This window comes from Mauremys reevesii, linkage group 13 (assembly GCF_016161935.1).
Source record: "Mauremys reevesii isolate NIE-2019 linkage group 13, ASM1616193v1, whole genome shotgun sequence".
Lineage (NCBI taxonomy): Eukaryota > Metazoa > Chordata > Testudines > Geoemydidae > Mauremys > Mauremys reevesii.
In genome coordinates this window covers 5,654,495-5,724,420 of record NC_052635.1, presented here as the reverse complement: position 1 = coordinate 5,724,420, position 69,926 = coordinate 5,654,495, and the positions used below count along the sequence as shown (strand labels likewise).

Genomic DNA, 69,926 nt, shown 5'->3' with positions numbered 1-69,926 from the left:
ATTAGAGAGAGAGAATTAGGTCATTTTCTCTGTCACTCTAATCTTGCCCATTGCCCTTCTCCTTCCATCCACAGGCAGGACACGGTGTATGGAGAGGGAAATGTCCAACCAAACCACCATGGCTGAGTTCCTTCTCCTGGGATTCTCTGACATTCGGGAGATGCAGATTTTGCACTTTGTGATGTTTCTGGTGATTTATCTGGCAGCCTTGATGGGGAATCTTCTCATCATCATAGTTGTTGCCTTTGACCACCACCTTCACACCCCCATGTACTTCTTCCTGATGAATTTGTCCATTCTAGACATCGGCTTCATTTCTGTCCCAGTCCCCAAATCCATGGCCAACTCCCTCATGAACACCAGGTCAATTTCTTATTCTGGATGCGTCACCCAAGTCTTTTTCTTTATGTACTTTGCTGTAACCGAGTACTCCTTACTCACCATCATGGCATATGACCGATACATCGCCATCTGCCAACCACTCCACTATGAGAGAGTGATGAACAGGAGAGCTTGTGTCCAAATGGCAGCCAGTGCTTGGATGAGTGTTTTTGTCTACACTGCACTGCACACTGGGAACACCTTTTCACTATCCTTCTGTGGAGGCAACATGGTGGATCAATTTTTTTGTGAAATCCCCCAGCTCCTCAAGCTCGCCTGCTCTGACTCATACCTCCGTGAAACTGGGGTTATTGTCTTTAGTACATGCTTAGCCTTCAGCTGCTTTGTTTTTATAGTTGTGTCATATGTTCAGATCTTCACCACAGTGCTGAGAATCCCCTCTGAGCAAGGCCGGCATAAAGCTCTATCCACCTGCCTCCCTCACCTCATTGTGGTCTCCTTGTTCTTTTTCACTATAGCCTTTGCCTACCTGAAGCCCTCCTCCAGCTCAACATCAGGTCTGGATCTCATGGTGGCTGTTCTCTATTCTGTGATGCCTCCAATGATGAATCCAATCATCTACAGCATGAGGAACAAGGAGATCAAAGCTGCCCTGAGGAAACTCATGGCGGGGAAGTTATTCACAAAAAATGAACTGTCCATCTTTCGTCTTTGATTGTGATTTCTATCTCTGTTTCTTTTCAAATATAATCAAATGAAGGCATTATTGTCTCCTTGAAAACATGATTTGAAATCTGCTTATGCAGAAAGGGGCATTTACACTGGTTAAAAATGCAGAGTTAAGTCAATGGACTTACTGTATATTTACAACTATATAAATAACATCAGAATCTAATCTATCTAATCTATCTGTAACCCTTCTGCCCCTCTGAGTTGGCAGCAACAGGGGCCGGGTTCAGTATCCAGGGGTTCTGTTTCCATAACACAATGCAAAACCGGCTCAAGCCCCACCCAGTGACTGGGGACAATTACATACCACCCCCCTGGGCGCCTCTAGGAGGCAATACGTCCCCTCTCGCAAGCACAGAGTATGAGTGTAGCAAAATCCTTTTAATAAAGGAGGGAAACAATGTGTCATCATATTGGGGAAACACCAAAAACAGGATTCATAACATAATCCATGAGCAAAAGACCCACCAAGTAAGTTTTGGCAATGTCCTTTTCCTCTTAGGGTCTCAAGTCCAATCACTCCAAAGTCCAACAACCCAAAAGTCTCTGTCCCTGGTCAGTGCCGCCCCAGAGTTCAAAAGTTTATCTGAAGAGTTTTACGCCCCCAGCCTGGGTGGAAATGGGGGGGCACACAGGGTGTTAAGGGGCACCTTACGTGGGCCAGGGCTGACTGTCCCGCCTCTCCGTGGAGTTCTGCTGTAGTCTTCACCACGACTGGCTCCACTCCATCAGCTGTGCCTCTCCTCCAGCCATCCCCGCAAACTGCTCCACTCCGCTCATTGTTCCCTGGGCCACTCCAACCATCCTGCAAACTGCTCAGCTCTGCCAGCCACTTTGCAATAGATCTTCAGGCTCCCCCACTAGTTAACACAGCATTCAGTGATCTCAGTTCAGTAAGTTTAGCTCTTTTAGTGATTTCAGCTTGTAGTAGGGGAGCCCCGGTACTGGTGCACCATTGGCCCAAAGTGAATTCAGCTCATCAGCCTCTAAGTGGACTCCTAATGGAATCAAAATTAGCTCTGCTCTTCAACAGTAGAGAGTGGAGAAGGTGCAACTGGTGTTCCATGCCCTCAAAAGGGACCCATAGCCTCAAGTACACAAACCAGTCCCCAACCTCTCTCAATTCACTAGGTTTTGGCACCCATGTCCCTTGTCTAGCAAGTGCTCCTTAGTTGATGGTGAGATCCTCTGTCATAAAACAGGTTCATAGTCCCTCATTCACATAATCAGAGTAATAACACTTTATTCCTCCTGACCCAATAACAAAGAAATTGGGGATCCCACAGCTGTCAAAGTAACCATTTTAGGCTATGCTAGGCGGGGTGGGTGTGCCTATGTAAACAAGATCAGCTCCTGAAATTCTTTTCCACACTCACCATAATTCACCACCAGATGTCAGGGTAGAGCTCATCCTGACTCTGCTTACATATCTATCTATCCTGTATTGCCACCCACCATCACACCATCTCAGGATCTTCCACCTAAAATGAATAGCCATAATCAAGTTCCCAGTGGACTTGGAGGTCTCTGACTCTTTTCCTTTTGGGGGTATAAATGCTGCTTTGGATACCATGGTTTCTGGTGAATTGTTTGCTTGTGTGACAGAGTGTGGTATGATGGTGTCATGTTGTGAACGTTGTTGTAGTATACGTGGAAATATTGTCAGGATGACAGGACAAGTCTAACCTGGGTCAATGGCAGCCTATTGTGCTGCATTCCAGTCAGCTGCCCTGCCTGGGAGAGGTCTTTGACACCTCACTGAAGGACCATCATTGAGAGCCCATCAAGGCTAGAGGCTGGGGTCATCAATCTTTATTGTGTCTCCGCTACTTGCCAGCCTGAAGAGAAAATGATTTTTCTATATAGGGACCCACAGGCATGGAAGTTGGAGATGGAACTTCACAGTTTGAACCCATGGCCAAGAGACTGGGGCCTACTTAACAGTGCGATGCCCCTTTCGATATCGCATGGGGCCATCCATGGCCATGTGTTAGTAAAGACTTTCAGAAGCAAGATGGCAGTGGGACTCTGCCAAGTTTGAAACACGGATGAACCCTGGACTCACAGATCAGTCCGGGGAAGGGGGTGTCTCAGAACTGTCTTGTTTTACAAATCTGTGTCGGTCAAGGGTTAACGGCATAAAGTTTCCCTTTGCTACCTCCGTGTTCCTTGCCTTCCTGCCCTGTTCTTCTTAAAGGGTGTCGAAGAAAACTCAGTTCTCACTTTATATTCTAAGTTGAACAAAACAAGTATCTGCATTTCAATCCAACACTTCCGCTTGATTTCAAATCAGACCATCTCATGAAAATATTAAACACAACAATTTTGGCCACGAGACAAACACCACAAAACAGAACATAGAACACACAACATAATTTTTACTGTGCCAGTAAATCAAGGTACGTTGAATGTTGTGCAGCTGGCATTAGTTTTCTTTGATTATCTGAAAGAGAAAACAGAGGTCCACCCCTTCCGGGCAGTTAAATACTTAAAATATACAAATACTCTTGTTGATTCTAGGCAAAACAGAGGAATTACCCCATATTTTCTCGTATGTGTTTGTTAGACAGCCCTGGTTCAGCGGCCTCTACCTTATCAGTTAGTTAATTTGCATTAACACAGATGCTTTCTGGCTAGCTTTTTTTACTGTTAACTCCTGCTTTTAAACACTGACAGAAAACATCACCTCTCACAGTGCCGTTAGAGCCTAATACAATTTTAATAACATAGCACTATATCCATTTTTCAGCTAATTCAACAAAATTGGTCACAGCCAAATTATTACAATCTAATAAATTTATTTGCCTGAATTTATTCACAAACATGTCAAAGACACCAAAAACTGTTCTCTTTAGCATTTTTACAAAATTCAACTGCTGTTCCCTCTAGCAACTATAGAGTCAACTTTTCACTTTCCTTAAAAATCACTTGCTTGTCTCCCAATAGTCACTTTTATCAACTCAAATCACCATTCCAAATATCCTCTTGAGTATGTGAAATCCTCATGCTTATTTTCACTTACACCTTCTTTCCACTACACCCTCAAAAATTTCCAACCTGTTTTCCAATCTCTCTGTCTGTTGCCTGCACGTCTGGTCCCGATCCTTTTTTCTCGCTGAGCCGTCCCTATCCTAGGCACAACTTGTGCCACTACCAGTTTAGCTAGGAGGGTGGGCTTCACAACTAGCCCCCACCCTTCTGGTCTTTTCCCTAAAACATTTTTACTTACAAGACTACCCGAGTCCTCCCTTGTAAGGCTTGCCACCTGGGCAAAAATACATGGCCATTGGGTAAAGGCCATTTACTCAACACACAATCCAAACCCCTTTAGGGGGTCTACCCAGAGACCCACCCATTTGTCTGCTGACACTTAAACAGAAAAGAAAATTACACAGAAAGCAGAGAAAATTACAGTCTAAGCCAGATTTTTCACTTCTATTACATTGTCCGTCACAGGGGGCGGGACAGAATTATCTCAATACAACCTCAAAGCTGCATCGCACACATGGCTTCCACCCTGAGGAATTACGAACGAGAAGTTCAGTTCCGCTCACACACCCAACGCCCAAATGAACAGAGCAGAAAAACAACAGCAACCTGTTAAACAAAACAGAGCCAAAGCTAAATAGTGCACCAAAACCAAATAGTGTTTCCTTATTCTATTAGAGCTCACCTATAATCATGCAATCCTTATCATATAACACCAACAATACCAAACAAAGCAAACACAAAATAACAAGGGTAAAACAGATAGATGGTGTAAATTCTGCAGGGCTCCCCCATTATTAATTGCTCACCAAACTGTGACAAATTCCTGTTACTAATTTATCCCCCATGTCAGGTGATCAGACTGACAGAGCATATAATCAAATTTTAAAGCTTCATTAAAAATAATAAAACAACAATGGAGAGTGTTGGGAATGCTCCCACATCACTCGGGAAAAATATGAATGCTCCAAGCCTTAAGCCACTTTAATACTCACACATGTCTCACTGGAAAGTTAAGCTTTGCAAATATAATTCCAATTCTGTAACTTGTACTGCCTTTGGTTTGCCTGTGTCTCTATTTTCCACAAGCAGCTGGGCTGAAAGCAGTTTTCTTTGCACTTAGCATAGTCCGCACTGATTCTTGACCTTGAACACAAAACAACTTCTCCTTTATCTCAGGGCTAAGCCGAATTTCAAATTAACCCGTTCCTAGACAAATTGCTCACACTGTGTCAGAGGTTTTTCTTTGTGATTAAAGCTCCACTGAGATATATGATCTTATCTAGATTGAAGATACCGCCTAATGGGCATTGTTTAGATGGATTTTCACGCGTGTACAGATTCCAATCATGAAAATACCTGCAGGTTTTAGGACCATAATGTACGTACATGTAATATGCTGGGGTACCCTTAGGGGGTGAGGTGGAATATTTAGACAGTCCCTTACCCATTGTCCACTCACACAGGAGAGACTCACAAGGAAAGGGGAGGGAAGATGGGTTCACACACTCCTAGACACAGGCAGCTTCCTCGCTGGACTATGCCAGGCTGAGTCAGCCCACCGTGGGTCGGATCTCCTAAAGATCCACTAGTTACCGGGCTAGCCCGGTAACAGCCACTCACACTGGTGTACACACACACACACCAAGGCCTCTTTTTCTTCCTTTTTCTTTTTTTAACCCTTTTTTAACCTTTTTATCTCTTTTTAATTTTTTTTTTTTTTTAACCACGATGCATCTTTACCTGGTCCAGACCAATACCATGAGGCGGTATTACAACCCCTCTTGAGGCGGTAAAAACCCCTCAGCACCGGTGCATTCTAATGCATTTACCTATGCATTACCTTATGCATTACCTTGGCCAACTCAGCAGTTCCCAGTACTGCTATAACCTTATTGGGGCCTCTCCCCAATACCACTTTGCATCTGATCCTGCTGCACAGTCAATAAGTTCAGATGGCGTGAGCCCAACAGAGACAGACGTCCTCACGGAAAGTCCTCCTCCGATACCCCAATAGAGATTTCAAAAGGTCTCATACCTCTCATGTGGCGCCATGGGGTTTGAAGGGGAATGATCAGTAGTAGCCGTCTGTGGGTCCATGGGCGTTGCCATCCCGGACGAGCCCCCAAATTGTCAAAGAAAACTCAGTTCTCGCTTTTTGTTTGGGTGCAGCAAAATCAAATATTTTATTATTTCTCCAGTAATTACAATGGAGGGAGAGAGTGCCATAGGACACAGGGTCGTCCCAGTCCTGGACTGGTCTCTCAACTGATGTAAACAATTACATCAAGCCTTTATACCTTTGTTACAGACAATTTCTAGCAATCATGGAGACAGTAAAAAGCAACAAATACATTTTGTTTATACATAGCAGAAAGGAGTGAGACAATAAGATAAGCCTAAGAAAAGCAAGCCTGCATTTTGGTTAGTGATTGCAAGGTCGTAATAACTTTGTACACAGTTCTTGTCCTGTCGCCTCGCACTATCTTTGCTCCTACAAGTCTCACGTCATTAGGGTTACAGTATGGCCTGACTCTTGCTAACTGACTAACATTCATTAAGATCTCTTCAAATCCTTGTTAATTATTTACTGGCTTCCACAAGGGGTTCAGCTAGAAGCCAAAAGGGACCACAGGCTCGGTGAAGCTCTGGTGCAGTGTGTGAGTGACTGGGGGCTTGGGAGAACTCAGACACTGGTTTTGAGCTCTAAGGCAGCTGGAAAATGGCCTCCCGCAGCCAATGGAAGGGGATCAGAGTGTTCCCTAGAGCCCCAGAGCAAGAAACACTGATGAGACTCTACCCAGATGCAGTTGCCTTAGAAGTACGTGGCTCCCACTGCCTGGGCCCTCTTGCAAGAGACAGGTGACTGGACAGCTGGATAAAGGGCCACGTTCTAACACCTGCCTTTTGTATTGTTTTATTGATCAGTTGGTCAATTTGATTTAGCTCTTTTATTCTTTTGGGGGAGGGGAGGGAAATGATTGTTACATGAGTGTGTCAATATTTGGTCTTGTGGTTTGGAAGCCAATGTGTGAACTCTTTGATGTTTGTTATTTCTCTGAGCAAGCTGAAGGTTTGCTTTCCACAGTGACCAAGGCGTGGGAAGGAGCCTCTGCAGCTTTCTGGATGGCCGAGTTCCTGCTAAAAGGATTATTTGGACGGTGCTGGGATTGTATTGAATTAGTAATGACGTGTTATGAGCCTTGCACCTTGGATAAGGGCCTTTGATTATTTTAAATCTAAAATAAAACTCCAGCCACACTCTAATTTATTCATTTAGATGGGAATAAATGGACTTAAGGTGTTAACATAACCCAGTCACTGTCCAAGGCCTGGTCTACACTAGGCGTTTAAATCGGTTTTAGGAGCGTAAAACCGATTTAACGCCAAAACAAATCCACACTAGGAGGCACCTTATATCGATTTTAATGGCTCTTTAAACGGTTTCTGTACTCCTCCCTAACGAGAGGAGTAACGCTAGTATCGGTATTAACATATCGGATTAGGGTTAGTGTGGACGCTGATCGACGGTATTGGCCTCCGGGAGCTATCCCACAGTGCACCAGTGACCGCTCTGGACCGCAATCTGAACTCGGATGCAGTGGTCAGGTAAACAGGAAAAGCCCCGCGAACTTTTGAATATTTCCTGTTTGCCCAGCGTGGAGCTCCGATCAGCACGGGTGGCGATGCAGTCCGAAATCAAAATAAAAAAAGAGCTCCCGCATGGACCATGCGGATGTGATCGCTGTAAGGGCAGGCAAATCCGTTCTATCAGCGCTCCGTTACAGAAGATGAAATTCAGAATCCTTTTTTAAAAATCTCCAGACAGACGCCATAGCAGGGACTCAGCGCACTGCAGCGTGACAAGCGTAACGGAAAGCCAAAGAATCAAATGGATGCTCATGGACTGGAGGACTGAAGCTATCCCACAGTTCCTGCAGCCTCCGAAAAGTATTTGCATTCTTGGCTGAGCTCCAAATGCTTCTAGGGTCAAACACAGTGTCCGCGGGTCAGGGCATAGCTTGGCAATCTACTCACCCACCCCCCACCCACCCCCAGAAGCGAAAGGTAAAACAATCCTCTGACTCTTTTACATGTCACCCTATCTTTACTGAATGCTGCAGATAGACACGATGCTGCAGCCGTCAACACCAACATCCTTGCTCCCCCCCCCCCCGCCATGGGCGGCTGATGGTACAATACGATGGAAATCCATCATCAGCCTCAGCTGATGGTACAAAAGGACTGGTAACCATCCTTGTCATCAGCCTATTGGCCCTAATTTTTTCTGGTGGATGGATGGTGCAATATGGCTGGTAACCATCCTCATCATAGCAACAGGGGGCTGAGCTCCATCAGCCCCCACCCTTCATGTGTAAAGAAAAGATTCAGTTGCCCCTGGACTAGCAGTGGGATGCTGGGCTTCTCTCCTACACACTGCTTAATGTCCTGTCTGGACTATCATAGCAGCTGGAGGCTGCCTTCCACTCATTTCTCACTAACAAGTCAGTGTGTCTTATTCCTGCATTCTTTATTAATTCATCACACAAGTGGGGGGACAATGCTACGGTAGCCAAGAAAGGCTGGGGGAAGAACGGAATCAACAGGTGGGGTTGTTACAGGAGCACCCCCTGTGAATAGCATACAGATCATAATTTCTGCAGGCTCTGACACAGAGCAGCTGTGCTCTCTGGTTCTATGATACGGTGGTTCTCTAGTACACTTGCCTATATTAGGCAGCACTGATTCTATTTTTAGATACCAAAAAGGAGGGATTGACTCAGGGAGTCATTCCCAATTTTTGCTTTTGCGCCCCTGGCTGATCAGCCAGGGGCACTAGCAGCAAATGGTACAAAAGGACTGGTAGCCATGATCATCCTCAGTTCCAATTTATGGAAGGGTTTGGATGGTGCAATATGGCTAGTAATCATCTCTGCTGTCATGCAAAAGCAAAAGCATGCTTCTGAGTAGCGCTGCTGAATCGCCTCTGTGAGCGGCATCTAGTACACATACGGTGAGAGTCACAAACGGCAAAACAAGCTCCATGATTGCCATGCTATGGCATCTGCCAGGGCAATCCAGGGGAAAAAGGCACGAAATGCTTGTCTGCCGTTGCTTTCCCAGACGAAGGAGTGACTGACGACATTTACCCAGAACCACCCGCGACAATGATTTTTGCCCCATCAGGCACTGGGATCTCAACCCAGAAGTTCCAAGGGGCGGGGGAGGCTGTGGGAACTATGGGATAGCTACGGGATAGCTACCCACAGTGCAGTGCTCCAGAAATCGACGCTAGCCTCGGACCATGGACGCACACCACCGATTTAATGTGTTTAGTGTGGCCGCGCGCACTCGATTTTATAAAATCTGTTTTACAAAACCGGTTTATGCAAATTCGGAATAGTCCCGTAGTGTAGACGTACCCCAACACTAAAGAGTGTAAAACAAGATCTGGAGCTTGGTGTCCAGAGACCTCACCTGCTTCACACCATGGCAAACACACCGTTAAAAATCCTGTTCATCTTTTATTAACTATCCAGACAGGAAAGGAAACCACTCACAGTATTTGAAATGTAAAGTATTAAGTCAGGCTTTCATTTTAGCTACACCCCTTGTTCCCTTTCCCTTTAGCTGGAGGCAGTTTTTTAAAGGAAAAAACCCCAGCTGTTTGGCAGTCTCTTAGAGGTATCAGAGGGAAGAGGTTTTTCACTGTGGGGAGATCAACACAGGGATTGATTTAGTGGATCTAGTGCAGACCCGCTAAATCGACGGCAGAGCCCTCTCCAGTCTACCCCGGTACTCCACCTCTCCGACAAGAGTACGGGAAGTCAACCAGAGAGCATTTCCTGTTGATGCAGCGCAGTTAAGAAACCAGGGTAAGTCGACCTAAGTTTTGTCGACTCTAGCTACGTTATTCATGTAGCTGGAGTAGTGTAACATAGGTCAAATTTCCCCGGTAGTGAAGACAAGCCCAGGGGGGGGGGTAATAACCATCCTTTTGAGGAAAAGAGAAGAAGTTAGTTGAGTTGGGCTGCAGCTGTCATTGTGCTGTTGCTGTTACTGTCCAGTCTTAGAAGCAAAAGCCTCCTAGTTTGTCCATCGCTTCAGTAGTATCAAAGATGGAAACAACTGTGATCCCAGGTGGTAGTTGGGATTCAGCTGGAGCTGGTAGGGGTGGTCATGTCATATGGGTCCCTCCTTCTGCCCAGGACACCTCTCAGGAGCAGGATGACGAAGTCCTGGAGTCCCAGGAGACGGTAGGAGTGGCAGCCATGATGGTGACGCATGCTCCAGAATCCTCCATCTGTTCTTTTTATTCTTTCTGTATTTTCCCCACAAAATATCTTTCTTTTAAGGAAGCAGAAAGGGAGTGATGGGTAGAATAGTCCATTCCCCCATTATTTTCTCCTCAAATAAGTCTTAATATCCAGCATACCAATTTTGCATCATTAATTTTCTTAGGCTAAGTCTACACTGGGGGGAGAGAGAGTCGACCTAAGATACGCAACTTCAGCTACACCAATAGCATAGCTGAACTCAGCGTATCTTAGGTCGATTTACCTGGCCGTGAGGATGGCGGCAAGTTGACCACTGCTGCTCCCCCATCAACTCCGCTTCCACCTCTCGCCACGGTGGAGTTCTGGAGTCGATGGCAGAGCAATCAGGGATCGATTTTATCGCATCTACACTAGACATGATAAATCGATCCTGGATAGATCGATCACTATCTTCAGCTTCTCCACTTAGCCCATTATGTGAGAAAGACGTTGGGTGCAACGTTGCATCCCAAGCTATAGTAGTTAGTCCCTTACCAGTAATGATCAGTGGGACATTTGGGTAAACAAGAAAAGCAGGTTTAGGCCCCCAGGACATCACTGCTTTTAGTGATAAATTATTTATTGCTTTAGATTTACCTGCATTATCATCCCATATTAAGCCAACAGCTAACTGGTTTGGATACTTGGAGACTTTTGATGGGGCCCTGGTGTTCCCTCTCTCAGTCTTATCAAAAAGATGACTGAGAAGTGACTTGATTACGGCGTAGACCTTCCTTCATGCGGAGAAAGGACCTGGTGCTAAAGGGCGCTCTTAATTTAGCAGGACAAGAACCAGTGGCTGGAAACTGAAGCCAGACAAATGTAAATTAGAAATAGGGCACAAATGTTTAGCCACGAGGGCTTGAAGGGGGACACTAACTCCACGCTGACTGGAAAGAGTTTAAAGAGGGGCTGGGAGCTCAGTCAGCCCTACCCTGTTACACCTACGAGAGAGGTCAAAGCCTGAGTGAGGAATTAATAGAGGAAAAGCCCAATACAGTAGGGGATGAGTAGGAGAAGGGGTGGTTGTCCTGTGCTAGCAACTTGAAGGAAGGCCTGGCTGAGGTCAGAGAAAAACTATAGTTTGCCTGGAGGAAGGCTAGTCTGGGGCCAGGGGATGTCCTGAGACTGCTAAATACAAAGAGCCTCTTAGGGGCAGATAACCCTGGTGTAGGACTCTACATTTGCTTTGTTCACCATAACGAATCCTCTTTCCTTCTGGGACTGTTGAGGAGTGGGCACGAGAAGAGGGTTTGAGAAAGGCCTAGGGACAGGCCGAGTTAGAAAGTAGCCCAGGGAGGAGGCAATGGGAGTGAATAGACAGAGCGGAGCTGCTTACGACAGGGCCCCTGGGCTGGAACCCAGAGTAGAGGGCAGGCCGGGGCTCCCCTACCAGCCTGCCGAGGATGGTGGCATGAAGACCCTCAGAGATGAGCTGGAAGGCCAATGAAATCTGAAGTCAGGCTGAAGATCTGGTGTGCAGCTGCTGAACTACTGTTGAGCTGAACTGGGTTCATCTCAGAAGGGATGAGATTATATGTGATTTAGCTGGAGGCCAAGTCTCGAGAACTAGACCACTGGAGAGTGGCCAAAGTGACAATCAGCACAGGGTTCTGAACAAGAAGACCCTGCTAGGCCATACCCAGCCATAAGGAGGCACGCCAGCCAGGGAGTCACTCTTCCAGAGAAAATGATTAACCATGGGAACAAGCTACCACGGGAAGTGGTGAATTCTTCATTTCTTGATATCTTAAGATCAAACCCAGATGCTTTTCTGAAAGTTGCTTTAACCAATCACACATTATTGGACTAAATACAGAGTTAACTGGGTTAAAAGTAATCTTCTGCTATGTACAGGAGGTCAGAGAAGATGATTCAACGTCTCTGCTGGCCTAAGATCTGTGAATCTATGGATCTTCTTCTAAAGCAGTTGGTACTAGCCAGTTTAGAGACAGAAGCGTGGGTAAGGTGGATGACTGACCTCCTCTAAAGTGGCAATTCCTATGTTCCTTAGTGCTGGTAAAGAAAAACACCTTCTTCGAAGCTAGAAGTTCTCCTATCTCCACAACTTTCTCACTTAGGTTAGGAGTTCACTTGTTACACTTGTTTGTAAGTTCTAAAAATAAATGCAGCATTAACTCTGCCTTTGTGGCATTTGAAAATTCCCATTAGCAGAAGTTTCCAGGGAGTTGTGGCTCTCTCCTGTAAAAATAAGAGGAGGCAGTCACCTCTGGGATCAGGTAAAAGCCAGCTGTGCCAATAGGAGAATGGAACTGAGGGTCCTGTGTAGAACTCTCAGGTCTCTTAACCATCATCTTCATGGACCTCAGTAATCGACTCTAGATCCTGTATCGTACTCTCTGAAAGACTGCATGAAGAGGTCACATCAGAGACTCCAGCTTTTGTTATACTTGTTTTTGAGGAAGCACAACGTTTCTCATCAGATTCACAGAAGGTATGTATATTGTTATGAATGATGTGTAACAGATTTCTTTCTGTGAGACACACCCTGAGCAGACCGTTTAGATGCATGTAGAACACCCTGGTTTACTCAGTCAGCCCTAGCCAGAGAAAATGGCAGGAATTTCTGAGGATTTATGATAATTTGTATATCCCCAGTCATTCACTGCATAAAAGCCACCCTCCAGGATTGATGTTGGTTAAAGCCCAGAGTCAGTGAGACCCCAGAAGGAGGGAGAGACGGTCTTCATTTTCCTTCATCCATCCATCCATCTCTCTCTCTCTCTCTCTCTCGATTAATTTGCCATCTAAGTGTTTTTAGGTTACAGATGAGCTTACAGTTTGACATGACTGAAATAATGTAATTTCTAGTGACATGAAGAAGAAATATGCAAGTATTTTATCTGATATTTACATGTCTAGGATTTGTAAACCTGTCAAAACACCCTAAAAAAAGACATAGAATAACAATTAACCAACCAATGTTGTACTGCTTACCTAAAAATTCACATACAAATTAATCACTAAGGAATCAGTAAAAAATTCAGAGATGTGTGCCACAAGGAGATAGAATAATAAACCATAGAAATGAAGGGCTGAGAAGCATCTTGAGATATCACCTAGTCCACCCTCCTGTGCTAATCATCTAGATCATGTCTGACAGGTGTTTATCTAAGCTGCTTTTCAAATGTCCAATGACAGGGATGCCAAAACCTGCCTTGGTAACCTGTTCTGGGGCTTAACTATCCTCAGAGTTAGAATGTTTTTCTACTATCTCAACTAAATCTGTCTTGCTGAGTTTGATGGTATTTGCAGGGCAAAGGTCATAGAATATCAGGGTTGAAAGGGACCTCAGGAGGTCATCTAGTCCAACCCCCTGCTCAAAAGCAGGACCAACCGCCAGACAGATTTTTACCCCAGATCCCTAAATGGCCCCCTCAAGTATTGAACTCACAGCCCCACGTTTAGCAGGCCAATGTTCAAACCACTGAGCTATCCCTCCCCCTGAAGTGTAGAAATCCCAAAGAGCCTGTCCCTACCTCTATAACCAGTTTAAACATCAAATAAAATAAAGTAACCCCCACCCCTCCAAAAATGTATCTGTTTCAAGCCATGCTCCACAGGCTACTGTTACTGCTTTTTAATTATTACTTTTCTTGATAGACCCCATGGCAGACACAAAAGAGGGAAATAAAACATCCATTACGGGATTCATCCTCCTGGGCTTTGGGAATCTCCATGAACTTCAGATTCTTCTCTTCCTGCTGTTTCTAGTGATCTACATTGTGACTGTGGCTGGGAACATCCTCTTCGTTGTGCTAGTTGTGGCTGATCGGCACCTTCACATCCCCATGTACTTCTTCCTGGGGAACTTGTCCTGCCTGGAGACCTGCTACAGCTCCACCATCCTGCCCAGGTTGCTGGCCAGTCTCCTGACTGGGGACAGAACAATCTCTGTTAGTGGCTGCCTCGCACAGTTTGATATCTTTGGTTCTCTGTTAGCTACAGAATGTTGTCTCTTATCGATGATGTCTTACGATCGGTATTTAGCCATATGCAAACCTCTGCATTATGCAGCCCACATGACGAGAAGGTTTTCCTTCCAGCTAGCAGCGGGGTCTTGGCTAAGTGGGTCTGTGGTCAACACCATTGCGGCATGTTGGTTATCACAATTGATTTTCTGCGGCCCCAGTGAAATTGACCATTTCTTTTGTGATTACACCCCATTGATAAAACTGTCCTGCAGTGACACCAGCTGGATGGTTCTTGTGATTTTCCTTCTCTCCTTTATATTCATTCTTCCTCCATTTCTCTTAACCCTGACATCGTACGTGTGTATCATCCGCGCTGTCCTGAGAATCCCTTCCAGCACGGGGAGGGAAAAGGCTTTCTCCACCTGCTCCTCTCACCTCATCATCATCACTATTTTCTATGGGACCCTGTTCATTGTCTACGTGCTCCCAGACACTGCAGCACTGAACAAAGTGTTCTCCATCTTCTATACGGTCCTGACTCCCATGGTCAACCCCCTCATCTACAGTCTGAGAAACAAAGAGGTCAAGGAGGCTCTGAGAAAAGCTCTAAGTAAGACTATGACTTTTATAACCAATCACAAACTTTTTTCTAGGCATTTATTGTAGGTTGCAATTAAATGCGTATAACAGGAACTCAGGAGGTGGTGTGATGTAGCAAACCACAGCTCATGTGGGAGCCCTGATTTACCAGAGCTGTTCTAATACCTACAGTGAGACCCATGCAGAAGAACTAGTTCATAAGTAATGATTGCAGAGCCAGGTATTGGCTGACTCGTGGGTTATAGTATGGATGGGCCCTGGCAGGGCTGGCTCCAGGGTTTTTGCCACCCCAAGCAGCAGGGGGAAAAAAAAAGCTCTGATTGGTGCCTGCTCCTCCGCGCCACTTCAGTCTTCGGTGGCAATTCAGTGGCTGGTCCTTCCCTCCAGGAGGGACTGGGGGACCCGCCGTCAAATTGCCACTGAAGAGCCTGACCTGCCGCCCCTTCCCCTTGGCCGCCCCAAGCACCTGCTTGCTGAACTGGTGCCTGGAGCTGGCCCTGGGCCTTGGATCTGCCTAGGGTAAGGTGAGCTAAAAGAGTGAGTTAATAGGCAGCAGGTTGAAAACAAATAAAAGGAAGTATTCCTTCACACAACACACTGTTAACCTGTGGAACTCTTCGCCAGAGGATGTTGTGAAGGTGAAGACTATAACAAGGTTCAAAAAAGAACTAGATAAATTCATGGAGGACAGGTCCATCAATGGCTATTAGCCAGGATGGGCAGGGATGGTGCCCCTAGCCTCTGTTTGCCAGAAGCTGGGATTGGGTGACAGGGCATGGATGTCGTCACTGTGTGTTTCAACAGCGATAAAGCTTTGACTTTTTAAAATCAACATTTCTATCATTAAATAATTGTTGTCTGTCCAGCGCTGTTTTGTCACCCATCCTCACAATTTCCCACAATTGTGTATTAGTATATAGGCTTGTTTGTGAGCCTGGCGTAGACTTTTGGGTTTGACTTTTTGATACTCTTATATCCTTACTAATCTGTGTGAACAAAGAACAAAGATGCTGTGTGTTACATCTGCCCACAAGCAGATAGAGTTAAAGTGTTACAGGGTATGGTGGAAGTGAAATATGTGAGCATACACTGGAAAGTTGCCTGGATCTTCTCTCAAGCCAGGGTCAAGCAACCAATCAAGAAGGGCAAGGAGGAATGGGGTGGGGGGCAGGCATAAGACACACTAAAAGCCAAAGAAAAGTCTGGCCTTGGCCAGAACACAATGTCACTCCTTACCTCTCCCATGGAGTACAAAAGAGGTCGGATGAAGACCCTAGACTCACGACCCTCCCAAATGGAACATGACCATAAGTTGTAAGGGGTAGGACCAGGGCTGTGCACTGCAGGTATATTTGGGCCTGCTAAGAAAAGGGGAATGGGGAACAGGGACCCAGGCAAGGTTCTGTGGCGTCAGAGCTGGGAACAGAACACTGGGAAACAGACTCAGCCGGCGGGTAGAGCTGTGGATAGGTTTGCTTGAAACTAACCCCAATAAACATCACACTGCCTGTACTTTGGACTTCTGCTCTTCTGCTTTCTGTCTGCGTGACAAGAACCAGGGTAGGAGGTGAAGGGAAAGCCCTCTAGCATTGTGATTGTTCAAATCAATAAAAAGAATTTTAAAAAAATACTTAAAAGTCAGAATTTTGCACAACTGTGAAACCATTAATTGATAAAAATAGAAACAAAATGCTTAAAGGCGCACACTGGTGTTATGCATTGAAATTAGGAAAAAAATGGGATTCTGCCAAGCCTAACTAAAGGATATCCTGATATGGCACTTTTCCAATCGCTCTTGCTGAAGCTGTTTCACTGCGTACAACAATTAAATATGCCTCAGGACTCATAGTGAGCAAAAATGACTCTGTATCCCAGTGGTCAAAGCAGTCGCTTCAGAGGTGGAAGATCCCTGTTCAGATCCCTTCTCCTGATTGACCAGTGGGGGAGGGGGGGATTTAACTGGGGCCTCCCCCAGCCCAGGTGGGTCCCCTAATGACTGCGCTAAATTTTATAAGGGAAGATCCTGCTGTTGCTTCCTCCTCCTCCCTCATCTCCCTCTGGCCATGTTTTGTAGAGTTATGTGTGTTCAGAGCCTGCCTACTGGATAAGGCTTCACAGGTGAGGTAGGCAGGGCAAGGCCCATCTTCACAGGTCTGAGGATTGTGCTGGGATTTAGGTGCCAGATGGGTGTCCAGAGGAGCATGCCCAGAGGCAGAAAGTTAGGCTCTTAGGGAATAGTTACAGCGCAGGTTGAGGGACCATGGGCCAGATTAGTAAAGGTCTGGATGTTGATGGGGTTTTGGTGCTTAGAAGCTTTTGAAAATACCTTTTAAATATCTGGCCATTAGTAATTTTAAGTGCCTACAGAGTTAAATGGCAGCAGAACATGTGTTTGTGGATTGCAGTGGTGCCTAAAGCTGCTTACATCTAGTCTTCAGATGCCTAGTCCCTTTGTGGAGCTGGGCCTGGGTGACCAGAGGTCATTGGAGTCTGCTTCACTCATTGAAACACTCAGACACTATGAATTTTAGCTCATTTTCACCTGGTCTGCTGCCACTTGACTTGTTATTTTTTGAGACCCTTACACGATGGGTCTGAGACATCAGTGTGTTATTCCGATTATACAGTGATTGAAACTCCTGAAATCAAAGCTATTGTGCTGGCACGAAGCAGGGTGTGGAATCTTCGCCAGTGTGTTGAAAGTTAAAAATTAAAATATTAATCTTTACATGATCCCTTTCAGGTGGATAGTTTTCATTTTTCCCATTTTGTAACCAGGAAAGTCAAACAGAAAATTATTCTGATTGAGCATTTCTGGAACACCATGAAAGGGTGCGTGGGGATATAACTCACAAATAAAGGAAAAATGTTTTGCCCCAAAGACATGTTGTGCTAAGTACTTTGATGTTGTATGATTAATTATTATTGCTGTTGTTATGGTTGTTTTTATTTTAAAATCACGTAACATTCTGTTTTGTTTTAACCGCCATGTTGGCTAAAAATCTCCACCACATCTAAAATTGCCATCCCACCAGATAACTAAGTAAGTAGGCAGGTAGGTAGATAGGGATGGGGATGGGTGGATGGATGGATGGATAGATAGATAGATACACCCCATTCTCCAAGTTACCCATCTCCCATTGGGCACTTAACTCCACTATTCTCTTGGGAAACTTCGAGCCCAGGATCCTCCCACCAGCAAGATATTTTCCAAATGGCAAAAATTGGAAAACAGTAAGAAATTGAGAGGGGAAAAAACACAACTTTCTGACCTTCCTCCAACTTTTTTCCATTTGGAAAATAACTAAGTGCTGAAAATATTACTTCCAGAGAGAAAGCAAAGCTTTAACTTTAAGAAAGCCCACTTTCAATGCTCAGCAATATTCCGTGAAGCTGGAAATCATCTGGAAACAGTACGAAAGTGTGAAAAAAAAACCCAACACTTTCCTATGTTTTCAAAATTTCATGCAGGACAAATGGAATTTCCAGACAGGAATATTTCTAATGGGGATTTTCCCCATAAACATTTCCCCAGGAAAATCCTGATTTTCCAGCCAGCTCTACTCAACATCAAGAGTTTTCCCACTATCACCAGAAAGAACTGGGATCCTCTATCCATTCAGAGAATGGGTCAGGTGTTCACTTTAGCAGTGCTCTGCCCTCTCCTGATCTGCATCATTTCAGTTAATCATGCTCAGGGTGCAGTAATAATCAAATAGTTGTTTGTGAACCACCTGTTGTATGCCAAGCTCTCAGTGATAGGGTCAGTATGCGTCGTTTGGGGTGAAATATTACCCTCCCCAGAAAGCCAGTATTAGGCCTACCCAACACTTCAGCCATATCTGGAGTACTTAGCTGGGAGTCAGGTGGTGCATGAGCCTTCTGTTGATCTTCTGAACAGCAGCGAGTTTCGCCCTTGGTCCAAAGCTCACAGACTTTAATGGGAGTCTCTCCATTGACTTCACTGGGCTCTGCCTCCATCCATAAGAGGATTGAGAGACTCAGGAGTCGGTCAAAGGGTCCGTGAGAAAAATTCTTATCTGTAGTGTATCTAGAATGGAGAAACTGGAGTACAACAAGCCAACTGGCCTACTTTATATGGACCAATTCTAGGAAGGAGAGGGAAGTATGAATATCTACTGCCTTGCAACTTCTGCAATCATTCCCACCTCTGAATTGAATATAAATACTCAGGATCTACTGCTTCCCTGACTTATGCCTCTGATGTCAGTAAAGTTGCTTCTGATTTACACTGGTGTCAGTCAGAGAAGAATCAGGCCTATCATTCTGCTCAGGCAGCATTTTACATTTAGCTCTGTAATTGCTTTGCACAAGTGTAATCGATGGTGGAAGCTGCATGGAGAATCAGCCATCCTATGCCGTGGTTTCTTTCAAATCTTGGCCAAACAGGGTACCGCTGCATGGAAATTTGGAGGAACTTTCCTCACATACATACCCGTCTCATGAAGGAATGACTGAACCACCAGTTTACTTTAGCATACCCAAAAGTGTTTTCAAAAGCACTTATGCAAACTTCAAAAGTGGCATAGGAGGTTTAGGTCCCGTTGCCTTTCCATGAGATTTAGGTTGCTAAGCCCGAGTAACTGAGAAACGCTTAAAAATGGGACTTAGGCTTCTAAATCACTTAGACACTTTTTAAACTGTTACCTGAACTAATTGCCTGAGCTCATTGGATGGGGTCTGGGTACACGTGTGCTTGCTATGGAGGGCAACAGGGGGTTGGATGGAGAAAAGGTAAGATCAGCTAACTCTGCTGCCATTTTCAAATCCTTCTAAGGGAATTGGATGGGAACTCAGTGTCTAAATCCGTGAGGCAGCTGCAAAATCGAGAACTAGTGCATTTTTTCTTGACAGTCACCATAGCATTCACGGAATAGAGAGAGAGATTTGTTTCAGTATTAGAAGTTTCTTCCCTCTCCAGGACTCTCCCTTTGAGATTAGAAGTTTGACTCTGCTTTAATTTTAGAAAATGTCAGTAAATACCAACTTCCCCCTGCCTGTTGCCTTCCCCACAGCACACGTGCCTCGGGAGACCACCTCTCCCTGCAGAAGGATATATAAAGAATAAAAAAAGACATTCCCCATTTGACAGAGAGTATGAGGCACAGGGTCATGTTACCAGACATAGCAAAGGAGCGTCAGTAGCTTTTCTAGGTTGTCGTTCCAGTTACTGGGCACAGGGAAGTAAGTGAATGCAGTGGGGACAGAAAATGAACTGAATAACCCGGCTCCTGGTACTTGAAATGCTGTGTGAGCAGGTGGCAACAGAGACTCCAGCCGCTGACAGACCCGCCTTAGAGGTAAATCACCCGTTTCCATTCTGACCCTTGAATCTTGAGGAGCTGGAAGCAGTGTAGAGCAGTGACCAATCCCATGGGAATCCAAGGGAAACTGGGCACTGATCTCTCGCAAACTCCCAACCCAAAGCAAAATGACTGATTTTAGGAATAGGAAAGACCTGTCAAGTCACGTCTATCCTAGCTCCTTTCCTGGCCTCCATCACCGTGGTATCTGGGCACCTCACTGCCTTGAATGTATCTATCCTCCTCCTACTCCTATGTGATGCCATTACCCCCAATTTATTGACGGGAGGTGGTGCACAGAGAGGCAGATTTATGGTGGTTTTTTGGCACCTCAAGACCCAGACCCCTCAGTGGGATTGGAAATCGATGGGCATTGGATACAGCCGCTACTCAGGCACCAGGGTGCATTCTCAGGTACCTACCAGCCTTTGGAAATCTGCCCTGAAAGTCACAAAAGGGGTTGGTGAAGAAGCAGGGAAATTAACCAACGTCGGCCGAATCCAAGGGCAGCGCCTCAAAGAGGGGAGCGGCCTCCGTTCCTCTCTAACCTCCCCTCCTGACCCTGCAGGGTTGTGCCCTCACTGGCAGCTCCGCCGTCACGGGGCGCTGAGAGAACTGCCGTGGGGAAAGCAGAGCTGCTCTTGGCTGCTGCTCTCGGTGCTCGGGGGCAGACACTGGCTGTAAGGGGACTTGGCACAAATCGGTTTGTTTCTCCCCTTAGAGGGTTAATATTGGGATTATTTTCTCTTTCCGATTTTTGCCCCAATTTTTAACTATTAATTTTTACAGTCACAGGAGACTCAGCGGGAGTTAAGATGCGGGTCAGGGCGAGGGCAGGGCTGCCAGCAGGGTTGGGGGCTCCCGACCAGCTGAGGGATCCAAGACACCAGGGCACGGGGGGCAGGGAAGGAGGCTGCTCTGGCCCGGTGGAGCAGAGATCCATGGCCAGGGCTGGGAGCAGGAGGAGGATGGCAGCGAGCCCCCGGCCACGGGAGTGGTCACCTCATTGTTGAACTGCTCCATCGATGGGCAGAAACCATTCAGTAGTGGGGTGGCCTCCCCACAGCCAGGGACTCGCCATCCTCTTCACAGCCCAGGCCCGCAGCCTTCCCTGAGCACCTTACACCTACAGAGATAGATGTCGCCAGCCATGCAGCCGTGCAGGGAGCCCTCTGCAGCTCTGCTCTTCCAGCCCCGCCCATTCACTCCCTGGCCGCGGGGCCTGTGACCCCATCGTTGTGGGTGCAAGGCTCAGGGAGAGGCTGCACTAACGCCCACTCTTACTGATAGTTTCTGTTGTTGGTTTGATTGTATCAGCTGATATCGACCTTTACCAACGTCCGTTGATGGAAATCTAATCCAGTTTAAAGAAAGCTCAAGGCATTTGCTGTCCAAATCCCTTTGAAGTCCCATCCTAGACGTCCAGTGGAAATTTTATCTTAGATATCAGCGGAGAAGTCTCAGACAGAACAGAATTATTCCTGGGGTGCAAAATTAACCTTGTGCATAACTCTGTGCAGGATCAGGGCCTTACTGAGCAATTAATAAAGATTAGTAAATCGGTCTGGGAAAAGATATGACCTCACCCACCCTCTCTCTTTAAGGATCAGTAATGGGGAGAGAGACAGTAATGGCAGACTAGAGAGAGAGAGAGGATTAATATAAAGACAAAGAAGAAACATTGAGCTGATCAATATTTCTGATTCGCATTTTTGATGAAAAAATGTTTGGTTGATAGGAATTAAAATGTTCCAGGAAACAGATCAATTTCTACACAATTTTGTTTAGAAAAAAAGTTATTGTATAGAGCTTTATGAAATATTATAATATAAAAATGAATAGAAATAAATGTAAATATCTATAAAACACAATTTAATATACTATAAAAATATCATAGAAAAAAATAAAAATAGGTAAAAACATTTTAAAAGTATAATTGGAATTAAATCCAACATTTGAAATCATGCAATTGCCAGTGAAATGGAAATTCGGGTCCTACACCACTCTCATCATATGAAAATTGCACATTTCTTACACATTATGAATTTTATCCAGAATATTTGCTTGCAAGAGAGGATCAATTTCTAGCTTTTGTAGTGGTTTCTAGCAGGAGTTTTTTTGGTTTTGGCTTTGAATGAAGATCTCATCACCATATGTAGAGTGTCTGACTGCAGGACAAGGAAGGATTGTCCTAGGGAAGGGGAGGCATTTGTCTGATGATAAAAACGTTCAAATGGCTCTGATAGCGTTAGATCGCCCATTTCCTCTGCAATTCACTTGGAGTTGGCTGCCAACACACTGCAAATCCCAGCCTTTGTTGTTTAGTTTGTTTCCCTGTTGCGGCTTCTTCTACAATATCCAATCCTGGCCCAGTTCGCCCATGGATCTCCAATCTATACAGGCCATTGCCCTGCTCTGATACACCAGTTAGTGAAACATGTGACTATATGAAGCAACACGTTTTTGTCCTGTTGTACCTAAGCCCCATCACCTTAATATTTGAGTGCTTGGTGCCATCTCTCAAGTTACTACACGAGCTTCCAGAGAGATTAATGTTTTGTTGAACCGGCAGTCTGCTCAGATCTGAAATCTGCCCCAGGGATCACAAAATGGCATTCCCCACCCCCACCCCCGCCGGCCTCCATTCACCCATCCTTCCTGTAGCTAGCAGAGGGGGGCAATGAAAAAAAAGGTTATGTTTTATTGAGTGAATTTTCTTCATTTATGTGGCAGAGTTTGTTTCTTTCCTGTAGGGAAACCAAACGTCCATCACAGAATTCATCCTCCTGGGATTTGGGGGTCTCCCAGAACAGCAGGTCCTTCTCTTCCTGCTGTTCCTAGTGATCTACATTGCGACCATGGCAGGGAACATTCTTATCATTGTGCTAGTTGTGACTGACCAGCACCTTCACACCCCCATGTACTTCTTCCTGGGGAACTTGTCCTGCTTGGAGACCTGCTACAGCTCCACCATCCTGCCCAGGATGATGGCTGGTCCCCTGACTGGGGACAGGACTATTTCATTCAGTGGGTGTCTCACACAATTTTATTTCGCTGGTTCTCTGGTTGCTACAGAATGCTTCCTGTTATCAGTGATGTCTTATGATCGATATTTAGCTATATGCAATCCACTGCACTATGCAACCCGTATGAGTCACAGGTCTTACCTGAAGCTCGCAGGTGGCTGTTGGATAGGTGGATTCCTAGCTAATAGCATAAATATGTTGTCGATATCTCAGTTAATATTCTGTGGCCCCAATTGTATTGACCATTTTTTCTGTGATCTCATCCCCCTTGTAAAACTCTCCTGCAACGACCCTCACCTGATGGAAATGGTGACTTTCACACTCAGCTTGCTTTTCTTACTGGTCCCATTCCTTCTTACCTTGATGTCCTACATCTGCATCATCACCACCATCCTGAGAATCCCGTCCACCGCCGGGAGGCATAAGTCCTTTTCCACCTGCTCGTCCCATCTCATCGTGGTGAGCATTTATTATGCAACTCTATTGACTGTCTATATGTTCCCAACCACCGACATCCTGAGCGACTTCAAGAAAGTTCTGTCTGTCACCTACACAGTCCTGACTCCCCTGGTCAATCCCCTCATCTACAGCCTGAGAAACAAAGAGGTCCAGGCAGCCCTGAGGAAAGCTTGCAGGAAATTCATGGTTGGACCATGCCAACTGATCAATTTCCTTGGGTTAAAATAGATATAACATGGGTTGGGGTAGAGACTGAACCAAAGCCTGCTGTAGTCCCAGCTCGTGTTTCCCTGAGCTCCACTGGGCTTCGTGTCCTGCTCTTACACAGTGTCTCTCAACCTTTCCAGACTACTGTGCCCAGGGCCGCCCAGAGGACTGAGGGGATCTGGGGTCTTTGGCGGCGGGGGGCCCCCACTTCGGCGGTAATTCAGCGGTGGAGGGGGGTCCTTCCGCTCCAGGACCCGCCGCCGAAGTGCCCCAAAGACCTGCAGCGGGGGCACCCCGCTGCCGAATTACCACCAAAGCACTGGGTCTTCGGTGGTAATTCGGCCGCAGGGGATCCTTCCGCCCCGGGACAGAAGGATCCCCCACCGCTGAAGACCCGGAGTGGAAGAAGCTCTGGGGGCCCGGGGCCATGAGAGTTTTCCGGGGCCCCCGGAGCGAGTGAAGGACCCCGCTCCAGAGGCCCTGAAAAACTCTGGTGGGGGCCCCTGAGGGGCCCGGGGCCTGGGGCAAATTGCCCCACTTCCCCCCCCCCGCCATGGGCGGCCCTGACTGTGCCCCTTTCAGGAGCCTGATGTCTCCTGCATATCCCCAGGTTTCACCTCACTTAAAAACTATTTGCTTTCAAAAATCAGACATAAAAATACAAAACTATCACAGTGCATTACTCCTGAAACACTGCTGAGTTTCTCATTTTTACCATATAATTATGAAATAAATAAATTAGAATACAAATATTGTTCTTATGTTTCAGTGTATAGTCCATAGAGCAGCATACACAAGTCATTATCTGTATGATAGTTTAGTTTGTACAGACTTCGCTAGTACTTTTTATGTAGCCAGTGTAAATCTAGGCAAATCTCTGGATGAGCTGATGTACCCCCGGAACACCTCTGTGTAGCCCCAAGCTACACATGGCCCTGGTTGAGAACCACAGCTCTTACAGCCCTGAGAGACAGTGGAGATGGAGAGCCCTCTTAAAACCTGGGACCCCAGTCTTTTTAGGCCTGTATCAGATTCCACAGGTGGGTTTCACTGGGATGGTGGGAGACTTGAACTTGTGGCTACTCAAAGTTCAGACAATGACCCGCGATTGTGCTCAGTGAGAGGGTGCAGGCGAAATGAACTCAGCAGGAATGCTAAGCATCCGTTCATTGTAGGATGAGAGACTTCTAGACACACACACACACACACACATGCACACACATACACAGGCACACATATGCGTACATGAGCACATATACATATGCACACATGAACACACATGCACATATACATGCACTCGCACATACACGCACGCATACGTGAACACATGCATAAACACACACACACTTATGCACGTGCACACTTACCCAGACACATGTATGCACACACACAGACACACATGCACAAATGGATGCACACATACACACATACACACACCCACATGCACACATACACAAATGCAAGCACATATACACACATGCACACATATGCCCACACACACATACACGCACATATGCATATGCACAGGGCCGGCTCCAGGGTTTTTGCCGCCCCAAGCAGCAAAAAGAAATGGGAAAAAAACCTGCAATTGTGATCAGCTCTACTGCTGCCGCTTCAGTCTTCGGTGTCAATTCGGTGGCTGGTCCTTCGCTCCAAGAGGGAGTGACGGACCCGCCGTTGAATTGTCACCGAAGACCCGGATGTGCTGCCCCTCACCGTTGGCCGCCCCAAGCTCCTGCTTGCTGGGCTGGTGCCTGGAGCCGGCCCTGCACACGCGCACCCATATACATGCATGCATATGCAAACACATAAACATGGATGCGTGCACACACACACATGCATACAAAAACGCACACACATAGGCACAGGCACATGCATGCATATGCACACATACGCCACACATGCATATGCAGACACATACACAAAAATATGATACCTACATTATAAAAACAGGCTTGCAACATCTGCCTGGAATGCCAGTGTTAGGTGATTGTACCGTTAATGTTTGTTTCCCAGTGTGTATTGCATCCCCAGGTGGCTTTTCAAAGGAAGAGAAAAGCCAAAGGAAACCTCTGGCCTTGGCCACAGGACGCCAGTACAGAACTCGTATTTGCCCACTTTTCAGCAACGATTTAGGGCCAGTTGATTCCAGACACTTGGGGGCCCAGTGGGATTTTTCCAAAGCATCTGGTCACCTGGCCTGTGGGACAGGGCCCTGGAGGAGAGTCAGGCAGGGGAACCTGCACCTTCTCCAGGGTTGTGTGTCACTCTGGGGCCTGGTGTGGGGCTGCAGAGGGCACGTCCAGGGGCACCTAGAGCCCATGTACTGCAAACACTTGGGTGCCTGCAGGGCTTGCCAGCAGCCGAGCTGGGTTTGTGAATCCCGGGGGCTGGACTCTGGGATTCGGGTGCCTAAAGTGGGAGCTTGGTGATTTTAGCCCGAGCTCCTCACCCATAACCTCATGTTATAGCTGGGGAAACTCAGGCAGAACGAGGTGACGTTACCTGCCCAGAGTCAGTCAGTGGGCTCGTGGCAGGAAACCAACTCTCCAGAGTCCCAGTCCAGTGCCCTGTCTGCTCCACCACATCCAGTTGTAATTGACAATGGGACCGAAGGGTGTTAGGTGCTCAACTCCCATTCACTGCCCATAGGATTTGGGCGCCTACCATCGGCCTCTTCTGGGAGAACCGAGCCTGTACATTTACAGCCAAACCGCTAGCATGAGAATTCTTTCCACGCCCATGGGATGTTTTCCACCAGTTCCTTCTCAGGTTTTACCTTGCTCCATGAGACCCTAGTAACTGTGTGTCTGTCACCAAGAGCATCGTGCAATAAAAGAACTAAACTGAGTCTTCTCTTTCTGTCGTCTCTGTTATCAGACTTCCTGTTATCTGTCCCCTTTGTGTCCAGAGCGAGGAATAAATGTCTATACCAGAGGTGAAAGTAAGCCGGGCCGGGCTGGGCCGGAGTACCAGTAAAAAAGGGTGCAGCAGCGTACGGGCAAATAAGTGAAGCATTCAGCACTGGCTTTACTTCCACCTCCTCTGGCTGTATAACAAACAGTTCAAACTGGAAGCTAATGAAAGCTTGGAAAGGGAAAACTCACTGTCACATTAGTTTCTCTCCTCCCTCTTCCTCCAGCCAGGCTGCCCACAGCTAGGCTCTGTGTTCCCCTGACCCCTGCACTCAGCAGGGGCTGCAGGGTCTCCCCTCTAGCTTGCAGCAGGGAGCAGGGGGACTGGCTGAGGGAGAAGCCTCCCCAGGTAGCCTGCTGCCCGCGTAGGAAGTTTAAATGCAGCCGTTCACTCCCTGCTTCAACCCGCGGGTTTAGGGGTCATTTCTGGCATCCTTGTTCATTTCACTCACAGCTGTTGGTGGGAGGGGGATGGTGAGCCCAAGGCAGGGGCGGAATACAATAGCCATTTGGCTGCAGAACTTAAATCCAGAGCTAATAAAAGTCAGTAAAAGGGGAAAACTCACTGTCACATCCCTTTCTCTCCTCCCTCCTCCTCCAGCCAGGCTGCCGACAGGGCGAGGCTCACTGCTTCCCCCAACCCCTGCACTCAGCAGGGGCTGCAAGGGCTCCCCGCTAGCTTGCAGCAGGGAGCAGGGGGACTGGCTGAGAGAGAAGCCTCCCCAGGATGCCTGCTGCCTGCATAAGAACAGTTTAAACTTAGCTGTTAACCCTGTGTCTGAACTGCAGGATTCCGGGCTATTTCTGGCATCCTTGTTAATTTCACTCACCTTGTTGGGGGAAATATACAAGCTACTTAGAGAAAGTTTTGTCAATTTCAGGCTCTGCACTCTGCAGGACAGGGACAGGACAAAACAAAACAAAAAGAGAACTGAACCCAGGGGCGGCTCTAGGCACCAGCAAAGCAAGCACCTGCTTGAGGCAGCCCATTTGCAGGGGTAGCAGCCAGCAGGGATCCAGCCTGGGAGCTGAGAACCAACAGGGGGCCCTGGGAGCTGTAGTTCCTTGGTTAGCTCCCTGCCTATAGAGCCAGCCCTGGAGCAGGGAAAGAACTACATTTCCCAGCATTCCCTTGGCCACTACCAACTGGAAAGGAAGGAAGGGGACCTCATGCTGCAGCATGCTGAGTGGACAGTTGCACTGTGAAGGGTAGGGGGACCATATTTTAACATTCAAAAAACAGGACACTCCAGGGGGAGGGAAGCCCCACCCTGCCACCATCCACTCCCTCCAACTGCCCCCCACAGAAACCTCAACCCATCCAAACCCCCCTGCTCCCTGTCCCCTGATTGCCCCCTCCCGGAACCCCACCCCCTATCTAAGCCTCCCTTCTTGTCCCCAACTGCCCCCTCCTGAGACCCCCCCAACTTCCCCCCTAGGACTCCCATGCCTATGCAACCGCTGCCTGTCCCCTGACTGCCCCCCAAAACCTCTGCCCCATCCAACCCCCCTGCTCCCTGTCCCTTGACTTCCCCCTTGGAATCCCCTACCCCTTCTCCAACCCCCCAACCCCCTTACCGTGCCACTCAGACCAGCGTGTCTGGCTCCGTGCAGCGCCAGACACGCTGCTGCATACATGCTGCCGTGCTCCCCTGCGGAGCCCACAGGCCCCCACCCCAGCACCTGCCTTCCAGATTTGAACACCTCAAAATTCAGAAGTGCTCAAGCTCAGTTTGGGCAGCTGTTACTTCATTTCTCCCAAATCAAATATACTGATCCACTGTAACTTGCTGTAGAAAAAGTAGGATACAATTGAGCAAGAAGTGCTTCCCAGTGGTTATTAGGACTGGAATTGCTGTTTTCAACAGCCACTGCCTTTTGTTTGTTTGTTTGTTTAAAAGGAAGACAGTGATATTACATTGGCAAATTCCCCATACAAAGAGAGAGTAGAACAAAAGAATAATAAAGGCACCTCAACTTTTCCTCATTCATGTAGGACAGCCTTATATTATGCATCCAGATATCTTCCAATCACATAAGCTGAAAATTGTCCCATTTTACTGCAGCTCTGTAACCATATGGGAACTAATCCTGTCTGTGTTCTGTGCACATCCAAAATTCCTGCCCTGGGAGCGAGTTACCAGTGACCCAGGGCTGTGGCAGAAGGAGGGTGCAGGTGGGGGAAGAGAACCTAGGGCTGGAGTGCCAGGAGGTGTGGGGGGGCACTGGTGGGAGGGAAGGGGGGAGCCCAGGGCAGGGGCAGCAGCGGGGTGGGGGGAGGGCACTGTTGAGGGGGAAAGGGGGAAGCCCAGTGCTGGGGCAGCAGAGCATGTGGGGGGGGGGTAGAACCCTGGGCTGGGGCAGCAGAGGAGTGCAGGGAGGGGCCCAGGGCTGGGACGGGGGGCAGCCAAAAAATTTTTTGCTTGGGGCGGCAAAAAACCTAGAGCCGGCCCTGTCTGAGCCCCTATGTCCTAAGGACATTGCACATGTTTAATTCAATATATAAAGAGGGTGGAATGAAAACTACTATTTCTTTCAAATATCCAGTTTTCCACTCCAATCCCTTTGTGGTTTTGTCTATCGTGCTATTTGCTTTCCCTGTGAATCTTTAGTTGTTTTACCAAAATTGCTTTGCCCAAAATAAACCCCGATCAGCAGAACACATCTTCCCACCATGTTCTCCATGGGTTTTTTTTTAAGCAGTAACATTTCAAAGAGGAGCTGCAAGCACTTTGGACATCACAACCATGATCCTCTGCCGGGGTCGGAATGGGATAGATTTGAACTTGGAAATGGTTCCTGATTTGATTGTATTTTTTTGTGTATTATATTATTGAAGATCACCTCATCCAGGGGGGGCAGAAAAGAACTGCCCAGCTTTGATCACTCCCCCGAACCCAAACAACCGTGAGTGAAATTAACAAGGATGCCAGGAATAGCCCTGAATATCACAGTTCAGACCCCAGAGTGAACAGCTAAGTTTAAACTGTTCCTACGCAGGCAGCAGGCATCCTGGGGAGAGTTCTCCCTCAGCCAGTCCCCTGCTCCCTACTGTAAGCTAGAGGGGAGCCACTGAAGCCCCTGCTGAGTGCGGGGATCAGGGGAACATGGACCCAAGCCACATCGGCAGCCTGGCTGGAGGAGGAGGGAGGACACAGAGAAAAATGTGACAGTGAGTTTTCACTTTTTCAGGCTTATTCCAATAGTCAAGTTTTATGACAGACAGTACTGGCAGTAGTAATAGTAGCTTTATTTTCTATATCAAAGTCATGCAATGGAAGGGATCCATGAAGTATGCAGGAGAGGTGGGTTGCTTGTGTTTGGACTGTACCAGTAAGAAATGTAACTTACTTCCATCCTGGCCCCGCCCCTTCTGTCTGAGGCCCCGCCCCTTCCAGAGTGGGACCCGTACTGAGAGCTGTATTTTACTAAAAGCAGCAAAGAATCCTGTGGCACTTTATAGACTAACAGACGTTTTGCAGCATGAGCTTTCGTGGGTGAATACCCACTTCTTCGGATGCAAGTAGTGGAAATTTCCAGGGGCAGGTATATATATGCAAGCAAGAAGCAAGCTAGAGATAACGAGGTTAGTTCAATCAGGGAGGATGAGGCCCTGTTCTAGCAGTAGAGGTGTGAAAACCAAGGGAGGAGAAACTGGTTCTGTAGTTGGCAAGCCATTCACAGTCTTTGTTTAATCCTGAGCTGATGGTGTCAAATTTGCAGATGAACTGGAGCTCAGCAGTTTCTCTTTGAAGTCTGGTCCTGAAGTTTTTTTGCTGTAGGATGGCCACCTTAAGATCTGCTATTGTGTGGCCAGGGAGGTTGAAGTGTTCTCCTACAGGTTTTTGTATATTGCCATTCCTAATATCTGATTTGTGTCCATTTATCCTTTTCCTTAGAGACTGTCCAGTTTGGCCGATGTACATAGCAGAGGGGCATTGCTGGCATATGATGGCGTATATTACATTGGTGGACGTGCAAGTGAATGAACCGGTGATGGTGTGGCTGATCTGGTTAGGTCCTGTGATGGTGTCGCTGGTGTAGATATGTGGGCCGAGTTGGCATCGAGGTTTGTTGCATGGATTGGTTCCTGAGCTAGAGTTACTATGGTGCGGTGTGCAGTTACTGGTGAGAATGTGCTTCAGGTTGGCAGGTTGTCTGTGGGCGAGGACTGGCCTGCCACCCAAGGCCTGTGTATTTTACTTTCACCCCTGGTCTACACATACAAGTTGCACCACTTTAACTATATCTGCCTATCCCTGCCTGTGACAGGGCTACGTGCCCTTGGCCTGGAGAGCTGGGGCCCAGCCAGCCCTGGAGAGAGAAGGGTCCCTACGTGCGGGGATTCAGGCCATTTCCAATACAGGGCTGAATAAGGCCAGGCTAAGAGGCAAACTTGGGGAGCTGTTTGTTTGGGGTCAGACAGCAATGATTGGGGGGGGGGCGTGTAGCTCATTATTATGATGCATTGGCCGAGCCGGGGGACAGTTTGGGGACGGGAATAGTAGGAGTGATGTAAGTCAGTACTGACGCATCTCACCAAAGCTGTGAAGGGAGCCAGCACTGGGATACGAGAGGGATTGTGTGTTAGGAACAATGGAGTTCAGCAGAGATGGGGGGGGCAGCCTGGGGCTGGGATAGCAGGGGCTGCAGACTGCGACTCAGGGGCAATGACAGATCGGTGCATGTGTGAACCCAGAGATGGAAGAGTGGAAGGGGCTGTGGGCTTGGACTGAGGGGCACTGGCAGAGCTGGGGTTCGTGGGCAGCACAGCAAAACCTGTCACAACCCAGGTACTTTGGCTGAGCTCCATCCCTGAGACCTAGAAATCTGAAATTGCCTCTTTCTCCCCACACCTGGGCTGTGCTGCCTTGGCCAACCAAGTGGGAATCTGAGATCTGTTTACATGCCAGTTTCATTGCAGCCATCCCTCCCCCTTGCATTGCCCCACTCTCTGGCTGTTCACAGAGGCCAGGAGTGAAGGGCTTGAGCATTTCGCTTCAACCACTAGGGGCTACTTGCCATAGGAACAGACTCGTCCCTTCCTTTGTCTAACTTCAATCAGCGCTTTTGACTTTCTCTTCGAATCAGCCCCAATGGGACTGTTGCTGCAACCTGCATTTACCACCCGTGTTTCCAGTCTAATGGCCCTCGATGGGACCCATTAAAATACCAGTTAACTTTTTCTGCCACTGGCAGAACCTTGAGAGGTTTGTCAGCTCTCCAGGCAGTGCCCTGGTCCCAGCTGGGTTTAACATTCCTCAAAGTGCTGATTAAGGCACGTGAAGTTTTAATGACCATCGTGTCCTCCTTTAAATCTCTCTAGAGTCACAGGTGCTGCATGGCTCACTGGAGAGGTTTCTTTTTAATAGGTATGTTGCTAACTGGGGTGGGTTTAACAAGCACATAATGAACAAGCAGGATTTTTTAAATTATTTTTTGAATTATTTTTATCTAAGCAAAGCATCAGTGAAATTAACATGGTCCCAATGAAACTGATCTGGGTTCCTTCAAACTGGAGATCTGTCACAGCAAATCTGAGATCAGACCGATAGACTCAGCTGCATCCTTAAGGTCAAGCACCTTACACACCGTGGACAGACCATTCATTGCCACTTCTCTGACCAGCCACCAGGGACCAAGATAGCACTTGTTACAGTCTGTCCCCTTCCCACCGCTGTCTTAGCAGAGTGTTACAGTCACACTGCCAGCTTCTCCTCAGCTCCAATTCCCACCTGCTGTGCCTGTGAAATTAGCAGCACACAGAGTGGGAAGGAATGCTCCTTAGTTACCAAATATCAGGTTATAGCTGTAAATTGAATTTAGTGCCTGTGACATGTCCCCAGTCAGCAGCCCCTGCCCACAGAAGTCCACTTCCACAGGGAAGGATTCATTAGCGATGGACAAAGAGAGGGTAAACACATTTAGCCAGGTGGACCGGGAGATGATTAGACAGATGAACAGCATGGAAGGCAGATTCACAGAAGTGTAGACAGACAATGAACCAGACCAAGGGGTAGATAATTGGATGGACAAATAGCAGAAGGAGGAGAAAATGGACTGACATCTTGATGGTTAGATTGAAAGAAAGACAATTAGATGGATGGACAGATGATTACACAGATGGACAGTTGGATGGGTGGCTAGCTGGATAAAGAGATGATTAGGTAGATCAGTGGGGATACATGTGCATGCTCTCTGTCTTATCCCCCCTCCGACCCACCCCACATCAGACAGTGTGCTCCATAAGTGCCCCAAGGCGCTCATTTCTATGGGTCAGAACCCAGACGTTTGTTCAAACTCCATGTCTATTGTCCCTTCTTGCGGCTTCTGAACCTGCCAGGAAGGAGGCCAATTGGTGTGGTCCACATGTGGCTGCTTGTCCAGCTAAGGGCAGGGCTGAACGACCAGGTCTGTGAAATTCAGTTCTGGATTCTGAGACTCACCATTTTTATTGGGGGTGTTTGGATCTGAGTTTTGTCTCAGATCCTGAAGTCCAGGAAGCTTCATTCAGGCCCATTGCTGCAGTGGATTAGACTGAGACCACCCAGTGATTCCCAGAGCAGCCTGGACAGAGCTGCAAGGCCGTGGCAACACACAATCGCTGCTAGTGATGCAGATGGCCCCATGGATGTCTCAGACAGGGGTCATTTAGCATCAATCAGTTGAAGGGGCAGCTCTGTGGAGAACCCTTGTGCCTGGACATCAGTGGTATGGGGAGCAATCAGGCTAGATCCTCACACTCATTTTCACCACCTAACTCAGTTGTCCACAGTGGAGCTACATTCACTAACACCAGCTGGGGGCCTGCCTTCAGCCATCTGTTACACAGAAAATCACAACTCACACAAACACTAACCAAGAATTCATTTCCCAACACGCACACACTGATACGCAGGCAGGCACAAGGAGCCACCCAGATACACACACAATGCAGAAATACACAGCAGGCACACACAAGCATATGCCACATAAGGTGGTTCATACAAAGGCCCCACACACACAATATGCACACACACACACACACACACACACGGTAACACTATCACATACAAAGGCCCTTCATTTTTAGTTTTTATCAATTTTTATTTAAAATTTCCCAAGCTATTTTTTCTTTTTTTACCAATTTGGACCACTCCAAAATACTGACTATGTTAACCCAAGGGTTCTCAGACTGGGGGTCAGGACCCCTCAGGGGTCACAAGTTATTACATGGGGGTTCATGAGCTGTCAACCTCCACCCCAAACCCCACTTTGCCTCCAGCATTTATAATGGTGTTAAATGTATAAAAAGTGTTTGTAATTTATAAGGGGGGTTGCACTCAGAGACTTGCTGTGTGAAAGGGGTCACCAGTACAACAGTTTGAGAGGCACCATGTTAAACTCCAGTACGTTATATTAGATAGATGTGTTTACATTAATACATTAGTCTAAGTGTAAATGGGATGTAGTGGAAAATACACACACAAAAACACACATGTGCATGTTTCTGCCATATATGTTTCTGTTAATGTAAAGTTCATGAAATAAACCACAGCATTTAACTGCTTTAACTTGTGTGACAAAGTTCCTCCTCTGCCTTGGTGGGTCCTGCGCTTATTGGCGGATTTGCTCACCTCACAGATTCATATGGGTCAGGAAACAGCCCAGAGACTGTCCCCTCTGGTAGAAGCCACAGTCCGGGTCAACTCCTCCTGTGTCTGATCAGGAGTTGGGAGGTTTGGGGGAACCCAGGCCCACCCTCTACTCTGGGTTCCAGCCCAGGGCCCTGTGGATTGCAGCTGTCTACAGTGCCTTCTGGAACAGCTGCATGACAGCTACACCTCCCTGGGCTAATTCCCCATGGCCTCCTCCAAACACCTTCTTTATCCTCACCACAGGCCCTTTCTCCTGGTGCCTGATAATGCTTGTACTACTCAGGCTTCCAGCAATATGTCTTCTCACACTCAGCTCCTAATGCCTCTTGCTCCCAGCTCCTTGCATGCACACCACAAACTGAAGTGAGGTCCTTTTTATACTCAGGTGCCCTGATTAGCTAGCTTGTCCTAACTGATTCTAGCAGTTTCTTAATTGGCTCCAGGTGTCTTAATTATCCTGCCTGTCTTAATTGGTTCTAGCAGGTTCCTGATTACTCTAGTGCAGCCCCTCAGGGAACAGAAAACTACTCATCCAGTGACCAGTATATTTGCCCTCTACCAGACTCCTGGACCCCCACTGATCTGGCTCTGTCACACTTGCAATCCTCTTAGTTCTCTATTTGTTGTTGTTTTCTGCCCCCCACCCCCATATTAACCTCAATATTTACTCAGAAATGGGATTTATTTTTGCATTGATGTTCATCCTTTTAAAAAAAAACATTATCAGGGAAGGACAGAACTTTGCCCACACAAGGGTCATGCTAAAAAGAGCATCTGAATCTTTAGAACCCAACATTAGCTTATCCCCCAAGTGGAGCGAGGAAGGTAGGAGCCGTGGGAAGTTACAGAAAAGACAGAACAAAGGTGACTAGGAGGGGGTTAAATGAAGAAACAAACGAGAATAGAGGGGGCCAGGCAGGATGAGGCCGTGTGGGGCAGAGGAGACAGCAAGCTTACAGAAGCTCGGTGAGGGGCTACATGAGGGGCTGACCACGAGGCGGAGAACACCCTGCTTCCCTGGACACCAATGGTTCCTAAGCATTCCCAAGGGGAAGGGGACCCAGTGAGGGATGTTGCAGTTTAGACTGTTTATTGTTTTGTAGGATCTGTGCTCTTCTGTGCTGTATGCAATGAACAGTGAATGTGTCAGGCTCAGGGCAACGTGCCCCTCTGTATGTTACATGATTCACCGCTGCTGCGTGTCTGGAGAGAGGTAAACTGTGACCAGGAGCTTCATGTCAGTCATGAACCATGACCCCCACCGCGCTAGGTGCTGTATAGACCCTGAACAAAAAGACAGTCTCTGCCTCGAAGAGCCGACAATCTAAGACAAAAGAATTCAGATGGAGACAGACAGACGGGGAGTACAAGACATGACACCCACGCACACCTCTAACCCTAACCCTAACCCATAACACAGTCACACCTCTATTAAAACAATATCCACACGTGGGCACTTTGCATGGAGGCTGCTCGTTTGAGCTTCCTCATTCTATAAAGAAGATTATTTGCTTCTTACAACTCTGTTCCATGAAGTGTCACATTTACACTCATAGCCCCGGATTCAATGAGGTACAACCCAACTCACAACCACTCCTTCAGCTGCTTGGACTTTTATATGCAACCTCAGGAATGAATTTCTACCCAGGGAAGGTTATTTAAATTGCCCTTTTTTAGGACCCCCCTTCTCCCCCCCCCACTTAATATTGAGTCCAACAACCTGCCTCTCTCTTCTCAAAGAGCAGGTCGGCTCCAAAATGTGACTTTTTAACACTGGCCTCTTCTGAATCGCAGATCTGCCCCTGGGCTCCACTCAGGGCCTGACTTGTCACTGTCTAATGCATTGTGAGGTCACCTACCTGCAGGTCAAAGGGTGGGAAACTCTTAGATTCATACATGAGACTTGATCAGTGTGTGTGTGTGTGTGTGTGTGTGTGTGTGTGTGTGTGTGTGCACATGCGTGTCCATCCATGCTGTCACCTGCTGGTGGCAATGAGCACTGCTCAGTGTGTGTTGGGGGGCGAGATTTGAAGAATCATACATTGTCAGGTCAGCAAGGAGCAGTCTGACCATCTCACCCAGCCTCCTGCATAACACGGGCCAGAGACGTGACCTGCATCAATTCCTGTTTGCACAAGAGAAGATCTTCCAGCGAAACCTCCCACTGTACGAAACTGCCCTCTACCCAACACCCCTCTCCCAGTGCCTGCTTCCCTTGGAGGGTCCCCCAGCACCCCACATTCCAATCAGGCTGGCCCAGGGGAAAGGGCATCCCTGACCCCCAAGCCCAGCTGGGGGATCCAAGCACAGCCACGCCCGGGGCATTAGCAGTGGAGAGGTGCTGGACACTGTCTGGTCTCACTGTCCTTGGTCCCTTCAGGACCCAGCCCCCAATCCCTACAACCACGGCATCTACCCCAGCCCCACCACACCTCACTGCTGGATGAGCCCCCTCTGGACCTGGAGGGGGGGCAGAAGCTGCAAAGAGAGAACCCAGCTCCATTCATGCCATGGCAACTGTGATTAATCTCTCAACAAAAGTATTTCCAAGCTTAAAATGAACAAAGGTATTGTCAATGTTAGGCCTCACACTTCCGCTTTGCAGAGGTGAAAGGGGCAAGCTTTGCAGAAATAAGCTAAGACTTGTGGTCAAAACACGCTGCAACCAGATAACACATTATGCTAACTCCTATAAGGCGAGATAAGTTGAGCCCCCAGGCACAGCTTGTCTAACCCCCATTTAAAACAACTGACGACAAAGAGATAAGTAAGCATAAATTATACAGTCAAAGTGACACAAGGAGATAAGTAAGCATAAATGATACAGCCAAAGCGACAACACTAACCACATTAAAGATTTAGCTGATCCTAATTGGTTGGCCTGTTTTAAGACATGGCCGACAGATCAGATAAAAAGTATGACATCCCGGGGCTGTGTGTTTGTTTTGGTCATAAAGGAAACCTGACCCACACCCCCTGAACCGAAAGGACGTGCACTTGTCGACTGTCTGTACCTGGCCAGTGCGGAAAACAGCCGACTGAAGGGTAACGTATTTTTGGACGAATGGAGGTTACGTTTATGGAATAAAGAAGTCTGGTTGCTCGAGCTGAATTGATCTCAAGTTGTATCCATACTATAGTGTTAAGAATGGTAGTAAGTAGCTGATGAATAATAACTTTACATGTACTTGTGCTTGTCTTCAGCATAACTTGCCATTTATATTAATCCTTATTCATTGTTGGTCTTTTTTCTTGCTTTTCCTGTTTTGTCTGTGTTGCCTTTGTAGTCAAACGTCATTAAAAACCTTTTTTGAGGAATAATCAGTAGTTTTTATTTTTCTTATACGGGCACTATTCAACCTCATTACATCTGTGTTGGGTGGTGGGAAGAAGCAATCACCCAGGGCCCAGTTAGGGTCCTGATGCATGTTCCCCTTTTCCTTCATCTCCACAGTGAGGTCTGGGGGTTGTCTGCATTCCCCACCTCACCTGCTGCCCAGCCCCTGCTGACTCGTCCCCTTTGTTGCCCCCCTCAGATCTCCTTCCCAGCCAGCGCTGAGCATGGATCCCCCGTCTAGAGTGGTGAGTGAAGGGCTCCCCCTGCTCATCACCTGCCCGACCCCTGGGGATGCCAGCAAGAGGAGGTTTCACTTCTAAAAGGATGGAGCTGAGGTTGGCCTGGGGACGCAGGGTCTGAGATCAGCACTTTGGAACCTGGCACTGGCTCTTTGAACGCCTCTGTGCTCAGCATCCCATGGGCCGGTCCCAACCGAACTGGAGAATTTACATGCGGGTACAAGGAGAATGTGGGTGGGAGGTGGGTCCCATCCACCAGGAGCTGGGCCTGGAATGTCACCATAGCAGGTGAGGTGGCCCATGGGTGCTAAAGTCTCCCCAGATAAATTCACCTTCTTAACCCCACACACACTTCACAGGAGAGCACCCAGAGCCCCTGATGGCCCAACTAAGACAGGGCTGGTCACAGGGGTGTTGGAGGAGAGGGAAACACATGATAGGGAAGAATCAGGGGTCGGTATCCACCAGTCTAAGAGAGAAGGGCTGTGGGTGGGTTTGATGGCTCCTGAAATCCAGGGGAGTTTGTCACAAGTCCTCAAGGCAAAGACACATGGACATCATGTGCATCACCATTACCAGTGACGTTCACTGTTGGTTCCACTTCTGATTCTCCTCTCTCAGTAGCTCGTAGCTTCCTCTGGGTCCAGGAGCTGGCAGTGGATGGCTCCTTCTTCCTCACCAACAGCCTCATCTTCCTCGTCTCCCACTGCTGCTTCTAGAGCTCGGTAAACAGCCCTTCATGCTGTATCTCTGAGTCTCCCAGCAAAGTGACCCATGTGGGTGGTAAACCCTCTCTACCATTCTCGGCCAGGAAGGGTTGGTTGGTCCTGGGGAAATTTTGATCGGTGTGAAATCGACACAAGCTGATCTGGAGCTAGCATCATTGGCCTGCTGGGATAGAACTGAATCTATGATGGGATTTGAAAGCTGTTTAATCAGGCCCAAACTCAACACTACACAGGGGTCTCCCTGCCGGTGCTGAGATGCAGCCACCTCTGGGGTGGGCCATGGCAGATGTGCGAGAGCCACAGGGCAACGGTGCATAAGGGACAAAAGAGGGAGAAGCCCAACTGCAATTGGGTCTTTAGGGGACATTTTCGGGAATCAGCTGGTCACAGACATGCCAGGGGAACAATAAAGAAAATGAGTGAAGAGGCAGCTGAATTTCCATCTGAAATGACAATACAGCTCCTGCAGCACAGCGCCCCCTAGCACCACACTAGAGCAGTGGGATCACAACTGAGTCTGAGTGGAGACCACCCCCGCTTAGCCCCACACCAAACTCCCTGCAACACAGCACCCCCTAGTGTTGCACTAGGGTCTGTGCTGACTCTGTGGGAAGAGCGCCCCCTACCACATTCCCTACAGCACAGTGCCCCTTAATGTGCACTGCACCAGTGTAGCTAGGGATCTGAAATGTCCAGAAATGTTGAATGCATGGGAAAAAACTATGTTTTTTTTCCAGTAAAAGCAAAAATTTGAGGGAAAACTGAAATATCTGCAGAGGTCACTTGCTTATTAAACTAACTTTATTGACTTCTTTTAAACCACTCTGTACTCTTTTATAAAATACATAAAGTTTAGATTCAAATAATACCTGCAAATATACCTAGAATATCTGTGTGATATCTACATGCCTCAGAAATAGCATGTAAATAGCACACACATACCAAAGAAATTTGTGTTTCTTGAGAAACATTTTAGAGACTTATTTGTTATTATTAGAAAGCATTTGGAAGGACTGAAGAGCAGCAGTTAGGGACAAAAGGGCTGAAGGCAGAAAGGATCCCAAGGGATTGCTGGGGAAGGCCGGCTAACTACAGTAGGAGCAGAGGGGTCCGGGAATGCTCCAGCACCCACCGAAATGCAGCCATGGCAGGGGTGGGGCACAGCTCAAGCCCTGGGGTGATTTCTCCTCCCATGATGGGGCCCTCCAGCCGGGTCACTTTTAAGACTCTCCCCTGTGGGGATAAACTCAGATAAACATAATTCTCCATCTCTCCCCAGGCTCCCCCTGCTCCTGCAGCCCCTTCACTCCTCCCCCAGGCTCATCCGGCTCTTGCACAGACTGACGCTTCCTAGGACTTTCCCTGTGGAGACCCTCTTCCAACCTCAGCGGTGCTTCTCCTCCTTGTATCTAGGAATCCCGGCCCCCATTCTCCAGGGCTGGTAGGAGAATGAAAACTCTGCTGCTCTTTCCCCACCTCCAACTGGGCTGGGCCCACCCTCCAGCGCCTGTTCCCCCTCTCAGTGCCAGTGCGGAGTCAATACCCAACACACGGGGTCAGAGATTGGGGACTGGAAACCCTCCCCATCCCCATCACTCCCCATCTCTGCTAAGCAACCTGCGCTGCTGCAACACCTCCAAATGTGAGATGAAAACACGCCCCAAGGCCACAGCAGGACCAGGGGGCTGGTTTCCAACTCTTCGCTATGAATGAGCAAGATCCCCAGTGGGTGTCAATGGGCCGTAGCTCCACTGAGTGAATGGGGCCAGATCTCAGCTGGGGTCAATGGGCCGTAGCTCCATTGAGTGAATGGGGCCAGATCCCAGCTGCGGTCAATGGGCCGTAGCTCCATTGAGTGAATGGGGCCAGATCCCAGCTGGGGTCAATGGGCCATAGCTGCAAGGGAGTCACTAAGGCCAGATCCCAGCGGGTGTGAGCCAGTGAAACTCATCTGAGGCTCCTTTGCACCAGCTGAATCCCTGGCTCACCCCTGGGGGTGTCAGTAACCTGGGGCTGCTGCTCCGACCCTGCCCACTGTCAGCCCTGATAAATGGCCACCTCCCCTACGCATGCGACGTTGGTGTCTCTCCAGTCCCTGAGCTGAGCAGTGACTCTGCCTTCGTCATTAAATGCTGGTTCTGCAGAGAACCCGGAGGAAACGCAGTGGATGGAAAACTCCCTCCTCCCTTTACCACATCTGGCTGAGCTTCCTCATTTCTCTTTCGCTTTGATGCTTTCTAGTTATGCTAGGCAGCTCTGAAGGTTGGCTGATGGGTTCTCCCCCGTCTTACACTTTGTTCCCCCAGATGGAGAATGTGGGGTGAATACCCTGATGGGAATGAGGGTCTTGGGGTTGAACTATTTGCATCAACAACCCTGCCCCATTCAATCCCCTCTCTGTACCCCACTTCCCCAGGTGGGGAGAATGTGGGGCAGTGAGAACCCAGCCCCACAGCTCCCTAGGGTGAGCATGTTACTGGCTAAGACTCCAACACCCCTCGGGAACTAGGGGAAAGTCCAGCAGGGACCAGAGGCTGCTCATTCCTTGGTGGTATCCAAACCCAGCTGTCCCTGGCCCCTCTCCCGTCCCGGGGAGGTGGGTGTAGAGCTCAGCCACTGGGAGAGGATCCGGCCATGCTGTGCTGGGCCCAGCAGGTACTGGGAAGGGGGTGCTGTTCCCACAAGTTTACTGAGAGCCCCCCACAGTATATCTGCTGTGAGTTATTTCACAGTCATGGGGCAGGAGGCAGGAAGGTGGGGCTGGGTTGAAGCCCTGAGTCAGTGCCTCCTTCCCCCATCTGTTCTTCCCCTCACTCCCTAGGAGTCTCCCCACTATCTCTATTCCAGACTCCTTGCCCGGCCCCCACACTCTGTGCCCCCCCCACACACACACTGTGTATCAGCTCGGCTCCTGGGCCTGTCCGAGGGATGAAATCCAAGTTTTACCAGCACTTGGGTGAAATCCCCAACCCCAGTAACTGGGACGAGGAGGAAACCAAGACTGAGCCGGGGCCCTACTCCTGTGACTACGCAATACACCAGGCTCCAGGAGAGGCCATGTCCTTGCTGAGCGACCCTCTCTCAATAGCAGCGCTGCTCTTTGCGTTGAGCCCCGGGGCCGACCTACCTGATCTCCTACATCACACACAACTCACACAGTACATTGGGTGGCAGGTCAATGCTGCACTGGGTGCAGTGTGGAAGTATCTAGGGCTGCAACTTCCTCTCCTCTCCTGGGGTGCAGCGCGGTGCTATGTCAGGGTGCAGTGTAGATTGGGGTGTGGTGTGATGCTAGATTGGGGTGCAGGGTCAGGTTGGGGTGCAGTGGAATTACCAGGGGCAACTATTCCTCCTGTGGGATCCCCCCCTCGCTCCAGTTAGCCAGTAACTACCTTCTCCCTGGCATCTCCTCCTCCCAGCTCTCTGAGCCCCTCCTCCTGCAGTGAAATCTCACCCCTTGTCTTTTCTGGTGGGATATTTTAGGGCTACGTATAACGATAAGCTGCCGCAGCCTCAGTCGCAGTCACCACTCAGCTGGGCGGCTGGACAGGCAGCAGCAGCTCAGGTGAGGAGGGGCTGAGGGCAGCTGACCACTAAGTTCCCTTCCCCTAAGACGAGAAGAGAAACAAGCACCTTGTACTTCGGTGGAAGGTCCTGACTGAGACACAGTCAGCCAGGCTGGAGCGAGCGGAATCGCCGACCGAAACCATCTCGAACACAGACCGGGCCTTGCTACAGCGAGTACTCGCCTCTCAGCTGCACGTTTTCACTTCGATTGACTTGTAACCGTCTCTGGCTTGGACTCTTCTCTTGGCATCACTGAACCCAGGGCCTGTTGTTACTGAACTTGGTTTATTTCAATCGAAACCAACCCATGGCTGGGGTGAAATTCAAGTCACTGGTAACTCCAGTTAATGTGTCCAGCAGCTGCGGACTGTCTCTTTAGAGGATCAAGCTGCTGTTATTATTTCTCTGGATGCTCCAGGAGAGGGCTGGACATTTCCAGGCAGAGGGTTCAGGAGAAATTTGGGCTGGGAGGTGTTGGGGTCCCTTAGCTAGTAATGATCCAGGCTGGCGGAGACTAGAGTGTGCCGGGGGGTTACCAAGTAGGCTGCTGCGGTTGGAGTTGGCTGTTGATCACACAGACACTCAGTAAACGGCAGGGCCGGCTCCGCCTTTTTTGACACCCCAAGTAGCGAAGTCAAAAAAAAAAAGATAAAGCCGCGATTGGCGGCACTTCAGCGGCAGCTCTACTGCGCCGCTTCCTTCTTCGGCGGCAATTCCCTGTGCTGTGCTGAGGGTTGCTAGGCCCGAGGGCCCAGAGAGTTTCCTGTGCTGTGTTCAGACATTCAATAAACCCTTCAGCTTTACGCCAGCTGAGTGTCACTCCGGTCTAGGGATCAGGGGGCATTGCTCCCTCTGGGTGTGGAGGCCCCGGGGGGCAGAGCGAGTGGAGACCCTGAGGGGGCCAAGGCGAGCGACAGCCGTGCTGAAGGCTCAGAGGGGTGCGGTTCCAGGAGGCAGAGAGGCCTACGGCTTAACCCCCGAGAGAGAGTGGGCCCCTGAGAAGGGCTGTGGCTCTGAAGGGGGTTCCCCCCAGGGACCATGTGGAGCCGAGAGAGCACGAGTCCTGTGAGTCCCTGACAGAGTCACAGAACCTCTAAATGTTAGTTTAAATCACACCCCAAGGCCACAGCAGGACCAGGGGGCTGGTTTCCGAGTCTTTGCTATGAATGAGCGAGATCCCCAGTGGGTGTCAATGGGCTGTAGCGCCATTCTGTGAATGGGGCCAGATCCCATCTGGGGTCAATGGGATGTAGCTCCATCGGAGTCAGTGAGGCCGGATCCCAGCTGGGTCAGTGGGACGTAGCTCCACTAGACTCAAAGGGGAAGGTCCCCAGCTGGTGTAAACCGATTTAACTCACTTTAGGTTCCTTTAGCCCCGCTGAGTCCCTAGCCCACCCCTGGAGGTGTTGGTTACCTGGGGCTGTTGCTCCAGCCCCTCCCACCAGTATCAGCCGTGGGAAAGACCAGCTCCCCTCGCACGCATGGGGAACCGGTGTCTCTCCAGTCCCTGAGCTGAGCAGTGACCACACCTGAGGCTTTGACTTCCTCTGCCTCCGTCAGAGGGGAGGGGCCTGTTCCCCTCCCTGCGTCCAGACAGGGCCAGCGGCTGAGCTAAGAACCCAGCTTCCAGCCCCGAGCGACCAGCTCAGCATGGTGCTAACTCTCCTACTGCCTCTGCTGGGTAAGTCACCTCCCTCGGTCCACATCCCTCCCTCTGTCAGTCTGCCTGGGGATCCTCCCACCCACGTCCCCCCATCCTTCTACTCCCTTCATCCTCTCCCCAGAGCTCTCACCCCCGCTCTTCTCTTCTCTTCCAGCCTCTCTCCAGATGCTCCCCAGGCCGGTGTCCCCTCAAGGTAACAACGTCTCCTGTCCTTGCTGAGATGCTCACAGTGGGGGTGGGGTCATGGACAATGGGGGTGGTGGCACGGATCCCCCTCCTCTCACACTGTGATGTTTGGCCATTCTAAAGAAGGGGGGATCCCCGGGTGCCCTCATGTTATCCACTGAGTGGGTCAGGCTGCCCCAGTCACAGGTGTCTCCTGTGGAACCTGCAGCAGCAGCAGCAGCTCCACTTCATGGGGGTGGGAGAGCGACCTCAGCTGATGGCTGTTTGGGGGGTCCATGTGGTGGGTCCCATAGGGAAGAAGATGCCCCCATCCCCATGAGCGCTACCCAGCCCCTCATTGTCAGCCCCAGTGGAGAGAGCGAGGGCTGGACGGGCCATGGAGACTGAGCACCCACCTCCCCATTACACTGAGTCCCCCCCGGGCAGGGGCCCATTGGGATGGGGCTGTGTGGAGGGGGGAGCTCTCTGTTCCCTAACTCTGAGCTCCCACACAGGGCTCAGGGTCAGGGGGCAGAGACCCAGCCCTGCCCAGCAGGACATTAACAGCAGGGTCTGCAGAGACCCCCAAGGAAATGCAGTGGGTAGAAAAACTCCCCCCTCCCTTCCCCACATCCGCCTGAGCTTCCTCATTTCTCTTTCTCTATGAAGCCTTCTAGCTACAGCTAGGCAGCTCTCATGGCCGGCTGATGGGTTCTTCCCCCTATTCTTCCCCTCCCCCCAGATAGAGAACTTGGGGTGAATACCCTGATGCAAATGGGTGTCTCGGGGTTGAAACATTTGCATTAACAACCATGCCCCCATTTGAACAGCCTTTCTCCAGGAGAATTAATGGGGGATCTTGAGGTGCCCCAGGTGGATAAAGGACCCTCCCATGCTCATCATCCCCTCACCTGCTCCCCCAGGATGGACACAGAGGGGGTCCTGGTGCTTCCCAGACACATGAAGGACCCTTCCCACCCCAGCTCCGTTCCTCATGCCCCTAATCCCTGGTGAGAAAGGCAGATTCTCTCCTTGCCTCCTTCCCTTTTCCCTGAATTGCTCCTTGTAACAGTCTTGTCCCACCCACCCTGTCATCTCCTCCGCGCACAGGATGGAGGAGCAGCAGATCTGGGGTCAGCGGGAGGATATGGGGGGAGCAGACTGTGGGATGGGGGGTGTTAACTTTCACAGATGGGGGGAGCTGGAATTTGCCCAGCCACACAAAGGGCGGGTCCATCTTATAGTGAGAGACCCCAGGAGCTGGAGGTGTTTAGAGTAACAAAGAGAAGGTTAAGAGGGAGTTGATCATAGTGCAGCAGTTCCTACATGGGAACAGAAATTGGGCAATCGACAGACAAAGATCTAACACGACCCAGTGCCTGGAAGCTGGAGCTAGACAAATTCAGGCTGGAAACACGGCACAGATACTAACAGTTAGGGGAATTCACCACTGGGACCGTTCCCCAGGGATCGTGGTGGATTCTCCAGCGCTGGCAACTTCTGAATCAAGCCTGAGGGCTTGGCTACACTTGCAAGTTAGAGCACAATAAAGCAGCCCTGGGTGCCCTAACTCCCAATGTGTCCACACTGGCAAGGCACATAGTGGGCCTGGACTCTGCAGCTGGAGCGCTCCTAGTAATCCACCTCTACGAGAAGCAGAAAGCTTGCTGCGGCCCGACTGAAATGTCCATGCGTCAATGTGAATAAGATGTTGCATTACTGCACTGTGATTGGCCTCCAGAAACATCTCATAATCCCCTGAAGTCAAGTGGCCTCTCTTCTTATTGTTTTGAAAGCTCTGTTTCTGACAGCCCACATGCTTATCTGCTCCAGGACTAAGCAACCATTAGTGTGGAATGCTCCTGTTGTGAGAGTGTGTGAGGGGGGTGGGGAGGGAGTCTGCTGCTGTCTGAACTTACAAGACAGCATGGTGACACACTCTCAGCCCCCCGAAACACACTGTCTCTCCCCCCACATACACACAACACACACCCTGTCACACTCCACCCCCACCCCACCACCATTTGAGAAGCACGTTGCAGCCACTTGCACACTGGGCTAGCTACCGCAATGTACTGCTATTACTGGCATTGCAAGAGCTGCTAATGTGGCCACACCAGTGCGCTTGCACCTGACAGTGTAAACACACGTCAGCGTTTTCCCTGCTGTGGTCTCCGAAGGCTGGTTTACCTCTCAGTGCTCTACATCTGCAAGTGTAACCAAGACTGAAATGTTTCTCTCAGAGATCTGCTCTAGGTCACAGAGGTGTCAGTTCAGGGAGGTCCTAGGGCCTGGGTGACACAGGGGGGTCAGACTCCATGATCACAATGGTCCATTCTGGTCTTGGGATCTATGGAAAGATCCCAGAGAGAGAGAGAGAGAGAGAGAGAGAGAGAGAGAGAGAGAGAGAGAGAGAGATGGGCGGTGGTTTATTTGCCGTGGTGTATTTCCCAGGGTGGGGGGTGGGAGCTGGGCAGTGAGATGAGGCTGGTCTGTGATCATGTCTTTCCAGGGCCATCTCTGCCCCCTTCTCCCTTCTCCTCATTCCATCGTGGCCTCTCCCTCTGCACTGACCCCTCTGCCTCTGTTCCAGCTCACCCGCCAGCCCCCACGCTCTCCCGGAACCCCTGGTACACAGTGTATCTCCCAGGGGAACGTGCTACTCTCAGGTGCTTGGCTCCTCAGCATGGGCAGGTTTCGGGAGACAGATTCTTCTATCAGAAAGGGCAGCAGGGTCCCAGTGTGGTCCTCAGCACTAATGCAGGAGCGTGGCTGGAACTTTGTTCTCCAGGTGGTCAATGCTGGCTGCCTTCCTGCAGAGGGTGGGACATCCATGGTCATTAGTTGCTAGGCACCAAATGTCCAGGCGGTTGGAGTGATCATTGTCTTCTCGAGCTCTCCATGGGAATGGGGCGCCAAGATCCAGGCGGCTAGGCCTTACTCACACCCGGATCTCTGCGTCTCTGCAAAGACTAAACAACATTTTCCCTCTACCTAGTTAGCCATGCAGCACGTAGGGGAACCTGAGACATGCACAGTAATCAGGGGAAATATTATGGAAAAGCCCCATATGGTCACACACCCCAACACTTCAGCTTCACCCCTTCTCTGGTCAGGGCCACTCCCAGGATCTTAGACATTCTGTAGTGGGCAGAGGTGTTCCACCTGATCAACAAAAAATGGCACTGCTACAGGGAAGTTTACAACCCTGGGGTCCCAGGTGGGCACTGCTGTGGGGAGGCTCACAGTGCTAAGCACTGTCACAGAAGGAAGGAACTGCAGGACGTTATCTATTCAACTCTCCTGCTCAAAGCAGGATTAATCCCCAGACAGATTATCACCCCAGATCCCTAAATGGCTCCCTTAAGAACTGGACTCATCACCTTGCGTTTAATCAGACCAATGGTCAAACCCCTGAGCTATCCTCCCTACTGTAACTCTGCAGCCCTGTGGCTGCCTGGATTCCTCGGTCATGGTTTCTATTGAGGGAGGGATTGGTTTCTATCATGTTACAACAACCCCCTGCTGGCGCCAATATGCCAGGATCCCCTATTGCCACGTGTATTGAAGGGGAAGGTGCTCCACTGAGGTGCTCAGCACCTGGCAGCCAAAAAACAATAGGATACAAAGTTCCTCTATCAAGTCAGGGATTTGGTCTCTGAAGAGGTCGCTGGTCTCAGTGGAGTGGCCGGCTGATGCTCACAGCTGAGACAGAGACCACCCGTCCCTTACCCCTGCTGTGCACTGGGCAACCCAGTAAAGCCAGTGGATCCCACACAGAGAGGCTCACTCTCCTGCTGGGTAACATGTGAACACAGTGCAGGGTTGGGGTTCAGTGAGGTATAGGGGTGCAGGGTGTTTCCCACAGCGAAATCTCAACACCCCTGTAATTTCTGAGATGAATTTGACTCTAAAGTCCTAGGTCCTTCCAGAGATCCCTGCTGCGTGTGACTCATCTTCTGTATCTAACACTGACCCCTGTTTTCCAGACCCTCCGTGGCCCCAACCCTCTCCCTAAGCCCTGATCTCTCCGGGTACCTCTCCAGAGAGCCTGTTCCCCTCACACACGGGGCTGTCCCTGGGGTCACTAACTTGCAGGATTCCAATGTGCCGAGCTCTGCAGCTCCTGTTACTCCTCTTAGTGCCAGTGGGGGGTCAATACCCATCACACGGGGTCAGGGATTGGGGACTGGAAACCCTCCCCAGCCCCATCACCCCACGTCTGGGCAAACGCTCCCTGCGCCACAGCAGAACCTCCAAACCTCCAAACATTGGTTTAAAACACCCCAAGGGCCGGACCAGGGGGCTGGAATCAGAGACTTCGCCGTGAATGAGCGAGATCCCAGCTGGTGAGAATCACCCAAACCTCCAAAGGAGTCTCTGGGTAGAGCCAGATCAGTGTAAATGTAGCTCCACGATAGTCAAGGGGGCCACATCCTCAGCTGGTGTCCATAGGCCATGGATCCATTCAGTCAGTGGGACAGACCCCAGGTGGCCACATGGATGATGGGCCGCAGCAGTACCCAGGGCTCTGAGGCACAAAGCTACGACCTGCCCTTAGTGCAGGGAAGCCTGGTCTGTGCCTGCTGGGGCAGCTCCCCGACACCCCCGGCCTCAGCCACACAAGCCCTCCCCTACCAGCCCCTGCAGGCTGAGCTGGCCCTGGGAAGGAGCTGCCCCGCAAGGAGGAGACGTTGCTCCCACTGGGTCCCTGGCAGTGAGATCTCTGCTGCTGATTGTTTGCATGGCCCAGCGAGGACGTGGTTCCTGGGCACTGAGCCCTTTCCCTCTAGTGCTCTTTCCTTGGCTTCTCCTCTGCTTCTGAGTAACCAGCCTCCCAAGTAGGAACCGTCTCCTCCCCCGACCCCCTTGTCTGTTCCAGACCCCGACCCGGCTCCCCAGCTCACCGTGTCCCCACAGCAGACTGTCTACGTAACTGGAGAAGCTGTGACCCTGACGTGCTCTGTGTCCGGGACGTCCATTGTGTCCGGGGTCCGGTTCTTCAGAGGTGATCAGGAAATTCAACGGGAGGAACTCCCCTCACTCCAGTACAGTTACACCGACTCGATTCAGCTCTCAGGGGTGTCTGGATTGCGAGCTGTAGCGTACACCTGTGAATCCTGGAAGACAGAGTCTGGGCGAGAAATCGCATCAGAGAGGAGCCAATCGATCTCCATAGCAGTGACAGGTGAGTCCCCCGTCTCCTGCTGTTTACTGGCCCCGTGGAGGGGTTTCTCTGCTCCACGCATGGGGTGAGAGAGCCTGGTCACCCAGCTCTGGGCTGGGTACCTCACTGGGGAGCCTGTTCCCCTCACATGCTGGGCTGCCCCTGGGGTCACAAAGCTGCAGGATTCCAATTTGACGTGATGGGGGCCTGGAGCATCTCAGCTGGGGGCTCATTGTGGGGTAGCTTCCCTCAAACCCTGAATGTCAGAGGGCCAGGGGGGGCTCTGGGTCATGCACCAGCGTGTATGGGATACGCCTGTCTGACCGGGAGAGCCCAGCTGGGAAGAACTATCCCCTCTCCTCCAACCTGGAGGAGGCGGCACTGGGCAGGTAGATCGGGGTGGTGTGTTGGTGTTAGGGACTTTGTTCGTCTATATACCCGTCCTCCTCACTTTGTGGTGGTTCCCCCCTCGATCTCCGTTCCAGAGCTTCCACCACCCCACACTCTCTCTTGGCTGCCTGCACCCCATCTCTGTCCAAGGGGAATCAGTCACCCTCAAATGCTCGGCTCCCAGGAGTGAGAGGGTGACGGGATACAGGCTCCTCAACCACAGAGCATAGCAGATCCCCAAAGGAGTCTTCAGCCAGGGCACCTCAGTGATCAGCACGACTTACTCAGCAGAGAGCGTGTGTGACGCTCCCCGGGAACACCCAGGGCCTGCGGCATATTCCTGCCACCTGCCCTTAGCGTGAGGAAGCCTGGTCTGTGCTTGCTGGGGGCAGCTCCCCGACATCCCCGTCCTCAGCCGCACAAGCCCTCCCCTCCCAGCAGGGTCAATACCCATCACACGGGGTCAGGGTTTGGGGGCTGGAAACCCTCCACATCCCCATTACTCCCCGTCTGTGCAAACGTTCCCTGCAATGCAGCACAAACATTAGTTAAAACACACCCCAAGGGCCCAGTGGGACCAGGGTGCGGGTTTCAGAATCTTCACCATGAGAGACCAAGATCCCAGCTGGTGAGAATAAAAAAAACCTCGAAATGAGTCTATGGGTTCAGCAAGATCAATGAAAGTGAGCCTGAGCTCCTTTGGAATCACTATGGCCGGATCCCAACTGGCGTGTGTGTGATGGTCCCCAGGGGGTGCCCGGGGCTCTGAGGCACCTCGCTATCATCTGCCCTTAGTGCAGGAAATCCTGGTCTGTGCCTGCTGTGGGCAGCTCCCCAACACCCCCAGATAGACTAGCCCTCCCCTCCCAGCCCCTGCAGGCTGAGCGGGCCCTGGGCAGGAGCTGCCCCTTCAGATACAAAGGAGGGGACGCTGGTCCCACTGGGTCCACAGGCACTGCTGCTCAGTGTTTGCATGGACTGGTGGGGACGTGATCCCTGGGCACTGAGCTGGGGCTGGCTGGGGTCTTTCTCCAGGATCCCTCCCTCTTCTGCTCTTCACTGGCTCTTCCTCTGCTTCTGTGCAGGGGCAGCCCTAGGCATCAGCAAAGCAAGCACCTGCTTGGGGCAGCCCATTTGCAGGGGTGGCAGCCGGCAGGGATCCAGCCTGGGAGCTGAAAACCAACAGGGGGCTCTGGGAGCTGTAGTACCTTGGTTAGCTCCCTGCCTATAGAGCCAGCCAGGGAGCAGGGAAAGAACCACATTTCCCAGCATTCCCTTGGCCCCTACCAACTGGAAAGGAAGGAGGGGGACCTCATGCGGCAGCATGCTGTGAGTGCTGTGAATGGTAGGGGGACCATATTTTAACATTCAATAAACAGGACACTCCACGGGGAGGGAAGCCCCACCCTGCCACCATCCACTCCCTCCGACTGCCCCCCACAGAAACCCCAACACATCCAATCCCCCTGCTCCCTGTCCCCTGATTGCCCCTTCCGGGACCCCTGCCCCTAACTGCCCTTGGGACCCCACCCACTATCTAAGCCTCCCTACTCCTTGTCCCCAACTGCCCCCTCCTGAGACCCCCCTCAACTCCCCTCCTATGACCCCACCCCCTACCTGTCCCCTGACAAATCCCTGGGAATCCCATGCCTATCCAACCGCTGCCTGTTCCCTGACTGCCCCCCCGAACCTCTGACCCATCTAAGCCACCTTCTCCCTGCCCCTGACTGCCCTCCCGAACCTCCGCACCATCCAACCCCACCCTGCTCCCTGTCCCTTGACTGCCCCCCAAAACCTCCCACCCCTTCTCCAACCCCCGAGTCCCCTTACTGTGCCACTCAGACCAGCGTGTCTGGCTCCGCGCAGCGCCAGACATGCTGCTGCATACATGCTGCCATGCTCCCCCGCGGAGCCCACAGCCTCCCCCCTCGCACCAGCACCTGCCTTCCAGATTTGAACACCTCAAAATTCAGGAGTGCTCAAGCTCAGTTTGGGCAGTTGTTACTTCATTTCTCCCAAATCAAATATACTGTAACTTGATCCACTGTAACTTGCTGTAGAAAAAGTAGGATAAAATTGAGCAAGAAATGCTTCCCAGTGGTTATTAGGACTGGAATTTCTATTTTCAACAGCCATTGCCTTTTTGCTTGTTTGTTTGTTTAAAAGGAAGACAGTGATATTGCAATGGCAAATTCCCCATAGAAAGAAAGAGTGGAACAAAAGAATAAGGCACCTCAACTTTTCCTCATTTATGGAGGACAGTCTTATATTATGCATCCAGATATCCTCCAATCACACAAGCTGAAAATTGTTCCACTTTACTGCACCTCTATAACCATATGGAAACAAGTCCTGTCTGTGTTCTGTGCACATCCAAAATTCCAGCTGAATGACCCGCCCTGGGAGTGAGTTACCAGTGACCCAGGGCTGAGGCGGAAGGAGGGTGCAGGTGGGGGAGGGAGCCCAGGGCCGCGGTGGCAGGGGGGGAGCCCAGGGCTAGGAAGGAGGGCAACCAAATTTCTTTTTGCTTGGGGCGGCAAAAAACCTAGAGCCAGACCTACTTCTGTGTCACCAACCTCCCAAGTAGCCATCTCCTCCCCTTACCCCCTGCTCTTCTCTAGGCCCCATCCCAGCTCCCCAGCTCACCGTGTCCCCGCAGCAGCTTGTCTACACAACTGGAGAAAATGTGATCCTGACGTGCTCAGTTGCCAGGGCGCCCACCATATCCGGGGTCCGGTTCTTCAAAGACAACCAGAATATCCAATCCAAGAAACTCCCCTCACCTCGGTACAGATACACCGACTCGATTCAGCTGTCAGGGGTGTCTAGAGCGCAAGCTGGCGTGTACAGCTGTGAATCCTGGAAGACAGAGTCTGGGCGAGAAATCGCATCGGAGAGGAGCCAATCGATCTCCATAGCAGTGGCAGGTGAGTCCCCTGCTTCCTGCTGTTTGCTGGCCCAGTGGTGGGGTGTTTCTGCTCTGTGCATGGGGTGAGACACCATCCGGTCATTCAGCTCTGGGCAGGGACACCAACCTGGTCAGATTCAACCCCCCATTCCAGACCTTCCACCACCCCACACTCTCTCTTGGCTCCCTGCACCCCATCTCTATCCGAGGGGAGTCAGTCACTATGAGTCATCTGAGCGGAGTCAGCCACACAAGCCCTCCCCTCCCAGCCCATGAAGGCTCAGCTGGCGCTGTCAGGAGCTGCCCTCCCCCACACCTCAGGTACCAAGAAGGGGACATTGGTCCCACTGGGTTTCCCAGCAGTGAGATCCCTGCTGCTCAGTGTTTGCATGGCTCAGTTTGTAACATCTGCCCCTCACCTCCCAGGTCCTTCCACAGATCTCTGCCAGGTGTGACCATCTTCCGTATCTAACGCTGACCCCTGTTTTCCAGCCCCCTCAGTGGCCTGGTCCTGCCCCTTGAGCCGTGGTCTCCCCAGGTACCCCCCTGGAGAGCCGGTTCCCCTCACAGGCTGGGCTGCCCAGGATCACCAACTTGCAGGATTCGGATGGAACAAGCTCTCCAGCTCCTGTTACCCCTCTTAGTGCCAGTTCAGGGTCAATACCCATCCTACGGGGTCAAGGTTTGGGGACTGGAAAAGCTCCCCATCCCCATCACTCCCTGTCTGTGCAAATGCTCCCTCTGGTGCAGTAGAAACATTTGTTTAAAACACAGCCCAAGGGCCCAGTGGAACCAGGGCTGGTTGATTCTCCCCAGGGGGTGCCCAGGGCTCTGAGGAACCTCCCCGCCCTTAGTGCAGGGAAGCCTGGTCTGTGCCTGCTGGGGTCAGCTCCCCAACACCCCCGGCCTCAGCTTTCAGCCCCCCCCCTTTCAGCCCCTGCAGGCTGAGCTGGCCCTGGACAGGGGCTGCCCCCCTCAGGTACCAAGGAGGGGACACTGGTCTCAAGAGGTTCCCCGGCACTCAGGGCCAGTGCACAGTAGCGTAGCTGGTGGGATTCAGTGGAAGCAGCTGCTTCTGCTCAGGCCGGCAGGCGCGGAAGTGGCTCCTGCCGGCCGCGCTGCCCACCGCACGGCCGGAGGAGCCGCGGGGCAGCAGGGTGGCATGGAAGCGCAGGAGGGAAGGTGAGCAGGGTGGGGGGGCTGGTCTGGGGGCGTGGCCATGGGGGGAGCCAAGGGGGTGTGGCCGGGGGGAGTCAAGAGGAGGTGCCTTTTTTATGTTTTTTGCTCCCCCTAAGCTGAAAACCTGTCTACGCCACTGCCGGTGCAACCCAGTAGGCGACCTAGGGGGTTGCCTAGGGCACTAACATTTGGGGGGCGGTGACCACAGCGGTCAGATCTTCGGACACCCCGGTCATTGGTGGTATTTCACAGGCAGGACCTTCCGCCACCTCTGTCAGGGGCGGCATTTCGGGAGCGGGACCTTCTGCCGCGTAGGGCACCAAAAAAGCTGGTGGCGCTCCTGCCGGCAGTGAGATCTCTGCTGCTCGGTGTTTGCATGGCCCGGTGGGGACGTGGTCCCTGGGCACTGAGCTGGGGATGGCTGGGGTCTGTGTCCAGGATCCCTCCCTCCTCTGCTCTTCACTGGCTCTTCCTCTGCTTCTGTGTCACCAGCCTCCCAAGTAAGAACAATCTCCTCCCCGACCCCCTTGTCTTTTCCAGATCCCGACCCGGCTCCCCAGCTCACCGCGTCCCCGCAGCAGCCTGTCTACATAACCGGAGAAGCTGTGACCCTGACGTGCTCAGCTACAGGGGCACCTACCATGTCCGGGGTCCGGTTCTTCAGAGACAACCAGAAAATCCAATCCAAGAAACTCCCCTCACCTCGGTACATATACATCGACTCGATTCAGCTGTCAGGGGTGTCTAGAGCGCAAGCCGGCATGTACAGCTGTGAATCCTGGAAGACGGAGTCTGGGCGAGAAATCGCATCGGAAAGGAGCCAATCGATCTCCATAGCAGTGACAGGTGAGTCCCCTGTTTCCTGCTGTTTGCTGGCCCAGTGGTGGGGTTTCTCTGCTCTGTGCATGGGGTGAGACACCACCTGGTCATTCAGCTCTGGGCAGGGCCACCAACCTGGTCAGTTTCAACCCCCCATGTCTAATTAGTGACACTCCCTGCATCTCTGGCTCCTCTAGTGGGTTTTCGGCGGGCTATAGAGCTGCTTTGGGTTTCAGGGGCTCCCAGCCAGCAGTAACATCTAAAGCTTGTCAGTGTCAGGCCCTGATGTCAGACACACCATGGGTGGCGGGGGGTGTTGGGTGCCCCAACAGCAGGGAGAGGCTCCTAGCTGATCAGTAAAGTTTGTCACTTAAATGGCACTGCTCTGGGGCAACTTTCAGTCCTGTCATCCTGGCTCACAGGTCATCTAGTTCTACGTCCTCAGCCCTGCTGCTTCATTCATAATTATCAGGAGTGGGGTCATTCTCTGGTGTCACCTTGACCCCCTACCAGCACCAGTTCACCAGGATCTCTATGGCCCATGTCTATGGGAGGGGAAGATGCTACCTTGAGGTGCTCAGGCCCCGGGCATGAAAGCACCATTGGGTACGAATCATTCTCTCAAAGCAGGGGTTTGGTCTCTGAAGAGGTCCCTGGTCCCAGTGGAGTGACCGGAGGATGCTCACAGCTGAGGCAGAGACCACCCGTCCCTTACCCCTATTGGGCACTGGGCAACCCAGTCCAGCCAGCAGATCCCACACAGAGATGCCCGGCATCCTGCTGGGTAACATGTTGGCAAAGTGCAGGGTTGGGGTTCAGTGAGGTGCCGGGGTTCAGGGAGTTTCCCACAGAGAAGTCTCCAAACCTCTGTAATACCTGAGATTAATGTAACCTGGTAACATCTGCCCCTCACCTCCTAGGCCTTCCAGAGTTCCCAGCTTTGCATGACCCTTCTTATGTATCTAACACAGTCCCCTGTTTTCCATACCCCCCTGCAGTCCTGTCCCTCTCCCTGAGCCCTGATCTCCCTGGGTACCTCCCCGGAGAGCCTGTTCCTCTCACATGCTGGATCCCGGAGGTCAAAAAGCTGCAGGATCCAATTCGACGCAGTGGGGTCATGGAACATCTCAGCTGGGGGCTCACCCGGAAATAGCTTCCCTCAAACCCTGAATCTCACAGGGCCAGGGGGCTCTGGGTCATGCACCTGCTTGTACTGGATACACCCGTCTGACCGGGAGATCCCAGCTGGGAAGAACCAGCCCCTCTCCACCAGCCTAGGGGAGGCGGCACTGGGCAGGGAGATCAAGGTGGTTTGTGTGTGTTAGGGACTTTGTTCATCTATCTGCCCGTCCTCCTCACTTTGTGGTGGTTCCCCCCTCAATCTCCATTCCAGACCCTCCACCACCCCCACGCTCTCTCTTGGCTCCCTGCACCCCATCTCTATCCGAGGGGAGTAAGTCACTCTGAGTCATCTGAGGGGAGTCAGCCACACAAGCCCTCCCCTCCCAGCCCATGAAGGCTCAGCTGGCGCTGTCAGGAGCTGCCCTCCCCCCCCCCACACACACCTCAGGTACCAAGGAGGGGACATTGGTCCCACTGGGTTTCCCAGCAGTGAGATCCCTGCTGCTCAGTGTTTGCATGGCTCAGTTTGTAACATCTGCCCCTCACCTCCCAGGTCCTTCCACAGATCTCTGCCGGTTGTGACCATCTTCTGTATCTAACGCTGACCCCTATTTTCCAGCCCCCTCAGTGGCCTGGTCCTGTCCCTTGAGCCGTGGTCTCCCCGGGTCTCCCCCTGGAGAGCCGGTTCCCCTCACAGGCTGGGCTGCCCAGGATCACCAACTTGCAGGATTCGGATGGAACAAGCTCTCCAGCTCCTGTTACCCCTCTTAGTGCCAGTGTGGGGTCAATACCCATCCTATGGGGTCAAGGTTTGGGGACTGGAAAAGCTCCCCATCCCCGTCACTCCCTGTCTGTGCAAATGCTCCCTCTGATGCAGTAGAAACATTTGTTTAAAACACAGCCCAAGGGCCCAGTGGAACCAGGGCTGGTTGATTCTCCCCAGGGGGTGCCCAGGGCTCTGAGGAACCTCCCCGCCCTTAGTGCAGGGACGCCTGGTCTGTGCCTCCTGGGGTCAGCTCCCCAACACCCCCGGCCTCAGCCACACAAGCCCCCCCCCCTTCCAGCCCCTGCAGGCTGAGCTGGCCCTGGACAGGGGCTGCCCCCCTCAGGTACCAAGGAGGGGACGCTGGTCTCAAGAGGTTCCCCGCCACTCAGGGCCAGTGCACAGTAGCGTAGCTGGTGGGATTCAGTGGAAGCAGCTGCTTCTGCTCAGGCCGGCAGGCGCGGAAGTGGCTCCTGCCGGCCGCGCTGCCCACCGCACGGCCGGAGGAGCCACGGGGCAGCAGGGTGGCATGGAAGCGCAGGAGGGAAGGTGAGCAGGGGGGGGGGGCTGGTCTGGGGGCGTGGCCATGGGGGGAGCCAAGGGGGCGTGGCCGGGGGGAGTCAAGAGGAGGTGCCTTCTTTATGTTTTTTGCTCCCCCTAAGCTGAAAACCTGTCTACGCCACTGCCGGTGCAACCCAGTAGGCGACCTAGGGGGTTGCCTAGGGCACTAACATTTGGGGGGCGGTGACCACAGCGGTCAGATCTTTGGACACCCCAGTCATTGGTGGTATTTCACAGGCGGGACCTTCTGCCGCCTCTGTCAGCGGTGGCATTTCGGGAGCGGGACCTTCTGCCGCGTAGGGCACCAAAAAAGCTGGTGGCGCTCCTGCCGGCAGTGAGATCTCTGCTGCTCAGTGTTTGCATGGCCCAGCGGTGATGTGGTCCCTGGGCACTGGGCTGGGGCTGGCTGGGGTCTGTGTCCAGGAACCCTCCCTCCTCTGCTCTTCACCGGCTCTTCCTCTGCTTCTGTGTCACCAGCCTCCCAAGTAGGAACATTCTCCTCCCCCGACCCCCTTGTCTTTTCCAGACCCACTCCCAGCTCCCCAGCTCACCGTGTCCCCGCAGCAGCCTGTCTACGTAACCGGAGAAGCTGTGACCCTGACGTGCTCAGCTACAGGGGCGTCCACCATGTCCGGGATCCGGCTCTTCAGATACAACCAGATAATCCACTCCATGAAACTCCCCTCACCCCGGTACAGTTACACTGTATCTTTTCGACTGTCAGGGGTGTCTGGATGGCAAGCCAGAGTGTACAGCTGTGAATCCTGGAAGGCAGTGTCTGGGCAAGAAATCACATCAGAGAGGAGCCAACACATCTCCATTACAGTGACAGGTGAGACACCCTCCTGCCCCCCATCTCCTGCTGTTTGCTGGCCCTCTGGTGGGGGTCTCTCTCCTCTATTCATGGGGTGAGACAACGCCCGGTCACTCAGCTTGGGACAGGGCACCCACCGGGTCAGTGTCACTCCCTGGCTTTCTGGATCCTGTGGTGGGTTTTGGGGGGGCATTGGTGCTATTTTAAGTTTGGGGGATCCCAGGCAGCAGTACATTTGACAAAAGTGGAGACGGTTATTGAAACAAATCTCAAATCTCCCCACTCTCTGGTCACTGTCAGGCCCTGGCATCTGACATGCCGCGTGGGGAGAGGGTCCCAGCTGATCACTAAAGCTGATCACTAAGAGGGCACTGCTGTGGGGCAAGCTCACAGCTCTGGGCACTGCTGAGGGGAGCTCGCAGCCCTGTTCTCCTGGCTCACAGGACCCAGCCCTGCTGCTTCTTTCATGATCATCATCAGGAGTTGGATCCGTTTCTCTTGTCACCCCTGCCCCCTGCTGTCACCAATACACCAGGATCCCCTACTGCCCATGTCTATGGGAGACAAAGGTGCACACTGAGTTGGTCAGGCTCCGGGGGTGAAAGCGCCATAAGAGCCAAATTCTTCTCTGAAAGCAGGGATCTGAGCTGCAAAGAGGTCCCCGGTCCCAGTGGAGTGACCGTCTGATGCTCACACCCGAGACAGGGACCAGCCGTCCCTTAGCCCTGCTGTGCACTGGGAAACCTATTCCAGCCAGCAGATCCCACGCCGGGAGGCCCTGCCTCCATATGGGTAACATGTGGGCACAGTGCAGGGTTGGGGTTCGGGGAGGTACAGGGGTGCAGGGAGTGTCCCACAGAGAAGTCTCCAGCCCCCTCTAATCCCTGAGATGAATGGAACCTGGTAACATCTGCCCCTCCCCTCCCAGGCCTCCCAGAGATCCCAGCCGGGTGTGACATTCTTCTGTAACTAACCCTGATCCCTCTTTTTCCAGACCCCCCTGCAACTCTGTCCCCCTCCCTGAGCCCTGATCTCTCTGAGTACCTCCCTGGAGAGCTTGTTCCCCTCACAGGCGGGGCTGCCCCTGGGGTCACAAAGATGCAGGATCCAATTCGACGCGGTGGGGGCCTGGAGCATCTCAGCTGGGGGCACATCTGGGAGTAGCTTCCCTCAAGCCCTGAATGTCACAGGGTCGGGGGGCTCTGGGTCATGCACCTGCATGTACTGGATACACCCGTCGGACCAGGAGATCCCAGCTGGGAAGAACCAGCCCCTCTCCACCAACCTGGGGGAGGCGGCAGGGAGATCGTGGTGGTTTGTGTGTGTTAGGAACTTTGTTCACCCATTTCCTCGTCCCCCTCACTTTATGGAGGTTCCCCCCTCAATCTCCATTCCAGACCCTCCACCACCCCACACTCTCTCTTGGCTCCCTGCTCCCCATCTCTATCCGAGGGGAGTCAGTCACCCTCAAGTGCTTGGCTCCCAGAAGTGAGAGGGCGACGGGATACAGGTTCCTCAATCACAGAGCGGAGCAGATCCCCAAAGGAGTCTTCAGCCAGGACACCTCAGCGATCAGCACGACTTACTCAGCAGAGAACGTGTGTGACGCTCCCCAGGGACACCCAGGGCTTGGGGCATGTTCCTGCCACCTGCCCTTAGCGTGAGGAAGCCTCATCTGTGCTCTCTGGGGGCAGCTCCCTGACTGCCTGGTCTCAGCCGCACAAGCTCTCCCTTCCCAGCCCCTGCAGGCTGAGCTGGCCCTGGGCAGGAGCTGCCCCCATCAGGTACCAAGGAGGGGACGCTGGTCCACCTGGGTTCCCCAGCAGTGAGATCTCTGCTGTTCGGTGTTTGCATGGCCTGCGGGGACGTGGTCCCTGGGCACTGAGCTGGGGCTGGCTGGGGTCTGTGTCCAGGATCCCTCCCTCCTCTGCTCTTCACTGGCTCTTCCTCCGCTTCTGTGTCACCAGCCTCCGAAGTAGGAACCGTCTCCTCCTCCGACCCCCTTGTCTTTTCCAGACCCACTCCCAGTTCCACAGCTCACCAAGTCCCCACAGCAGCCTGTCTACATCACTGGAGAAGCTGTGACCCTAACGTGCTCAGCTATAGGGGCACCCACTGTGTCCAGGGTCCGGTTCTTCAGAGACAGCTGGATAATCCACTCCAAGGAACTCCCCTCATCTCAGTACAAATACTCTGAGTCAATTCAACTGGCGGGGGTGTCTGGATTGCGAGCTGGAAAGTACAGCTGTGAATCCTGGAAGACAGTATCTGGGCAAGAAATCGCATCGGAGAGGAGCCGACCCATCTCCATCGCCGTGACAGGTGAGACCCCCCCCCCTTTCCTGCTGTTTGCTGGTCCCATGGCGGGGTCTTTCTCCTCCATTCATGGGGTGAGACACCACCCGTTCACTCAGCTCCTGACAGGGCCACCAACTCCCCCATGTCTGGTTAGTGTCACTCCCAGTATCTCTGGCTCCTCTAGTGGATTTGGGGGTGAGGGGGCTATAGTGCTGCTTTGTGATTCAAGGACTCACAGCCAGCAGTCACATCTGGAAAGTGGGGGCCATCTCTTGTCAGTGTCAGTCCCTGATTTCAGACACACCATGGGGAGAGGGGGATTGGGCACCCCAACAGCGGGGAGAGGCTCCTAGCTGATCAGTAAAGTTTGTCACTTAGAGGGCACTGCTCTCGGGCAACTTTCAGCCCTCTCATCCTGGCTCACAAGTCATTGAGTTCTATGCCCTCAGCCCTGCTGCTTCATTCATAATTGTTAACAGAACTGGGATCAATTTCTGATGTCACCCTGACCCCCTACCGGCACCAGTTCACCAGGATTCCTACGGCCCATGTCTATGGGAGGGGAAGGTGCTGCTCTGAGGTGCTCGGGCCCCCAGCATGAAAGCACCATTGGGTACGAATCCTTCTCTCAAAGCAGGGATTTGGCCTCTGAAGAGGTCCCCGGTCCCAGTGGAGTGACCGGCTGATGCTCACAGCTGAGACAGAGACCACCCGTCCCATACCCCTGCTCTGCACTGAGCAACCTAGTCCAGCCATTGGTCCCACACAGAGATGCCTGGCCTCCTGCTGGTAATGTGGGCACAGTGCAGGGTTCTGGCTCAGTGAGGTTCAGGGGTGTAGGGAGTTTCCCAAGGAAATTTCTCCATCCCCCTGTAATTCCTGAGATGAATGTAACCTGGTAACCACTGCCCCCCAGCTCCCAGGCCCTTCCAGAGATCCTTGTCAGGTGTGACCTTCTTCCATATCTAATGCTGACCCCTGTTTTCCTGACCCCACTGCAGCCCCATCCCTCTCCCTGAGCCCAGACCACTCCCGGTACTTGCCCAGTGAGCCTGTTCCCCTCACATGCTGGGCTGCCCCTGGGTTCACAAAGCTGCAGGATCCAATTCGACATGGCAGCAGGATGGAGCATCTCAGCTGGGGGCTTATCCGGGGCAGCGTCACTCACCCCTTGAGGATCAGAGCTCTGGGGTCTCTGGGTCATGCACCTGTCTGTACCGGGTACCCCATACAGCCGGGAGATCAAACCTGGGAAGAACCAGCCCATCTCCATCAGCCTGGGTTCGGTGGCAGTGGGCAGTAAGATCGGGGTGGTTTGTGTCTGTGTGTGTCAGGGACTTTTCTCATATATCTCCCCTCCTCCTGTTGTGGGGGTCCCCCTCTCTATCTCTATACTAGACACTGCAGCTCCCCCCACCATGCTCTCTCTAGACCCGCTTCACCCCATCTATATTTGAAGGGAGATGGTCATGCTCAGGTGCTTGGGTCTAAGGAGTGAGGAATCAACAGGGGATATAAATTATTAAATCAAAGAGGGGGACGGATTCCAACAGGGTCTCCAGCCAGGACACCTGGCTGATCAGCACAACTTACGCAGCAGACAGCGAAGCGCACACCTGTGTGTCCTGGAGAGTGGAGCATGGACATAAGCTCCCATTTGAAAGGACCCCTCCTGTCCTGGTGTCAGTGATGGGTGAGATCCCATTTCCACCTGCGGATGGGAGAGACATAAGAGTCATCACTGGGGAGGCCTCTTCTCCATCCCTTCCCAGCTACAGCCAGGAACTGTGCTGCTGCAGCCCCAGACCATGATCCCAGTTCTCCCAGTGCCCCCTGCCTCTCCCCAGCCAGACTGCCCAGAGAGCCATTGGCAGAGCCTGGGACTTTCTCCTCTCCCCCTCTGCACTGACCCCTCTGCCCCAGATGCTCCTCTCCACAGAACAATCGTCTTCCCCTCCCTCTGCTCTCCAGACCAGCTCCCACCCTCTCTGCTTTCCCTTCCCCCAACTCATTCCTCTTAGGCACGGACCTCGCAGCCAAGGAAGGGAGTTGAACTCTGACGTGGCCCCCATCTCAGCCAGGATGGGCCAGCTGGAATTCACAGCTGAGGCACGAAACCAGAGCCCCAGACCTGGATAATCCAGGCCAGTCAATGGATCATAGCTCATACTTCATAGGTTGCCCGGCCAGAAAGGATCACTGTCTTCATCTTGTCTGACTTCCAGCATCGCACAGGGCAGAGAACTGGAGCAGGACCAGCGCTAACATCCCTCTGGCCCCCATTCCTGCCTCTTCTGATTCCACTTCTGCTTATTATCCTCTCGTCTTACTTCCATGCTGGACTCTAGTCTTTAAATTTACATCTGCTCCTTTTACTCCCCTCCTCTTCCGCCCCCTCTTTGCTCTTTCATGCTCCCAATGAGCCTCATACTACAACATTCAGGCCTAACATGGCTGCCCAACTGGGAAAATGGCCTCCTCACTGCCTGACATGACCACGTGACTGGCTACATGGCTGCTATTCTGATGCCAACACACCCACAAAATAAGGCTGCTCAGCACGGCCCAGGACACATTTATCCAATATGGCTGCCTGATTTCCAATATGGCCGCCCTTCAGAGAGCAGCACCACCTATGGCTACTCAGCATAGCCAGGACATGGCTGCCAAACAGAAACAGATCTGGGCATCCAACATGGCCAACTTGTGCCTCTCCCCTCTGGGAAGGTAGACTCCCACCAAGACCACCCAGCTCCTAGTCAGTCTGGCCAGAGTGGGCGAGATCTGCAGAGAGAACTGGGCCCTCCCTATCTACCGAGATCTCTGTAAATATCAGGGGCTGGAACATTAGTAATGGAGGGGTGAGAGAAAATGAGTCATGGCCCGGTGCCCCTGGCCACCTGCTGACCCCCATGTCACAGCCCCACATTGTATCTGAAGGAAGCAATTCCTACCCCAGCCAGCTCTCAACCATTTGTGTGGGGAGCCCCTCAGGTTCCTGAAGAGAAGCATGAGACACTGGAGAGAGAATAAAGTTCAGCTGTAAATAAACTGAATTCTGGGCACCCTCTCCACTTTCTCCACCGCCATGCCTCTGCTGAACCCCTGTCCTTTTTTAATCCCCACAGATCCCCCTCCCCAGCCTTCACTGAGCATGAATCCCCCATCCGGAGTGGTGAGCAAAGGGCTCCCCCTTTTCATCACGTGCACAGCCCCCAGGGATGATGGTCAGCTGAGGTTTCACTTCTACAAGCTCGTTCCTGGGAATGTGGGGTCTGAGATCAGCACCACAGAGTCCAGCACCAGCTCTGTGAACATCTCTGTGCACAGCATCCTGCAGGCCGGTCCCAACAACACTGGGGAATTCACCTGCGGGTATGAGGAGAACGTGGGTGGGAGGTGGATCCCATCCCCCAGAAGCCAGGCCGTAACTGTCACTGTTACAGGTGAGACTTCCCTAATTTCTTAATCCAGCTCCTGGTTTGCTCCCATTGGAGGGGAACCATCCCCTGGAACTCTCCTGGGAAATGGGGTCGGATGAGGTGACAGATTTCACATGCAGATAGAAACCAAAGTGGAGATGAACCTTCACACACACACACACCCTTTCTATCTATGATACTTCAATGGCGCATGTGGCCTATTATCTGAACTCCTCACAGTGTTGTTAATGGATTTAGCCCCTCAGTGCCCTTTTTAGAGATGGGGAATAGAGGCAAAGAGAAGATGAGCCCCCACAGGGGGGCTGCAGGATAGCAGGGAATTGACCCCCCATAGCCAGTGTTGAAGGCCAGCCCCATAACCGCTGGACCATCCTTCCCCTCTTTGGAAGGGGAGCAGCCTGTTACAGACGGAATGTGTGTAGACAATATAGTGAGAGGTTGTCGTCACAGCAAATTTGTTTTAAGGGCGGATTCCTCTGTGGGCCCCAGACCTTTTGCCAGGGCTGCCTGGCTGTTCTCATGTCCCCTTCCCTCCCTTTTCTTTGTCTGCAGCATTAACAGCTTCACACTATACCCGTGACATTCTGCTGGGAACTGGTGGTGTCTTGCTTCTGACTGGAGCCCTGGCTGCTCTCATCTGCTATTGCCATAGGAAGAAAAGAGGTGAGTGAAAGGGGATGTGATCTCCCACCTGCTCCTGCAATATGGTCTCCTCAAAAACTATTCTGTAGTTATCAGTGTAAATAGTTTTAAACCATTAACAACCACAAAGAGTCCTACCACCGTGTGGGTACGGAAACCAAATTCTAAAATATGCCTGGTAAACGAGGTAGGTACCTTTCAATGAGAAGACAAAGTACAATAAGAAGCTAGAGTCAGGGCCGGCTCCAGGCACCAGCCGACCAAGCACGTGCTTGGGGCGGCACCTTGGAAGGGGCGACCAATCTTCGGGTGGCAGGGCGGCACTCGGGATTTTTTTTTTGGTTCAGTGGGGTGGTTCTCAAGGTTTTTTTGTTTGTTTCGGCTGGGCAGTGCTCAGGGGTTGTTTGTTTCAGCGGGGCGGGGCGGTGCTCAGGGGGCTTGTTTCGGCGGCGCAGCGCTGGGGAGGTTGTTTGGGCGGCTCAGTGCTCAGGGGAGTTGTTTCAGTGGGGCGGGATGTCGCTGGGGGGGTTGTTACTGCACAGCGGGGCAGTGCTTCGTGGGGGTTGTTTCAGCAGTGTAGCACGGCACTCGGGGAGGGTTGTTATGGTGGAGTGGCTTTTCTTTTTTTTTCTTTTTTTTTGCTTGGGGCAGCAAAAAACTTAGAGCCAGCCCTGGCTAGAGTTCTAAAAAAATATTTATAGGCTTTCCAATGTGTAGCGATACATGTCCGACATGTCAAATAACCAACTCAGCTGCAGTTTGATTGAAGACAAATCATTTTATTTGATGTGAGCGCTAAGACCTTTGGTTGTGGTTAGGGCGAAGTGAGGGGTAAAATAATTTAAAATGTGCAGTCGCCTTCATGCCTCTGGGCTGCGAAAATATAGCTTTAAACAAATTCAGATAAATTGTTGGACCGTTTTCCCCCTGTGCCCTGGCAGAAGCTCCAGAATCACACAGGCACTGAAATCAATAGTTACAAAGCTGAGTTTACCTTCTTCTTTCTCAAGGTTGCACATTGTAGCTAGGCATTGCCTCACAATCTCTCCCCACTTCAGCTCTGTTCTCATCTGGTTCTGTTTTAGTTCCAAAGCCTCTGAGAAGCACCAAGGGATCTGAGCCCAGAGAACACACCAGGAACCCGGATCCTGGTTGCAATAATAAGGGATCAAAAGCCACAGGTGCCGGAGCAGAGCGGATGGAAAAGGTAACATGAAGGGATTTATAGGCTAAGCTTCAAACCCCAGCACAGTCCAACCACCTGGAAACGGCAAGGCCTGAATCTTTTGCCCAGTCCTGAGATGCAGCTGCCTCTCTGGGATGGGACAGCCAGGTAACAGCCACAAAGAGATGCTGCACAGGGTTTGCTCACACAGGAGGCAGGGCTGGGAATTCGTCATCCCTTTCACCATCACCCCAAACCTCCATTGAATCACAGAAATGTGGGGCTGTAAGGGACCTCAAGAAGTCATCTAGTCCAGCCCCCTGTGCTGAGGAAGGATTACTTCAACATAGACCATCCCAACAGGATGTCCAACGGTTCTTAAAAACCTCCAATGATGGAGATTCCACATCCTCTCTACGTCACCTGTTCCAGAGATTAACTACCTATAGAGAGCAGCAAAGAGTCCTGTGGCACCTTATAGACTAACAGACGTATTGGAAATTTCCAGGGGCAGGTATATACCTGCCCCTGGAAATTTCCACTACATGCATCTGATGAAGTGGTTATTCACCCACGAAAGCTCATGCTCCAATACATCTTTTAGTCTATAAGGTGCCACAGAACTCTTTGCTGCTTTTACAGATCCAGACTAACACAGCTACCCCTCTGATACCTTTAGAGACTGAAAGTTTCTCTTAATATCTAACGTAAATCTCCCTTGCCACATATTAAGCCCATTACATCTTGTCCTACCTTCAGTGGATACAGAGAACAATTGAGCACTGTCCTCTTTGTAATGTCATATTAAAAGATGGTTATCACATTCTCCTCTCAGCTTTCCCATCTCTGGACTAAACATGCCCAATTCTTCTACCCTTTCCACATAGGTCGTATTTTCTGAACTTCTGAGAATTTTTGTTGCTCTTCCCTGGACCTTCTCCAGTTTGTCCACATCTTTCTTAAATGAGTCACACAAAACTCAGCACAAGTCTCCAGCTGAGTCCTCACCAGTGCTAAGTGGGACAACAGTTACCTCCTGTGTCTTACATACGACAGTCCTGTTCATATACCCCAGAATGAGATTAGCCTTTTTCTCAGCAGCATCTCGTGCTGTTACTGATCTGCAATTTGTGCTCCACTAGAACTCCTTTCCTGCAGTGCTGCTGCCGTACAAGTTAAACCCCTTCTGTCCTGCTGCCTTTAATTTTTCCTTCCTAAAGGGGGTACTTTGCGCTTTGCTGAATTCCTTTTACCTGATTTCAGTGGAATTCTCCCTTTTTTGAGTTCACTTTGATCTTGTCCTCCAATGTCTTTGCAACCACCTATTTTATAGGTGTACTCTCCACTCCAGCACCCAGGTGCTTAGCGTCTGTGCACCCCTCCCCCTCACCATGTCTCTTTCCTCCCCCACCAGGGCTCAGAAGTCACCTACGCGCTCATAGAATTCCCGGCCTCACAGGCCCACAGGACCCAGAAGACAAAAAAACCAAAACCTGCTGAAGCTGAGCATGTGCTGTATAGTGAGGTGGTGACAACGCACACCTGGAAGGCAACTAAATAAGGAAGGGAAACCCTCTATATGTCTCTCTGCATCTTCTCCCCCTCCTCCAGGCATCCATATCCTTAACAAATAAAAGGCAGTTTAAAACAAATAAAAGGAAGTTCTTCACGCAGCGCACAGTCAACTTGTGGAACTCCTTACCTGAGGAGGTTGTGAAGGCTAGGACTATAACAATGTTTAAAAGGGGACTGGATAAATTCATGGTGGCTAAGTCCATAAATGGCTATTAGCCAGAATAGGTAAGAATGGTGTCCCTAGCCTCTGTTCGTCAGAGGATGGAGATGGATGGCAGGAGAGAGATCACTTGATCATTGCCTGTTAGATTCACTCCCTCTGGGTCACCTGGCATTGGCCACTGTCGGTAGACAGATACTGGGCTAGATGGACCTTTGGTCTGACCCGGTACGGCCTTTCTTATGTTCTTATGTTCTTAACCCTTTATGCCCCAAGAGGCCTTTAATGGGCACACCCAAAACACCATTGATAGAATATTTAGCCAACCAGCATCTTGTCAGGTATCATGTAAAAACTGGTAACCCGTTGGTCATGAACACCACTGTGTGGTGTATGCGCAGATTGTGTAGAAAGAGTTACGTATGTATGCTGGAAATATGCTCTGGAGGTAGTTGATAAAGAAGCCGGCCCTAGACAAAGGAATGTGGATTCATGCGTCTGCGTGAATCAGGCTAACTGGCGGATGAGAAAAACAGCCTGGCTTGCGTGCTGCTGGCCGGTCTGATGCCCACTCTTACCCAGGCTGCAGGCATTAGCTGAGAACTTACAACCTCATAGCTGGAGACCAGACCAGGTCACCTGTGTGTTAGATTTGCTCTAAATAGGTATTAGTCTTCTAAGAATGTCTTTCATGTTTATACTCTATGAAACGCTTGTATGTTGCTGCCTGCATTAATCTCACTGATAATGTCAATATCCCATGTTATAAGTGTTTGCTCTGAAACTGTAAACGCCCACAACACGGAGAGAAACACGACCAAGTGCGAAATACGAGTTTGCCACAAGAGGTGTTATTTCCTGCCCAGCAAAAGCAGACACCTGACAAACCATTGTGGAACATCAGAGGACAAAACCCTTTGTTGATTGCGTCTCCCCACCCATATAGAGGAGACGTGGACGGGAACTTGTCCCCTGCTCTTGAACTCTGGGGGAAGGGAATAAAAATCCCTAAGAAGAAATTGCCTCATTTTGGCTGTCTGAACTCAGAAGGGTCAGAGACTCTGAACTGTAGCCAGAGATCTCCAGGGGCTGCCTCTGATGTCTGCCCTGAAAGACTCTTTGAATTCACAGATCACTAAAAATCTATCACTCTTCAGATTTACATGGTGACTCACTGGCATGTGTCTATTTGATTGCTTTTACCTGCAGGTAACTCTCTTATTCCTTTTTCCTAGTTAATAAACCTTTATAATAGGATTGATAACAGGCATTGTTTTTGGCGTAGGGTGTAGGGTACCAGTTGATCTGGGGTAAGTGACTGGTCTCTTGGGCTTGGAAGCAACCTAAGAGTGATGTGATTTTTGGTGTGACCATTGTGACGGTATCCCTGGGGTGCAGCCTGGGACCATGGGACCCCTGTGGCCCCTGAACTCTCTCCAGTCTGGGCTGTCTCTCACAGGTGCTTTGCTAGCGAGAAGCAGCAAGCCGCTCCAGGCACTGTTATCATGCAGCACAACCACATGTAAAGTCCCACCCCCAGCTGTATTGCATGAATGGTCCCAGAGCCACTCATGAATCACACGGGAAAGGCACCAGCCAGATCCCCCCAGCTCCCACCATTTCACCTCAGGAATAGACCCCTTTTTTATTTTATAATATACCATCTCACATCCACTTTCAAAAGCCCAGGAATCTCTTGTTGTAAACTTTCTGCGTTTTCCTAAGGGGTTTTGTCTCTTTTTGCCACTGATTTTTGTTCCTTATGACAGAGGGCTGCTGCACCGCTATCTTTTTTGAGGTTTTTTCTCGCAGGCCCGTGCAATAGTCCAGGATTCGATCTTTCAAACGGTCAAAGTTGATCTTCCAAAGTTTGCTACATTCACGATAATCCCTTTGACTTTCATACAGGCCTTCCCTCCCGACAGCTTATATCCATATGTTTTCGGGCCTGCAGAGACAAACACAGATAGTCACTTTTCAACAGATTTTTTTTTATTTACAGCTACCAAGTTTTATATCACATGTTTGTCCCCTCACCATTCTCTAACTTAATCCTTTTAGATTTCTTACAAATAGTCTTTTTCTTAAGCAGGGTCCTGTAACTTTGTGTGCAGACCAGACGGTCAATAGAACGCTGTAAGCAGGCATCTTCCAGTTTGGTCAATTTCTTTAAAACACGGCCAGGGCATCCACTGAATTGCACAGCATTTATCAAGGTCACCCCTTGCGATAAATGTTCTTGAGTTAAGCACAGACATTGCATAGCATAACCTGTGGCAATAACAGTGTTTAATAAACTTGCCAAACACAGCTCAGCACACAGGCTTACAGTTTATATCCATTGAAGTCCAAGGCACACCGTCATGGTGCCTCTGGCCTGGCGCATCTATGACGCAGCCCTCACAATCTTCGAAAAACTTTCCCTTAAGATAGTGATTAAGGACAGCATAAACAGCAACGTGTAAAATAGTCCACATGAATTTTTTACACTCATGACGTGGCACTGGCTCAGTTAGTTCCATGCCAAGCCTTCTCCTAAACTCCTCATAGTCATCATCCCCGGAGTCCACTTCAACAATTTGTAGCGGCGTTGAGCAAAAACAAGGCGGGCCTGGTTCATCTTTGCTGTTTGATCCAACGCTGTCCAGGGCCTCCTCTAGAAAGGCATCATCAAGCTGTTGAGAGATTTTCAGACAAGAAACAAGTGTAAGTTCCCACTGCTTGTTTTTACATGTAAGCAGA

At 50.8% G+C, this 69,926-nt stretch overlaps 5 protein-coding genes and 1 long non-coding RNA gene across 6 annotated transcripts; 5 read left to right on the top strand and 1 right to left on the bottom strand.

Annotated features, from left to right (window-relative positions):
- The first annotated feature begins 100 nt into the window (after positions 1-100).
- LOC120380209 (olfactory receptor 14A16-like) lies at positions 101-1,057 on the top strand. Its single transcript, XM_039497723.1, has one exon. It carries the CDS (start codon positions 101-103, stop codon positions 1,055-1,057), a length of 957 nt encoding a protein of 318 aa, XP_039353657.1.
- Positions 1,058-14,005: 12,948 nt separating this feature from the next.
- LOC120380902 (olfactory receptor 11A1-like) lies at positions 14,006-14,977 on the top strand. The gene has a single exon (XM_039498803.1). The coding sequence runs from the start codon at positions 14,006-14,008 to the stop codon at positions 14,975-14,977; it is 972 nt and encodes a 323-aa protein (XP_039354737.1).
- Positions 14,978-20,601: 5,624 nt separating this feature from the next.
- LOC120380901 (olfactory receptor 1361-like) lies at positions 20,602-23,948 on the top strand. The gene is made up of 2 exons (XM_039498802.1): positions 20,602-20,649; positions 22,989-23,948. The coding sequence occupies exons 1-2, from the start codon at positions 20,602-20,604 to the stop codon at positions 23,946-23,948; spliced, it is 1,008 nt and encodes a 335-aa protein (XP_039354736.1).
- An 11,604-nt stretch (positions 23,949-35,552) lies between these two features.
- LOC120380213 lies at positions 35,553-36,299 on the bottom strand. The gene is made up of 2 exons (XR_005587656.1): positions 36,200-36,299; positions 35,553-35,803 (listed from the first exon to the last, which is right to left on the bottom strand). It is a non-coding gene; the product is annotated as an uncharacterized LOC120380213 (long non-coding RNA).
- A 5,412-nt stretch (positions 36,300-41,711) lies between these two features.
- Positions 41,712-60,800, top strand: LOC120380900 (peroxidasin homolog). Its single transcript, XM_039498801.1, has 10 exons — positions 41,712-41,941; positions 42,267-42,348; positions 43,911-44,031; positions 44,168-44,206; positions 49,061-49,366; positions 52,357-52,662; positions 54,363-54,668; positions 57,614-57,919; positions 59,918-60,223; positions 60,679-60,800. The coding sequence occupies exons 1-10, from the start codon at positions 41,712-41,714 to the stop codon at positions 60,798-60,800; spliced, it is 2,124 nt and encodes a 707-aa protein (XP_039354735.1).
- A 2,542-nt stretch (positions 60,801-63,342) lies between these two features.
- On the top strand, positions 63,343-67,071 carry LOC120380212. Its single transcript, XM_039497725.1, has 4 exons — positions 63,343-63,645; positions 64,195-64,305; positions 65,370-65,491; positions 66,864-67,071. The coding sequence occupies exons 1-4, from the start codon at positions 63,354-63,356 to the stop codon at positions 67,008-67,010; spliced, it is 672 nt and encodes a 223-aa protein (XP_039353659.1). The 5' UTR covers positions 63,343-63,353; the 3' UTR covers positions 67,011-67,071.
- Positions 67,072-69,926: the final 2,855 nt, after the last annotated feature.

Bases quoted from the DNA above. Each gene is read 5' to 3' on its own strand.
- LOC120380900 (XM_039498801.1), top strand. From the start codon at position 41,712: ATGAAATCCAAGTTTTACCAGCACTTGGGTGAAATCCCCAACCCCAGT. The intron at 44,207-49,060 runs GTAACAACGTCT...TGTCTGTTCCAG, and splicing joins CAGGCCGGTGTCCCCTCAAG to ACCCCGACCCGGCTCCCCAG. The intron at 49,367-52,356 runs GTGAGTCCCCCG...GCTCTTCTCTAG, and splicing joins GATCTCCATAGCAGTGACAG to GCCCCATCCCAGCTCCCCAG.
- LOC120380212 (XM_039497725.1), top strand. From the start codon at position 63,354: ATGAATCCCCCATCCGGAGTGGTGAGCAAAGGGCTCCCCCTTTTCATC. The intron at 64,306-65,369 runs GTGAGTGAAAGG...GTTCTGTTTTAG, and splicing joins TTGCCATAGGAAGAAAAGAG to TTCCAAAGCCTCTGAGAAGC. The intron at 65,492-66,863 runs GTAACATGAAGG...CTCCCCCACCAG, and splicing joins GAGCAGAGCGGATGGAAAAG to GGCTCAGAAGTCACCTACGC.
- LOC120380209 (XM_039497723.1), top strand. From the start codon at position 101: ATGTCCAACCAAACCACCATGGCTGAGTTCCTTCTCCTGGGATTCTCT.
- LOC120380901 (XM_039498802.1), top strand. From the start codon at position 20,602: ATGGGCATTGGATACAGCCGCTACTCAGGCACCAGGGTGCATTCTCAG. The intron at 20,650-22,988 runs GTACCTACCAGC...TCTTTCCTGTAG, and splicing joins GCACCAGGGTGCATTCTCAG to GGAAACCAAACGTCCATCAC.
- LOC120380902 (XM_039498803.1), top strand. From the start codon at position 14,006: ATGGCAGACACAAAAGAGGGAAATAAAACATCCATTACGGGATTCATC.